Source organism: Myxine glutinosa, chromosome 6 (genome assembly GCF_964187855.1).
Source record: "Myxine glutinosa chromosome 6, kmMyxGlut1.1, whole genome shotgun sequence".
NCBI classification, from domain to species: Eukaryota; Metazoa; Chordata; class Myxini; order Myxiniformes; family Myxinidae; genus Myxine; species Myxine glutinosa.
Window position 1 is genome coordinate 45,252,599 of NC_136266.1, and position 66,562 is coordinate 45,319,160.

The 66,562-nt window shown below is 44.1% G+C and overlaps 2 protein-coding genes and 1 long non-coding RNA gene across 4 annotated transcripts; 2 read left to right on the forward strand and 1 right to left on the reverse strand.

Annotated features, from left to right (window-relative positions):
* The first annotated feature begins 5,623 nt into the window (after positions 1-5,623).
* On the forward strand, positions 5,624-31,071 carry LOC144892507 (uncharacterized). The gene is made up of 4 exons (XR_013623709.1): positions 5,624-5,719; positions 9,082-9,248; positions 20,061-20,140; positions 29,955-31,071. It is a non-coding gene; the product is annotated as an uncharacterized LOC144892507 (long non-coding RNA).
* A 4,952-nt stretch (positions 31,072-36,023) lies between these two features.
* Positions 36,024-42,575, reverse strand: LOC137429729 (scavenger receptor class B member 1-like). The gene is made up of 8 exons (XM_068119928.2): positions 42,518-42,575; positions 42,059-42,288; positions 41,553-41,665; positions 40,510-40,583; positions 40,349-40,400; positions 40,094-40,237; positions 39,942-39,982; positions 36,024-37,207 (listed from the first exon to the last, which is right to left on the reverse strand). Exons 2-8 carry the CDS (start codon positions 42,276-42,278, stop codon positions 37,126-37,128), a joined length of 726 nt encoding a protein of 241 aa, XP_067976029.2. The 5' UTR covers positions 42,279-42,288; positions 42,518-42,575; the 3' UTR covers positions 36,024-37,125.
* On the forward strand, positions 42,268-48,448 carry LOC144892585 (uncharacterized). Of its 2 annotated transcripts, none has more exons than XM_078779803.1 (2): positions 42,268-42,397; positions 46,098-48,448. In XM_078779803.1, exon 2 carries the CDS (start codon positions 47,253-47,255, stop codon positions 48,267-48,269), a length of 1,017 nt encoding a protein of 338 aa, XP_078635929.1. In that variant the 5' UTR covers positions 42,268-42,397; positions 46,098-47,252; the 3' UTR covers positions 48,270-48,448. The 2 variants fall into 2 exon arrangements, with proteins under 2 accessions (XP_078635929.1, XP_078635928.1); XM_078779802.1 differs by having other exon boundaries at positions 42,284-42,619.
* Positions 48,449-66,562: the final 18,114 nt, after the last annotated feature.

Below are 66,562 nucleotides of genomic sequence, written 5' to 3' on the forward strand. Positions count from 1 at the left end.
AAAAAATGCTTATAATACAGGTGAAATACCCAAGAGAGAGAGCATCGCTTCCTTCAGTTGGAATCATTATAATTGCTTCAGCCATTATTGTGCTGGGCACAGTGATATTTATCAACAAACGCCGATTTTGCGATCTCCCCATCTGGTACTTTCACGATGTATTTTTGGTGTATTTTAATTGTTGTTAGTTATGAAAACGTTGAAGAATAAAAGATATGGCTTTTAAATGCTTATGACTTCACTTTATAGTAGCTTTTAAGCTTATTACTTTGTGGGCTACACATTTGAATGGGGGGGGGGGGGGAGAGGGAATTTTTTCCCCTTACCATCCCGACATATGGAGTACGATTGTACTCCATGATAAAAACGAAAAACATGGTCTGTCCATCTGTCCATGAATCAGTGTGTCTATATTTCTCATAATTACGTCCTGTTTGAACATCAGTTGCACCCTGACTATGAAAGGTTATTTAGTTTGACAATTTACATGTGGTTTACCAATTATGAGGAGATCCTCAGTTTTCCATTGATGCCTTTCATGCATCATTGCTGTCACACATGACCGAGTACATGTTCATTGAAAATGACAAGTTCAAATCGCATTTTTACAAGTTTAGCTAATTGTTGCAAGACAGTTTTAAATGGACGCATTACTTGTCGACTGCCAAGTTGATTATGTGAAATTGTTAAGCTGGTCTGGTAATCGTCGGTTGCATCATCCTTTGTTTAAGATGGGTATTTAAGATGGGCCTACAGTGTATGGGTTTAGAGACAGTCTGAGTCATTGAAAAGATGGTTCAACTTACAACTGAACAGCGGACCTTCGTGGTTACAACCTTTCACCAAACCGGAAGTTTGCAGCGAACTCGTGATGCGTTCAGAGAACGTTTCCCAGAACAGGAGCCTCCAGCAGCCAAAACCATCTGGGCGAATGTTAGAAAATACCAAGAGCATGGCACTAGCCTCAACCGCAACAAGGAGAATTCTGGTACGAGGCGCACTGGGCGATTGGAAATGAACATTGCAGCAGTAAGGCAGCAAGTTTTGGAGCATCCTCGGGATACCAGCGCAAGACGAAATGGGACGGGATTGCCTCCGGCAACATTCAACCGGATCACAAGACTGGACCTCCACCAACATCCATATCGGATTCACATCCGGCATCAACTTACGCCAGGGGATTTTGACAGGAGGCTGGTGCTTGCCAGATGGTTGATAGCACGTTGCGAAGCAGATGTCAATTTCCTGCGGTATCTCGTTATATGGCGACGAAGCTGCTTTCGCCATGGACGGCAAGGTCAATACCCATAATGTTCTTGAATATGCACCGACAGGACAACCCCCGGAATTTAATTTTGACACCAACATGAATCGACAAAAGTGGACTTTGGTTGGGACTTTGTGGAAGTGGTCAGGTGATCAGACCATTTTTCTTTCAAAGGAATGTCAATGGTAACAGGTATCTGCAGATGATCAATGATGAAGTTTTACTGCAGCTGGAGGAGAACTTTGAGCGACAGGTTTGTGGTGTCTTCAGATATCTCTAGTGGGGCCAAGACTGTGCCCCAGCACATCGTCTTATCGCTGTCCGAGATCGACTGAGGGAACTCTTTGGAGACCGAGTCATCGCCCTCAACCATGCAGTGGAATGGCCGCCAAGATCACCTGACCTCACACCATGTGATTATTTCCTTTGGGGACATTTAAAGAACTAGAACGCCACTCAGTAGAGCGCATACTCCCGCCGTGGGTTTAGTTGGAATAATACGTTTTGTTTAACATCCCCTCTCCCCAAAACAATAAATGAAAAAGAAAGTAAGCCCAAACTGTCAGAGAATATATTTTGATATATCTCGGAATTAGAGGAGAAAAACATCATTTAAGAATAAGAATAAAAGCTTTAATACAGTAAAACAGAAAAAATAATTCCCAAAAATTTTTCCAAAAAAAATTCCTGGATCCGGAATAATATCCTGAGCTTCACCAAAAACTAATCAATTCTTCCTTATCCCAAGGGCAATCATCCCACCAACTTTCATCCAAATCCGTTCAGAACTTTTCCAGATATCTTGTTCACAAACACACAAACATACGAACACACACACACGCGGACGGACACGATCGAATGCGTTACTCACTGGCGGGAGTAATAAACCTGAAAATCGCAGAGCCAGAACCAGAATTATTTATTTGGTCTGGGAAGCCCATGCGAGGTTTCTTCTTCTCAGACTCTCACAACCCTGGGTGAATATGCGATCTTTTTTAAAAAAAAGTTGGAATTTTGCCAAATCTGTTTATTCAGTTTGCTAATATACCTCAGCTATTGACAAATCTAGAACTAAGTCTTTATAAGTTCATCAAATTCTGACACCGCGAATGACATTCGCTGAGCTAAATGTTGATATCTCTTCTGAGGTAAAAAAAAAAAAAAAAAAATTTTAAAGCATTATACGTATCAAACGATACATTTTTTAAAACTGGGAAAACTAATACACACTTTGGTGGTTTTAAAATAACAGAATATATCTTTATTATAAATAAAAAAATGAACATTGAAGATGACGCTGCTCACAAAATACACCGCTCTAACGCATAACCACGAGTTTAAACTACATTTACAACAAATATGAAAACTATTTTCATATCACAATGTTAAATATAGAATATATAGAAGATAATGTTTAAAAAAATGAGCCCTATCTTCCAATGGTAAAAATATCCTTCAAAAAATTCCTGGATCGGGAATAATATCCTGAGCTTCACCAAAAACAAACAATTCTGCCTTATCCCAAGGGCACCAACTTTCATCGAAATCCGTTCAGACCTTTTCCAGATATCTTGTTCACAAACACACGAACACACACACACACGGACACGAGTGAATGCATTACTCCCTGGCGGGAGTAACAAGGTGTTCGTGACTCCTCCCCGTGATCTTGACGAATTGCAGGGCCATATTCGACATGAAGTGGATGCTTTGCGCAATGACCCGGCTATAGTGAGGCGAGCAGTTCAGGCCATGCTCCGCCACTGTGAGCTTTGTGTTGAAAGGGGAGGTGGACATGTTGAAGGTGTGGGGGCATAAAGGCCAATCATTCCTGAGAAAAGTTCACATCTGACGTTCATTTTGCACCAATTATCTTGACTTTCATCGATTAGCCAAACTTGTAAAAATGCGATTTGAAATGGGCATTTTCAATGAACATGTACTCGGTCATGTGTGACAGCAATGATGCATGGAAGGTATCAATGGAAAGCTGAGGATCTCCTCCTAATTAGTAAACCACCTGTAAATTGTCAAAATAAATAACCTTTGCATATTAACCCCTTGAATTCGGATTACCTTTTTTTTTGATACGCACTGTACGTATACAGTATTTTTTTTTTTTTTTTAGGAGTCGCGGAAGGCGAGAGAACGAGGCCATTCGTAGGGTTCGAAGTTGGTTTATTCAAACAGCAAGATCCAGCACACTCAAAGCGAACGGAAGTCAGCATGCTTACATAAAGCCAAAAGCCCTCTTCGGAGGGCGTGGCTCCGGCAACCGCGCGTGCGTCACGTCCGCTGTCCGCACAACCAAAAGTCCAACAGGCCCGTGCGCGTGTGTTATGCCCAAATAAGGTAATGGTTACCTGCACATAAGGTAACCGCCACAATATATATATATATATATATATATATATATATATATATATATATATATACCTCTAAGACTCTCTAAAACCTTAAGGCTCTTGAAGCCCCTAAGACCATTGAAGCCCCCAAGAACCTTTAGACCCCCTAAACACTCCTAAGACCACTAATGACCCCCCAAAACCCTTAAGACCAAAAAGACCCTTAAAGCTCCTAAGACCCCTAAGACTCCCCAAATAACCATAAACCATTTAAGACACCAAGACCCTTAAGACCTCCTGGACCACCAAGACCTCGAAGACTCAAAAGACCGTTCAGACTTTATATGTTTTATGTGTGAGTTTGTCTTTTTGTGATCATTGTTAGCTCTTACACGAGCCTCGATCTTGTATACAAAAATAAAATAAAATAATAAAGAGACCCAAGACCACGAAGACTCCCCAAGACCCTTTAGACCCTCTAATACCACCAAGAGAGACCCTTTACACCCATTAAGTCCTTTGAATCCCTTTAGACCACTTCGACCTTAATACGAATTAGACCCCTTACTTCAGACATCAACATGTTATTTCAGACATGCTAGATAGCTTGGACCCATAACCATTCAGAGCTTTAGACCATATATTCCCTTTTAGCCCCTTTTGAGATGAGACCCTACAATTTTAATGGGATTTTGTCAGCCACAAAGCCTACAAGGCCACTCGAGGTGGGGGGTAGTCTCTCTTGGAATGTATCCTTTTAGGTGTACTCCATGCAAACATCAACAGTGTTCTTGCAAAACCCAGACGATGCTTTTTGAACGATTAACCAACCCCCCAAAGGGTAGGGACCCTGCTATTACATAATACAAAGTACATTTCGACATTTTAATTATGTAATACTAACAGAAGTACAAGGTGTTGCCGGGCGGGGAGGAGGGGAGGGAGGGGATGGGAGGGGGGAGTGGGGTGGAGGGGGAAGGAAGGGGGGGAGAGGGAGGGAGGGGGAGAAGAGGATGGGAGGGGGGAGGGGAGGAGTGGGGGGAAGGGGAATGGGGGAGAGGGGGAGGGAGGGGGAAGGGGAGGGGAGGGGAGGAAGGGGCAGGGATGGGGGAGGGGGTGGGGGAGAGGGGGAAGGGGAGTGGAGGGGGCGGGGGAGGATGGGGAGGGGGAGGGAGGGAAGGGGAAAGGGGGAGAGGGGGAAAGGGGAAGGGGAGGCAGGAGAGGAAGGGGGTTCACATATATGCTGGTGGGTGAATGGGGTGAATGTGGCGTTCATCACGTTTCTGAGTTAAGTGTGATGCAGATCAGGAAGAAGAAGAAGCCATACTACCAACTTCGTACACTTCCGGAATTATTTGATTTATTTGTATTCAAATGTCTGGTGATTGTTTTGTATTTATTTATGCGAATGTGTACTTGTATATACCTGTCATTAATTTAAAAAGGCTTCGGCTCTTTCGAGCGATTTCTTTTTTTTAACTCCAAAAAAACGATCGTTTTTTAATTTTTTTATTATTATTATTATTATTATTTTTGGCCTAAAACACTCCCAGGCACTCACTGATGAACCTCTGAAAGTTTGACGAAGATCCGTTCAGCCATCTCTGAGAAAAATGGCGACACGCAGACAGACAGACAGACACACACAGACACACACATACAGGCAGACAGACAGACACACACACAGACACACACAGACAGGCAGACAGACAGACACACACACAGACAGACATCTCTCTTATATCGTAGATTAATATTTGAAATTATTTGAAAAATGCTGATCATATTCCGTTTGTGGAATTTCCTGAAAAAACCCTCAAGCTATAATCCCAAAGCCAAGAAGTTTATATCCCAATTTAGAATTCCTTCTTAAATTTCAGGTAACGAAGAGATCATTGATCATTGTATTTGGGGTTTACAGCCATATACGTGGACACAGACAAAATACCCAGAATGGGCCGCAAACCTTGCGTGGTCATGTGATCTCGAATAGTCATCTTGTCCCGCCCTAGCGAATACCAAAGGGTAAATGTATACACACCTACTCAAAGCAATACTGCCTTCCTCCTTCAGACCAGAGTAACTTCCGAACGTTGTGTTTCCCTTTGTAAGTATGAAAACTCAGTTGAGAGTTGTTTTCAAATGTCGTTTCAGTTTTCTTTATTATTACTCTTCGTTTGTACGAAATGTTTCCAGATTATGGCCTCTTGGAAACCGAGAGTGCAGTATGTTTACGTGCAGTCAGTCATGTGTGTACTCTGGTATGGTGTGTATGTCTGTTTGGTTGTGTGTGTGTGTGTGGGTTTATGTGTGTGTGTTTATGTGTGTGTGTGTGTGTGTGTGTGTGTGTATTTGTATGTGTGTGTGTGTGTGTGTGTGTGTGTGTGTGTGTGTGTTTGTATGTGTGTGTGTGTGTGTGTGTATTTGTATGTGTGTGTGTGTGTGTGTGTGTTTGTATATGTTGTGTGTGTGTGTGTGTGTGTGTATTTGTGTGTGTGTGTGTGTGTGTGTGTGTGTGTGTTTGTATATGTGTGTGTTTGTATGTGTGTGTGTTTGTATGTGTGTGTGTGTGTGTGTGTGTGTGTGTGTGTGTGTGTGTGTGTGTGTGTGTGTGTGTGTGTGTGTTTGTATATGTGTGTGTCTGTGTCTGTGTTTGTGTGTGTGTGTTTGTATATGTGTGTTTGTATATGTGTGTGTGTGTGTTTGTATATGTGTGTGTGTGTGTGTGTTTATGTGTGTGTTTGTATATGTGTGTGTGTGTGTCTGTGTGTGTGTGCGTGTTTGTATATGTGTGTGTGTGTGTGTGTGTGTGTGTGTGTGTGTGTGTGTGTGCGTGTTTGTATGTGTGTGTGTGTCTGTGTTTGTGTGTGTGTTTGTATATATTTTGTGTGTGTGTGTGTGTGTGTGTGTGTGTGTGTGTGTGTGTGTGTGTGTGTGTGTGTGTGTGTGTGTGTGCACGCGTGCTGACATCCCAAGCACAACCCTTATAAGCTTACTGGATGTTTTGTTATTTTGATAAAGTTTGAATAACTCCATGAACGATGTGTAAAGTTATCATTTACTCCAAAGACAAAAGTAAATCGGTAGTTTCATTTTATTGTGTTAAGGCTTTAATGGATGACACCACCAAGTTGAAAAACAAGTTTTGTGACGCAGATGCCATTCGCGTTCGCAAAGACACGGGATTCAAGTTCTTCACGAACTCTCCTTTCTTCCCTCTCTTATTATGAGGGCTGACAGCATGGCCTAGATGTATGCACATTCGTCTCCAAACCGTCTGGCACGTGGAATAACAAATGTTAATGTCGTCGGTGGCTCTATTATGACGTCATAGTTCGACAAGTGCAAAACTTTATCCGATTAAGATGAAATTTATTGAGCATCATTTAGAGATAAATTGGTGGAGAAAAAAAAAGATGACGTCATCGGTCAAGTGGTTCGGCCGCCATATTTGTTTTCACACAAAAGACTTTAAAACCACTAAAAACACGTCCTGGCGAGGGTCTGCAATATCTGATTGCTCTTTTTTGTTTTCTTGTTTTCTTCTTTTCCTGTTTTCTTCTTTTCATCTTTGTCCGGGCGATATGTCAGCCATCCTTTAAGGTACGAAGCTGAAATTTGGGCACAATAGTGAGAGCACGCGCTTTGGCAAAAACGGTATTTTTTATTTTTTGATTCAACAATTAATTTATTAATTACGTAATTATTATCGATTTATTGAGTACTTATTTATTTTCTTTCCCATCTGGGCAATATATCAGGCACTTTTTGAGCTAGGAAGCTGATATTTGGACACGAGAATGACCAAGTGATTTGGCTGTAAAGGGTATTTTTGATTTATTGATCAATCAATTAATCAATTTTTAAAAATTCGATTAATAAGTTATTTAATTAATTTTCAAAAAGTTACAGCTTTGGATGAAAACTGGTGGTTTCGGTATGATATTAGCCAATTGATTAAGAAATTAATTATTTTACGATTATAATTTGTTTATTTTAATTATGCAATTAATCAATTAATTATTATACACCTCTCCCTTCCATTAGCGTCTCTATGTGCTGCACTGCGGCATCGTCCAGAGCTTAAGTTGCCCCGGAAATGACGTGCGCTGGAGGATATGTTATTTATTTATTTATTTCACATGGGGGCGGTGTACTTTGAATGTATCTGTACTTGTTTTATTTTTTGTGCAGAAAGTCGAGGCTCGTGGAGGAACGAGACTGCTAGAACATAGAATAGATCAGGATCTGATATAACAAAAGGAAAAGGTTAAAGACAGGGGGGCGGGAGGAACACACCATGGACAGTAATGCTTCAGTCACATTTGGCTCGGCGGCCGTAGGGTCTAAAAAATCTACGGCCACTAGCAATTATAGGGCGGCCGCAGTATTTCCACGGTCACACAATGTAGCAGTCACATATGTTTTTATTTTTCGGGTAGCCGCACGGGGTATTTAGAAACTGTGGAGACCGAAAACGTGGGGGTGCCGTACGGTCTTTGATTTGATGTCGCACGGTGACCTTAGGGCGTCCCTGCGGTGGCCATAGAATTTTCAAGGCAGACGCAAGGTAGCCTCAAGGTGCCCGCAAGGCGACCGCAGGGGGGCCCTAAGGCGAACGTGGGGCTAGACGGACGGTAACGAGTGGGTATATATATACCAGTTCTTTTTCATATGTATAACAGCACTTACAGTTGTCATGGCTACGGCTTGTCGAATTGCTACGGCCGACCTAGAAATGAAAAAAGTTATAACTCCGCGCTATAATTCCACGGCGACCCCTACGGCCTGTAAAAGATAGCCATACGCCCTAGGGCCACCCTGAGGCCACCTCAGAAACTCTGCAGCCGCCGCACGTTTCTGTCAATTTAGGGGGGGGGGTACGGTCGCCGTATCCTAGCCGTAGAGCAAATGTGACTGAGGAGTAAGTAACCAGAGGGACAAAAGAGAGGAAGACTTGGAGAAATCAGGAATGCAGGTAAGAACGAGGCCGTGGAGGACACACACGGGTGGATAAGACGGATACATAAGCAAACTCTCAGGAAGGAAAAACTTAAACCTGGTAGGATGTTGGCTTGGCTTGGGTGGGGGAGGAGGGTGGTGGAGGGGAAGGTGAGGGAGGGGTTATGGTTGGGGTCTACGGGGTTAGAAAAGATTTACGGTCTTGTATGGGTGTTGATCCGAGATGGAGTTGAACACCTGTCTTCAAGACCTGGAGGGAAGAATGAGATTTAAGAGAATGTGGTAGTTGGTTTCCTTCGATTTGTTGTGCGGCACAAGTCTGGAAAGTATTGGAGACTCATTTGGAGCCATTTACATTTTACATAAGCAATTTCAAAAACTCTCTCCAACTCGTTCAAATGTCCCAATATGCTCCCTTCATTCTCCTGACTCATATCAATTGTAAATTCATAAGCACAAGACAATATGATTTAATTTTGCAATTCTCTTTCTTTGTGTTTGTTGCAGCTGAACGACCACACGAGGCATCGACCAGCATCCCAGACATTTGGAAACCATGTCCACGAACGATTTATCCTATCTTCAGCAAATGGCTCTGGGAAAGTACACATCCTTTAATCCTGTGCAGAACACATGGGATGCTGTCACACTGGCAGTGTTTGTCATCTTTGTGGGTATGTCAATGGATATGATCATTGAATCAAGAAAATCCCATGTTTTATGCAATACTGTTGATAAATCAAATGAAAGTTGAGCAGATGCTTTAGGCCCATTTGTTGTTCAAAAAATTAAGAAAGCATTGTAGGAACATAATTGTTTGGAAGGTAATACGTTGGTTTGGAAAAGTTATTTACTGAAAACGAGATGAGAAAAGGCAGGTTAACTTCGGTCAGGATTATGGACAACAACCCAAGGGGGAGTTTGAAGCTTTCTAGCTCGGCAGGTAACATCCATTAATGATATTATTAGTGACATTCTTATATAGACACTCTTTAAATCCAGTCGATCAGCCAACTCGTAATTCATCAAGCTGCCAATTTTTTTTTTCAAAATGGCCACCAAAATTGCTAAAATGTGCCACAAACATTTTTATATTGAATTTAGGATGTACGATAGTATCAATGCAAAATCAAAGAACTATTTATTAGTTATTATCGATAACAGGTATAGTTAAAATTTTAGAATTCACCTAATTTAAGATTATTTGAAAATTTTAACGACCTCTTATGGATAATATGCAGTTCTGTGATTTTGAATTGATACTATCGTACTACCGTACCCCGGTTTAGAATAGGTACACCGTATCCCTGCGCATCGTAAGAGGCGACCAAGGGTTGGCGTCAGGAAGGGCATCCGGCCATAAAAACATTGCCTCGAACAAGGAACCATGATTGTCATGGGGCCCGCAAGGCTAACCCCGCTCTAGCGGGGAAAAGTTGCCTCAAAACGATCATTCATTGTACATCCTAAATTCGATATTAAAAAGTTTGTGGCACATTTTAACAATTTTGGAGGCCATTTTGAAAACAATGGCCGCCATGTTGAATTTCTAGTTGACTAATCGAGTGGTTGTACATAGTATTTAGTAGAGAACGTCACTGCCTGGTTCCATGCGTGTATCACAATGTGATCGGTTTTTCGTGTTTGCTGCCTATATCAAGGCCAAGCCACAAGGTAATAATACACATTGGTTTGGAAAAAAATGTTTGCTGTAAACGAGATGAGAAAAAGACAGTTTTTAGCTTAGGTCAACTGACCATTTGTAGCTCAACTGGACTTTAGTCTGGTGAGCTTATGCGATCGAGCTGTGGTCGTAGTTATGTCAGTAAATCAGTGAGTGAGTCTATAAACACTTCAGTCATTATCGCTAGAACCAAACACACGATTTTGATGAAACTTTGCCACAAACTTCATGTGTGATGCCTAACGAAGGTGAATTGACCGCATCAAAATCTGCGCTCATTAAGGGAGTTTACAGTGGCTGGGGGTTAACCCCCCAAAATTGGTATTTGCTCTCTTCCCCGAAACTACGCACACAATTTTGATGAAACTTGACCACGGCCTTCATCACCCGTGATGTACCAAACTTTATTCCCGGCATTAAAAATATCAGGCTCTGGGGTGTTGTGGGGGGGTTTGAGTGACTGTTGCTCCTGATCCAGATGAGCTTCAGGACCCGTGGTCCTATTTTTACTGTAGGTGCTGGCACACGGTACCATTTGGTCGCGTGAAGGTGATTTCAAATTTGGAGTCGTGAACTAAAAAAGTTTGGGACCACTGCACTAGATGTACATTTGTGCATTGCAGAGGAATATCCAGAATTTTGAAGGCAAGAGGTGGGTGAACTTGTCCCATAAAAAATATATAGCCAGAATGGTTAAGTGCACTGTACTTATGAGACATTTCCTCCCATAATCACTGAAATAAATAATCATCAGACTAAAGTGTAAATTTGGAGATTGATTGGGGAGGGTCGTGAATTGGTCCAAACTCGACATGTAACTTTCTCAACTCCCCCCCCCCCCCCTCCCTCCAAACCCCCTCCCAATCGCAACGGTCTGTGCACTGCATCATAATTGGATCTTTTTGTATTTAGTCTAGTCAAATTTCTGGGAAACGTGAATTCATGAGGCATTTTTGAGTAAAAGCAAGCAAACCACTTTTTCTGGGGTAGTTTTTCGTGCTGAATACGAATCTGTTGTTTGCCAAGCCCAAAAATGCGTAATTAGGTCACTAATCAAGGTCAAAGGTCAATGAGTGCAAAATTCAAAATTTTTGAAAAAATGTTTTATTTTACATCACCTATCTGTACATTTCAATTATTTTACAGTATTTTCTCTGGTAAGGTTACTACAGCTTTTCACAATTATGAAAGTAAAGGGAATTGTGAAGGGAAAAAAATCAGATTTTTGTGAATATATCCGTAATGAAGCAACTTTTCGTTTTTTGACATACTGTTTTAATTCACTTGAATTGTTGCCTTAAATACCATCAGTGAAGTGGTTTACCTGAGTCCTATATAATAGCAAGATTGTTTTCTACACTAAATGTCAATATTTGACTAATTAGCCACTTAATTAAGGCTAACGGTCACAAGGCGCAAAGTGCACTTACATGGCACAAGGCGCAAAATGCACTTCATGGCAAACATGTTTGGAGTGCAGGCAGTTGATCATTATCACATGTATTCTTAATTAATCCTGAATCAATTGCAGTCTGTCAGACTGATTGGCTGGAAGGAGGAGCCATCCAGGGGAATGCCAATTAGCTTAACTGTGTAAGCTCTGACCCCCCCCCCCCCCCTACTTTGGCCTGTTTCGACATGGTGTTTCACTGGCATTGCACTTGCAGGCCTCAGTGCAGAACTGTTTCCCCCACTTCCGACAAGAGCAACTATCAGAACTGCAACCTTTCTTGCAACCACACTGAGTAAGTTCTCGGCATCCCTTTGGAATTGACGGTAAAGTTGTAAGAACCGGTGACAACTTGTCATCAACGAGTTTCCATCCACAATCAGTCGGCGGTGGCAGATCTGTCATTGGATTACTGGCCTCTCTCCAAATGAAACTTTGGTAGTTTGCACGCTCTATGTGGAACTTTGCTGCATCACTAGATGGAGGTAGGGTCTCCGTTGCATGGCATTTGTTGAACAGTTTAATGCGGGCTTGATTACAGTTCTCAGATGGTTCCTTGTAGATATGGCAAATGAACTTTTCAGCATCTTCTGTGACCTTCTTTGATGGTGTCGGAAACTGCTGTTGTTGGATCTTTTCAACTGCTGTTGGTATATCCAACGTTGACGTATTGGATGGTTTGATGTCTCCAAGACCGCTTTCAGCAGATGGCCCCCTCTGCCAGGCAGCTAACTGAGTAGCGTGAAATGTATTTTTGCCATCTAGGGTAGAGTCATTGATGTCAATATTGTCGCCAGAAAAATGCACAAATCGTCCCGAAACCAGGTTGCTGGTAACAACTGCCCCAGTTTCTTGATCAAGCGCTTTCAGAGTGTTTTCAGCCATGGCAGTGTCATACCTAAGAACCCGGTTATAGCTGATTATGTGCCCAGTATTATGGAATAGCTCAACTAATTTCTTTGATCGAGTTGACTGGTGCAGCGTCATACCCATTCCAACGTGTTTAGGCGGTGCCTTCTTGTCTCCACATACACCATAGACCATGTCTTGTCCAATGCTAAGGACCCTTGTCTTCTTCACCCAACCAGTTTCAGACATCTCACTTTCGTCAAACTCAGCATCGACACTACTTTGGCCTCCAAGCAAGATATTCACAAACATGAGTACAGATGGTGGTACACTTGCCAACTCTGCTTTTTCGCTTACATCGCAACCTTCGAATGCAGGATGTGACATGATATCACTGCGGAGTTGCAGAGCAACGTGCACTAAAGACAGAAAATGATCATCCTGTTGTCTAAATATGGGAATATAGTCTGCACTGTTCTGACCGCACACCATTTCTGAAAGAGGTATGTGACTGAAATGTCGTGGAAGAAGCAAAGTTTGTTTCTCTGAAGGCGCCAAATTTTTTAGCACAAGAAATTCATAAATGTCCCCAATGCAATTCGACAAAGTTTCTTTAAAAGTCCCCAGTCTACTAAGATACGATGTAGGAATTGTGCCGTCGCACTCACTGGCTAACTCTTTGTACCTCTCGAACACTGCAGATAGTTCAAATACGTGCACTTTCTCAGCAGAGTGACGCAGCTCTTGACACAACCATGATATCGCCATGTCTGCTGATTTGCTTTCAGTTTCCGCCCTTTTGACATCCCTAAAGAATTTACTAAGACAGTTAACATGGTAACATGCCTCAGCTGAGATTAAATCATTCTCATTTGCAGTACGGACTAAGATGTTATATACAAATTTAGCTTTTTCCGTAATTTCATTACTCATTTTGAAGGTTGTGACACGACTTGTCTTCTGCTTCTTGTCAAAGTTCTGGCAGAACATACACAATGTCCAGTTCATCTTAGTAGTACTACTGCGTAAAAACGGACATGCTTCAGCCGAAACACTCTTTCTTTCAGGATCTTTTTCGTTTTTCGATTGTTCCTTGGCTAGCTTAGCATTTATTTTCCCCTTGTGTGTGTATGCAGAGTAACATAGCTTATGCCATTTAAGTTTGGGGAGACTTTCTGGAGGCTCTGCAAAGAGAGTCGAAAGCCTGTCCACGGCTGATCGAAATTCATAGTGTCTAAGTTTGCATCGGAGCTCGGTCGCCTCTCTGATGGCAGCAATACCCTGGTTTGTCTGGTTGAAAATCGTATCTTTGACCTGGCTAGTTCCCTGACAAATGATACAAAGTTCAAACGACACATCCTCACGCTGTCGCTTGAGGCTGGCAATAGGTTCCATGGTTGGCCTGAGGGGAGAAACAGAAACCAAACTAAGCACCAGGCACGCATGTTCTGACCATGAAAACTACAACGTTGTATGATATACTGCAACAGCCTTTAAATGATCGAATAAGCGCAGGCAGTGTTGGCCCGGGTTTTAATCTTATTCTCAAAGACACAAAGTAAAGCTTCTTCAAGACAAAACATCTAACCGATATCACTAATTCATTAGTGGTAGATGCATTAGGCACTCATCGTCAATGCCCATGCCCTGCCTGTCTTTTTGCTACTGTTAGGTAAATGTACATGTATGTAGGCCTGCCTATGATGTGAGATGTCAAGCATACATTACACATTTGTATGTACATGTATCTCACCAAAGAAGAATGCATTCCTTTACTTTCATTTGATTTTATATTTCATTTTTTAACAATCTTAAAAAGACCCTTACCTGTACTCCTGAAATGTTTAATGCCTGATGCCTAGGGTACGAACTAGATGGCTTATGCTAGGCTATTAGATTCATTCTTCATCATTAAGGGTCTATTGAAGAACACCCTGCTCTGTCTGAATGGAAATGATTTGACAAACATGGCAAATGCATTGGGGTCAGAAAGATGAAGCCACTTTCACTGTTGAGTGAAAGGGATGGTTTCAAGTGCAAGTAACTGTTACGTCATTGCAAGACTTTCGCACTCATTGACCTTTGACCTATGTTGTTTACCGGTGACATTTAGATTCTGTCTTTATAAAATCTATCTCTAGACCATCAATAGGAGCATAAAAACTCTGCCCCATTGTGCATTTAGAGGTTAAACTGCAAGCAAATTACGCAAAAACTAATTGTCGCCCCTTACAGAGATAAAGGCAAATGAGCATAGATGTGTCCTCACGTTTTCCTTTAAAAATAAGATTTTGAAAAGCTTTAGCAACCTTACTAGACAAAATATTGTAAAATAATTGAAATGTACAGATAGGGGATGTAAAATAAAGCATTTTTTCAAAAAAATTGAATTTTGCACTCATTGACCTTTGACCTTGATTAGTGACCTAATTACGCATTTTTGGGCTTGGCAAACAACAGATTCATATTCAGCATGAAAAACTACCCCAGAAAAAGTGGTTTGTTTGCTTTTACTCAAAAATGCCTCAATCATTCTATAAAGGCACATTTTCAGATTTTTTGACTAGGCTAATTCTTGGCAATATATACATGCTTTTCCTCCATGAAATTTATATAATAACTAGTAAAAAGCCGTCAAAATGACGGGTTGCAACAGTTTTTTTTATGGTGCAGCCTCGTGAGCGTGCCAATGTCTGAAGCCTCGGCCTAATGTCAGGTTTGCTCATATCTTTTTTATTTAATAGACATCCTATGGACGTAAATGAACACTCGTTTCACTGTGCGCGCGTTACACATCATGTGCAGCAAATTTCACCTCCCTGCGCCTTGTATTTATTGTTATTTTGAAAAACGCTTTTGTACACCGCCCTTGAGGCTCAGTTTGCAAACCACTGTCTACAATTCCAATAGAAGAGACATAATTACTCTTTTATGGAAAAATGTTTTTCGAGTTAGTTTTATCCTCAAAAATAGACCATAGTGAACACACATTCGTGTTAAAAGATTGGCCTCTAAATCCTAGCCTTATGAAGGGGGACAGACATCTGTTCAAACATACAAACTGACATTGTGTTTTACATGGTGGATGACAAGAAAATTTGATAATATAAGCAAACACAAAATATGCTTAAAAGACTTTCATAGTTTTTTTTTCTCGGGTAATGCATATATAATGCTCGTGTAGTATGTTTACACATTGCAAGCAATAACAAACCGTGCTTCAGACATAGGCACATAATAAATAGAAGCTTTCTGATTATAGGCAAGCATCACCGACCTCCTGGTAGATATCGATTGAGTTTTATTTTTCAATTTTTTTCATGGACGCGTTTATGGGTTGTTGTTTTTTTTTTTGTTTTTTTTTTGTATACAAGATCGAGGCTCGTGAAAGAGCTAACATTAATCACACAAAAAGACAAACCGACACACAAAACACAAAAAACAAGGGGAGCGGCAGACAAGATGGGGAGAGAGGGGGAAGGACACAAAAGAGAGGGGGAAGAGGGGGAAGGACACAAACACAACATTTGAGAGCAGGGACATCGGGAGGACTTGGGGGGAGGTGGGAGAGGAATAAAATATATGAACACTGCAAGGACTCTGGGGTGAATTACCGGGGGTAGAAAAGATCAAGGTTTTCGATGGGGGAAGATAAGAGATGGTGGTGAACAACTGTTTTAAAGACCTGGAGGGAGGAGTGGGATTGAAGGGAGTGGGGGAGTTTGTTCCAGAGGCGGGAGAAAAGGGGAGCAGAGAGCCTAGACTTTGGCAGTTTAACCATAAGAGGGTTGCAGGCAGATCTTGTGCGACCTGAAGGAATATTGGGGGGACAGAGCACAGAGAGAGCTGGGGGAGCAAGGCCGGAGAGGAGTCGGTAGAAGACAGAAAGACCACCAACCTGCCTGCGGTGAGTGAGTGAAAGGCCCTCGGTGTTGCCTACATCACAGGAGATTACAATGATTCTGAAAGCTTTGGCCTCAACAGCGTGAAGCCGAGCAAGGTGTGAGGCAGGAGCACCAGCCCAGAGGGGGGAACAGTATTCCATTGAGCTGCGGATGAAAGCCTTGTATGTGGTGAGGAGCTCAGGTGTGCCAAGGAAGGACTTCGCACGACGGAGGATGCCCAGTCGGCGACTGGCTTTGGAGGCCAGCTTGGAAATGTGGTTTTCCCAAGAAAGATCATGGCAGATAGTGAGACCCAAAAGCTTGAGCGACAGAACTTCTTGGAGAGGATTGTTGAGAAAGTAGATGGGAGGGTTGTCCAGTCGGTCCTTTCGGAGAGACATTGTAAGAGTGTGAGATTTGTCAGGATTGAAAGACATGTTCCACTTGTTTGACCAGTCTGTGATTTTATCCAGGTCTGCAGAGAGTGAGGAGGCTGCAGACTGCCGATCTGAGGGATGAGGTATGGAGCGACAGAGAGTAGAGTCGTCAGCAAAGAGATAGAGAGGATTTTCAAGAGAGTCAGAGAGATCATTGATGAAGACCAGAAAAAGCACAGGGCCCAGAACACTACCTTGGGGAACTCCAGCCTGAACAGGAAGAGGAGATGAGAGAAACCCATTCAGGGCCACACGTTGACTACGACCAGAGAGGAAGTCCGCCAGCCATGCGTGGAGATTTCCATGGATACCAAAGGAGGAGAGTTTGGTGAGCAGAGCAGGGTGCCAGACTGTATCGAAGGCACGTGAAATGTCAAGGGAGACAGCTCTAATTTCCTGTTTGGCGTTGAGGACCTCCATCCATTGTTGAGAAAGCAGAAGCAGCATGTCCAGAGTAGAGTGACCTGGTCTGAAACCAAATTGATGATCAGAGATCAAGCCATTGGAGAAGAGGAAAGATTTCATATCTGAAGCAATGATGGATTCCATGACTTTGCTGATAATTGGGAGAAGGCTGATTGGTCTGTAGTTGCTGGGATCTGTTTTTGCACCTTTTTTGTGCAAAGCGGTGATGTTGGCTGATTTCCAAGCAGATGGCAGATGACCTTGAGCAAAAGAGAGGGTGAAGAGAACAGAAAGAGGGAGTGAAAGAGCAGAAGAACATGATTTTAGGACCCGTGGGCTGATGCTGTCAGGACCAGTTGCAGAATCAGAGTCGAGGGTTGACAGAAACTTTTCCACCTTGTCAGGAGGAAAGGACACAGAGTCCAGGAGCAGCTGGGTATGACTGGGTATGGTGGGTACAGAGAGGGATGGGTTTGGGACACAAGATTTAGAGGCAAACACAGAGTTGAGGCATTCAGCTTTTTCACATGCGGAGTAAGCCGTTAAGCCGTTTGAGGTGAGGGAGGGGATGGAGGGGGAACAAACACCAGAAACAGATTTGACCAGACGCCATCAGGATTTGGAAGAGGGAGACAGATAAGAGAGTTCGGTCTTGAGAATGGTGAGATATTGTTTCCTGGCTCTCCTGAGGGTGGACACACACTTGTTTCGGGCTTTGTGAAAGGAAATGAGATTTCCTTCCGTTGGATTTGCTTTCCAGGAGACGAAAGCAAGTTGTTTCAGGGCAACCGTTCCAAAAAAAAAAACAAAAAAAAACAGCCTCACCACAAGATTCCGTGTACCATGGACGGGAGGAAGGGTATGACAACTGAAGACGAGATGGTATAAATCTGTGCATGAGAGAGAGCAATTTACTTTGAAAGAATTCCCAGGATGAGTTGATGTCAGAGGCGGTAGAGATGGGAGACCAGTCCAGATGATTGATGGCTGCTTGAAGACCGTGCCAGTTGGCCTGAGTGAAATGCCAGACTCGTCGACGCTGAGGAGGCTCTCTGAGAATGGTCAGAGAGATGTCCACTTTGACAAGCACATGATCAGATGAGCCGATTGGAGCAGAAGAAGAGCAGCAGACATTTTCAGGGAAGTTTGTCATAACCAAATCCAGAAGAGAAGATGCTCCGTTGACTGAGATCCGGGTCGGGAAATTGACAGATTGTGTCAGTCCCAGTGAGTCGCAGAAGTCCTTTGCTGAGGTGCCATGACTGGTGAGAGAGGAACCCACACCCAGCCAACTGGCATGGTGACAATTGAAATCACCACATATGAGGAAGAGAGAGTTGGGATGGGTAGATAGAAGTTGGTCCATATTATCAGACAGTGAGATGTATATGGAGTCATCGCTGTTTGGTGGACGGTACAACACACATATGAACAAAAGGTGGGAGCGAAGGGGAAGCCGTAGCCAAAGGTATTCCTGGGGGTGAGGTGGAGAGAGGGCAGTGGAGGGCGAGTGAGGAAGAGAGTTTTTTATAAAGATAGCAACCCCACCTCCAGGACGAGGCCAATGCACAATGCACGAGGGTTGTTTTTTTTTACTTCAAATTTTACATTTACTGATGCTTTCCGACGGTTCTATGGATTTTCCTGGTGCATTGGCTTTAATATCCATCGCCACACCAAATTTCAGCTTTCTATGACACCAGGAAGGTACCGAACATTAATATCAGTCAGTCAGTGAGTGAGTCAGTGGTTAGAATGAGCTTTATGTATAAGATACTAGTAATCGGCATCGACAAGCATCCTTGACTATATTGTGGAACATCAGCCGAAGCTCTCACTTTTTCACTTTTATTCATTTTAAAATTAGTTTTTTTCTCTGCAACCACTTGAGCAATTGATACTAAACTTTCAACAAATGCGCCTCCCCATGGATATGTTTTTAAGACAAGGTTATGTGATGATTGGTGGAAATGCGGCCACCGTTCCAAAAAATCCGTTTTCTGCAGGCATGAGTTGCAGGGTGTTTCACCTACCAGGAATGGAGGTTTGTGTGCAGCCTGTGGCTGCTGGTTGCATCATTCTCTCAGGGCACTGTTGCCACTGTTGCAATGCCTCTCTATAACCAGTCATGTTGTACTCATTTTGCTGAATCGACTCACCTGGTATTAATTCAATAATATGAAAGGGGCTCAAACTCAGGATCTTATAAAATCTCAAGCAAGCCATCTTAACCGTGAAGCCAACACCAGACTTTATACTAGGAATAAACGGCCTCGACCACACTTCACTTGGCCCCAGCTGAATAATGTTTCAGAATATAAATTCCCTAACACAAGCAACATTGCTGCTTGTTGTCACGATAGAAGTTGAGTCTGCTTTAAACTGTAAATATTTTGTTCTTCTTCATCTCCTCTGATCCATGACATTTGTTTCATGATTATGCTATATCTTCAAGTTATAACAGTGGTGACACCAGGCATCTCATCCTTAGAACAGGCCACAACTCCCCAGTGAAGGTCTCAGCTCGACCATTTTGAGTGCTGGGAGTTTCCGCATTTTAAGGCAGGAGATGCAGAGTAAAAGTTTACTCTAACTCATGCAAACAGCAGTTTGTATTTTATAGTTGACATATCTATATATAATTTGTCAGCATTTGTCATATCTATATAATTGACATCACAGTGGTGGCAACTGATTGACAAGAAAATAAATGTATTTGATTCAGAAATATGAATTAAACTAACCCATAATCGATTACCGGTGGTGTTTGTTTGCAGGAACTGTGCTCCTTCTGATTATTTTGCCCATGTGCTTGAGAGGCTGCTGCTGCTGCTGTTGCTGTAAAAAGTCTCACAGGGTAGGCAAAGCATTTACGTGAATATAGAGATAACCAAATGTGTATATACTTTTCCTTTTTGGAATTATTACTATTTTTTAATGGGATATTGCCGGCCACAAAACCAGAAGGCCACTCGAGGTGGGGGCTACACAAGGAAAACAAAAGCAGAACAACCAGATATGTTACCCCCCCCCCCCACCCCCCCCCCCCCCCCACAGAGAATTGTATGTGTACCCCGAGCATGGAGTAAGCTAAAAATATATATTTGTGTATATATATATATATATATATATATATATATATATATATATATATATATATATATATACAGCAATACCCCGTTTTACACCATTTCGACCTACGTCAAATCCGACTTTACGCCACTCATCTAGAGTAAATTTCAGTTCAGCGAACGTCATTATGTGCGACTTTACGTCACTCCTACATCATAATAGGAGGACGTGAAAAAAATTAATTTTTCCTTAAAAATATATTTAAAATAAATAAAATAGTACATAAAAATTAACAATAAAAGAAGCTAGAAAAACAAGTTAAAATACAATAAAAAGCACATTAAAAATATTTTAAAATGTAAGTACAGTATACGTACGCGTAGCTGCTGGTTCTCATTCAAAACAAAGGCGACGCCATATGCATTTTGTCCTGTGCTGTGGTCGCGTGCTTGCTTTGCCTTCCGCTGTTATTTTTGTGATTATTCCTTTACTGTGTCTGTGTTAGCCATGGGTCCTAAGAAGGATAGTGCTGGTGTTTCCAAGCGTAATGTAGTTATGATGGAAGATAAGTTAAATCTGATTAAAAGGTATGAAAAAGGTGAAAAAGTGTCGGTGATAGCGCATGACTTAGGGCTGCCACGGTCGACGGTATCGATCATCATTCATGATGGGGAACGTATTCTCGCATATGTCACTGAAAAAGCGCTTTTCATTTTCCGAAGCTACGTCTTCATTTTAAGGCATTTTTAAGGCATTATGCCCGGTTTACGTCAAAAACCGAGTTACGTCACGGCTTATGGAACCAATTAATGACGTAGGCCGGGGTATTGCTGTATATATATATATATATATATATATATATATATATATATATATATATATATATATATATATATACTTGCGTATATATTGTTACGGTTTTGGAATAAAGGATAATCCCCCTCGTCGGTAGACGCACCACAATATGAAGCCTCGCGATAGTTTAGTTATTTCTTCGTGAATGTAAGCGTAGTCCTTTCCTGTGTTAGTTTTGTGTTGAGCAGGCCCATGAGTAGGGCGATCTTTTGGCGCAAGCATGCCACGTGACAGGCCTGAACAAGTCTGGTGAGGCCGAAGGGAGGCGCTGCAGGGGGGGGGGGGTGGCCGGTCAGCATGAGCCACCAATCAGAGCTCGAGGGGAGTGGCTAACCACGGCAACGGGAGGTGGGGCTTGGAACATTCGAGTAAGGCCGGGGCGGAGCCATAAAACCCTGCTCCGAGCCCCCCCACCTCAGATGACTTGCGCGTCAGTTCAGTTGAGTCGGAACCCCTGTGAGAGTGAGTGGAGTTGAGTTGAGCTTGAGAACGCGCCGCAGAACGAGTGCATTGAATTGTTGGTTATCGTGATTGTACACGAACTTGCCCCGTGCCCTGTGCCCTGCACTCTGCACTGTATTAATCGTGCGCTTGAGAGGACGACCCGTGCCGGGCCACAGACGCGCGATCTCCTCCTGCCTGCCTTCGCCTGCATATGTGCCGTGACCGCCAGAGAGCCACGCCGGGCGAGCTGCCCCGGAGCGACCGACGGCAAAGCGCGTTTGGTGCGCGGACTTCTTCTTTTCTTCTCTCCGTGTGCGTGAGTGGGCCCTGTGTCTGGGGATAAGTTAAGATTGATTAAGCTTCTGCTCTGTGTCCCCTTTCCTTCTGTGAATCATTGTACATAAATAATAAATGGCGTTATTCCTCTTATTTGACCGTTCCCGTCCCTTCCATTGATTGGCCTCGCATGGTACGACTAGAACCGCTCGAATCGGGTTCCATAAAAGTAACGGCACGAGTCACGTGATACGCATACCGCTCGGGCGTACTCGATTAAGCGTGCCTTGTGTGGGGTTCGGTCCCCGCTTTCGTAGCAGGGTGGGTTAAAGGTACGTGCGATGTTGACCCGATACCCTTTTTCACGCTTGCTCCGGAAGTGGTGATTCGGCCTCGTGGACACAAAGACCCGGGGGGGTGGGGGGGGAAGGGGTTTAATCCCCCCTTTGTAACGGGAATGGGCTTCGGGCGATCCGCAACAACATATATATACCTGTATATATGTATATATATATATATATATATATATATATATATATATATATATATATATTTATATATATATATATATATATATATATATATATATAAATTTATATATGTACATATATAGTGAGATAATATAACCAGGCAAGATAATAGAAAGGTACATATTTGTCGCTTTCTAGTCCCGAGGTATGAAAAAGTTAAAAACTACAATCAGAAAAAGTATTTGAAAGCTGCAAGTACAAATTTGTACCTTTCCAATACCTTTTGTTCTGCAGACTATTCAAGTTGATGAATTTATAGCTTTCTCTTAGCATCACCTGTATGATATGATCAACTGAAAATCAACTGAAAAGAATAATATTTAAATTAATAACAATTCAAACTTCCCAAAAACACTGGTAAAAATGGTGTTTTCCCATTGGTAAAATAAAATAAAGTCGAAAGCATCTGAAAATGCAAAGTCAGTTTGTGTAATCCACTTCTTCCATATGCTAATCATGACGAAAAAAACTTTTAAAAAAATTGACCGTTTTAGGTGACCTTGACCTCTTGCCCTCAAAAGCAATTGGCTTCAGTGACTCAATATGCAAACCCTGTTTAAATGCTCAAAATCAATCAGATTAAAATTGACAAATTTATACAACTTTGACCTTTGACCATTTAAATTTAAAAACAAATCCATAGGCTTCTTACTTTTGATTGGTGAACCAATTCAGTGACCCAATATACAAATTATTAAAATTTCAGGTCAATCGGGTGAAAATTGTCGATTTTATGTAACCATGACCTTTGACCTTTTGATCTAAAAAAAAAATCGGCTTTTAACTTTTAATTGGTGAATCAATATGCAAATTCATAAAATATCAGATCAATTGGATGAAAACTGATGATTTTATATGCCAATGACCTTAGACCAAATTATTAGTCTTCTCCACATTCTCATAATGAAGCATTGTTTAAAATTTCATCAAAAAAGCTCAAATTGTAAAAAAACGTTACAGCCCAGACAGATGGGCAATGCACAGAAGTGTTTGCAAAGCCCCGTCCCTCGCGCAGAGCCATTGGGTAACTAGAACGGCACTCGGAAGAGCGCATTGTCTCACCTCGTGTGCTCATTCTGAACAAAAATACCATGGTTAACTGTACACACTACTATTATGACCCAATGCTTTATGACCCATATACCCGTATGCATGCCGCACCGTATTATGTCACATACATTGCCATTATCCGTAACTTTACTGATTATTCCTTCCTTCCTTCCATTCAAGTGCTGCTTCATCAGGATGAAGATTACCACACTTAGAGGATATTTAACAATCACTTTTGTTCACATTGAGGCTAAATTGAATGAATTAAGAGGAAACAATAACGAGTTGTCCCAGGTTTGCTTTAAATCCATTCAGCTGTTCTCAAGTTATCACATTTTTACCTGACATGACCTCTGACCTTTGACCTCTTGGCCCCAAAATTTAATAAGTTCATGTTTGCATCATGATACATACACGACCGGTCAAAAGTTTTAGAACACCTCAATTTTTCCAGTTTTTATTGAAATTTACGCAGTTTAATGTCTCAATGTACTCTGAGATTAAGCATAGAACAAATAAACAATTGGAGATAAAAAATAAATCATCGAATCATTTTGTTTAACAAAATTTAATTTAAATTTTTGACTCAGCAAAGTCGCCACCTTTTGCAGATATAATCGCCGAACACACTCGTGGCATTCTTTCCACAATGGAAATCAAATATTGTTCGGGAAGTTCTTCCCAACACTGTTGCAGAAGTTCCCACAAATGTGTTGCACTTGTCGGTTGCTTTGCTTTCACCCTTCTGTCCAGTTCATCCCAAACCAGCTCGATGGGGTTTAACTCTGGAGACTGTGCTGGCCATTCCATGATTTGAAGCCTACCATCTTGTTCTTTTCCTCGAAGGTAGTTTTGACATAGCCTGGAGGTGTGTTTAGGGTCATTATCTTGCTGTAGGATGAACCCCTGACCGACTAGGCATATACCAGAGGGTATTGCATGGCGCTGCAAAATGCTGTGGTAGCCCTTTTGGTTCAGGGTGCCAGTCACTCTGTGCAAGACGCCGACTCTGGATCCAGCAAAAGAGCCCCAGACAAGCACGCTTCCTCCTCCATGTTTGACAGTTGGTGTCACACACTGAGGAACCATCCTTTCGCCTATTCGACGGCGTACAAAAACCCTGCGTGATGAACCAAAGATTTGAGTTCCCCAAGGCAATGTTCTGGGCCCTGTGCTTTTTCTGGTCTTCATCAATGATCTCTCTGACTCTCTTGAAAATCCTCTCTATCTCTTTGCTGATGACTCTACTCTCTGTCGCTCCATTCCTCATCCCTCAGATCGGCAGTCTGCAGCCTCTTCACTCTCTACAGACCTGGACAAAATCACAGACTGGGCAAACAAGTGGAACATGTCTTTCAATCCTGACAAATCTCACACTCTTACGATGTCTCTCCGAAAAGACCGACTGGACAACCCTCCCATCCACTTTCTGAATAATCCTCTCCAAGAAGATCTGTCACTCAAGCTTTTGGGTCTCACTATCTGCCATGATCTTTCCTGGGAAAACCACATTTCAAATCTGGCCTCCAAAGCCAGTCGCCGACTGGGCATCCTCCGTCGTGCGAAGTCCTTCCTTGGCACACCTGAGCTCCTCACCACATACAAGGCTTTCATCCGCAGCTCAATGGAATACTGCTCTCCCCTCTGGGCTGGTGCTCCTGCCTCACACCAAGCTCGTCTTCACGGTTGAAACCAAAGCGTTCAGGAACATTGGAATCTCCCGCGATAAAGCTAACTCCGAGGGCCTTTCACTCACTCACCGCAGGCAGGTTGGTGGTCTTTCCGTCTTCTACCGACTCCTCTCTGGCCTTTCCCCCACACCCCCCCCCCCCAGCTCTCTCTGGGCTCTGTCCCCCAAATATTCCTGCAGGTCGCACAAGATCTGCCTGCAACCCTCTTATGGTTAAACTGCCAAAATCAAGACTCTCTGCTCACCTTCACTCCTTCATTCCTCTTTTCTCCCGCCTCTGGAACAAACTCCCTCACTCTCTTCAATCCCTCTCCTCCCTCCAGGTCTTTAAAACAGCTGTTCACCACCATCTCTTATCTTCCCCCATCCAAAACCTTGATCTTTTCTACCCCCGCTAATTTCACCCCAAATCCACTTTTTTGAAATACCAACTTCTGTCCTGGAAGTCCTTGGTGTCCTTGTGTTTTATACTTCTCCCACCCCCCCCCCCCACCTCCCTTCCCACGCCTCCTCCCCCTAAGCCCTATCCCTCCAGAACATCTCCCTGCTCTCAAATGTTGTGTTTGTGTGCTTCCCCTTCTCTCCCCATCTTGTCTTCCGCTCCCTCGAGTTTCCTCCAGTTTCCAATATACTACTTCCTGCAGTGCAATATTGTCCAAATAATGCTTCAGAGGGTGTAATAACAGTCTGTTCCAATACTGCTTTTATACAGACAGGGGGTTTCTAAGCAAGTAATCAGCAGAGGTTGGGACACCTGTAGGAATTGTTTGCATCAACTTTCAAGGCTTAATTTACTTGCGTTGTTGCGGAACAGCTGTGAGTTGTTAACCCATTACTTGTTCCCTGAAGAAGGCCTTTTTTTACAACATAACTGTGCAATTTGCATTATTTTCCCGTTTTTGCTAAACTAAACTTTTTTTTAAACCTCGAGCAGTTTACTGCTTACCTTTGTACAATTTCAGGTTATTCACTTGACTTGAATTGCTTAAATTTCAATAAAAACTGGAAAAATTGAGGTGTTATAAAACTTTTGACCGGTAGTGTACCTGTACCAAGTTTTAAGTGAAATCCCTTCAGCTGTTCACAAGTTATCACATTCTTACCTGACATGACCTTTGACCATTGACCTCAGGACCCCAACATCTAATCAGTTAATCTTTACATCATTATATTTATGTTCACCAAGTTTGAATTACATCACTTCAGCCATTCTCAAGTTAGAGACCTATAACAGAATTTGACCTTTGACCTTTGAACTTTGCCCCTAAAATATAATCAGTTAATCTTTACATCATTATACATACCTCTACCAAGTTTGAATTAGATTACTTCAGCCGTTCTCAAGTTAGACCTATGATAGACTTTGACCTTTGACCTCTTGACCCCAAAATATAATCAGTTCATCTTGCCATCATTCTACATGTGTACCAAATTTGGTCAGAATCCCATCACTGGTTCACAAGTTATCATGGTAACAGGGTTTTTAACCTAACATGAACTCTGACTTTTGGCCTTTGAGCACGTGACCCCAAAATCTAATCAGTTCATCTTTACCTCATTATACATACCTGCACCAAGTTTGACTAAGATCCCTTCAACCATTCTCAAGTTATCGTGGTAACGAAAACCTATCACGGACGGACAGATGGACAGACAGCCGGACGGACAACCTGAAAACATGCCTCCGGCGACTCTGTCGGCAGAGGCATAAACAATTCAAACTACATTATCCATGGCTGGTCGATCATATGGATAAAGTTTCACATTGATCTGTTAAGCAGTTCTGGAGGAACAATTTTTTCCTTTTTTATTTTCAATCTGATATGGCCACTGGACCACGTGACCGATTGTCATAAATTTAATTCTTCACTCACTTCAGTCATAGATCAAATACAGGGTATCAAAAGTAGCACCCGATTTCTGTTTATATTGTTGTGGATATGAGAATTGTGTTTTTTTAAATTGTTTTATTGTGGACCCTCCTTCCTCCAGTTGTTGTGTATAAAGGTCAAAGGGCGTCCCATAGTTAGGCCATATACAATCACGTTTAGCCAATCATAGATTCCCTGCTTGTTGGTAGTTATTTCCTTATTCTGTGTATTAGGCTAAGGCTTTGTCTTCCATTAATTGACACTCCATTGCACCGAATTCAAATAGATAGATCCCCTTTTATTCCCAAAGCCCCATTCCCAAAGCCTCGATTGCCAACTGCATTCGCCGCAGCTGCTGGGCGGTTTTCACCGCGACTCCATTAGCCACGAGGTGGGCTCTGAGAAGAAGGGGGAGGAGCCGCCGAATCCAGGGCGTGGCCCGCCGATCGTCATCAAGGGTGGAGCCAGAGAGCCCGTGCCCACCAATCAGGGCCGAGGCGACCTCACCAATGGGCGTGTCCTGGAGGCCGGCGGCTTGATTGCCCGAGGGCGATATAAGCGCGCGCGGAAGCCTAGGAGTTGAGGAAGGAGTCGAAGGTGGTTGCGTTTGAGCAAGGAGTCGAAGGTGGTTGCGTTTGCGCAAGGAGTCGAAGGTGGTTGCATTTGAGAGAAGAGTCCAGACGAGCTTGGTAAAGGCAGAGGAAGGGATCCCCATGGAGAGTTGCGCCCGTTAAGAAGTTGGCTCCACAAGCAGTTTTGGCTCCACCAGGCAGCTTCGACCCGTTACCCAGCGGGAGCCAGATTGCGGTGGCATCGGTGGCCGTCGAGGTCCAGCCCGACGTCCCGTGCGGGATCAAGCCCGAACCATCTGCCCCAGCTGAACCTTCCCATTCCTCCTTCCAATCATTCCTGCCTGCAAATTCCCCATTCGTGTGAGTCCGTCTTTGTTTGTTCTGTCTTGGGGTATAAGTTAAGCCTGTGTAGATAAGCTAGCATTTCACTGTGTCTCCTTGATTCCTTCTGTCATTATTTTATTATCTTTCCTTCTTCCTTGGTTTCTTTTGGTCCTGTAAATAGTAATAAATAATAGTCGTAGTTCAAACCTTTTTGCCTTCGTCTTCCTCTTCTTCACATCCGTGTCATTGTCTTTTCCCTCATTGAATATCTGTGGCACGATTTGGCCAACGTTTCAGGATCGGGTCTAGTCTTGGTAAACGGCTCACGCCGCGGTTCGCTTCGCTCGGCACAACATCCATTACGCTGCGGCCGTGAGCGGGGGGGTGTTCCTTCGCGTACCGGGAAGCGCTGGTATTTAGGTCATAGGACTTGTGGGCCTAAAACCCTATCCAGTGCCGACCGGGCGTGGCGTCATACCCCCGGGACCACGTCGGTCAGTAACAGACGAGGGGCTTAATCCCCCCTCGAAGGGGAACCATAGGCCGACGTCGGGTACCGTAACAATATATATATATATATATATATTTCTGTCAGTTGATTGTTTGTTTGCCATTTGTATTGCAGTGTACAAGAAGGTATAAATAAATGAATGACATGTTTATCTAACCATTTATTCGGGGGAAAATTATTACGGGGGAAACCCTTAGCTACATTCGTTGCCGTTTTTGGACGACCGGACTTCTTTGCAGTGGCTACCGACCCTGTTGCTTCAAATTTCTCGACAATCAATCGTATGTTTCTTCCCTGGGGTGGGTTTAATATCGAATTCCTGTGCCAAACGGCGTGCCGCCATCGTTGGTTGTTCATTACATTTGTAGTAATGTTTCACGGCCGCAATGCGTTGATTCATTGAAAGGTAATTCATGGTTCAATTTGGTACAACTTCAGTAACTTTCCAAACTCTCAGCAATAACCTGCAAAACAAACAAACAAAAATAAATAAATTAAGAAAATTAATAATCTGCAAGACGATTATTAACATGACATCCTAGAAAGAATCTGACAGCCGAAAAAACAGAAATCGGCCGCTACTTTTGACTCACCCTGTATATGAATTTTCAGATAAGGATTTTATTTTGATTCAACCAATTATGGCTGGAATACCACTTCACCGACATCATCCTATATATCCCATGGGGACTTTATGACATCTGCCAAGTTTCAATTTTTTTCCTTCAATCCAACATGGTTGCCATGCCACGTGATCCTAGATGGCAGAGTTATCAATAAATATTCTCCATCGAGCGGACAAATGGTTGCAGAGAAAAAAAAAATAAAGTGGAAATATAGACATTGACACACACACCGGCGATACAATTGTCTCGCTACTCTATCGAGGCAAGACCAACTATTGAGTTCAAGGAACACCTTACCCTGCGCAGTCTTCAGAAGAAAAGAAAAAAGACATGGGCCGGGCCTGCAAAGAGCAAATTGTGATGTAAAATGCTGTAATATTCTGTCTAAATACTGCTAAACTAAAGGTTTTTGAAAGTGAAAAGTAGGGGATTTGTGTTCTACAGTGTTTAAGTGGTGGTGGTTCGTGTGCAGCCACCCGGATGCTGGTTGCATCATTTTTCTGTGGGCACATCTGCCGCTGATGCAGTGCCTCTATAACTAGTTATCTGGTACTCATTTTGCCGACCTCGGAAGGATGACAGGCTGTCAACCCCACCTGGCGTTAATTCAATGGGATTCGAACTCAGGACCTTAGGCTCCCAAGCCCGCCACCCTAACCATGAGGCCAACACGTAAAATTGTTACAGGTTGTGGAAGAAAAAAAAAATTTGAGACATGGAGCTTTGAACTCAGGACCCTTTTGCACTTTTAACCCAACCACATCTGCGAAGCTAACACAAGGATTTGAAATCAATGATAGCAAAAGCATCATTAATGTTTACATTGTTTTTCATTTCTTTTTACTTGCAGCGTACCAAAGCTGGTGTTGACAACTACAATTTCGACCTGTAAATCTTCGCACAAGAAATTTGTGCATTTTCACTTGGTGGAGGTCCATGGCTGTGTTATCACTACACTGTCCTGAATATATATACATTATGTTGTGAGGAGTCGCTGTGTCGTGATAAACTCATTGTATTCACAAAAAGTTTCTGTTCAACGATTTGTCTCTGACGAGCAGAGTACCCTAACCCTATGGACGACCTTGTTCAAAGCATGCAACACGTTCTTTTGACATATAATCTTTACCTGGGCAGTGTATAGGCAATTAACTGACCCCTCAATTGCCCCCAAAAATAAATTTTTTAAAGCTTGGGTTGTGTGCATGAAGCAAAAAAATGCCTACTGCTTAATTCAAAACACCACACTGATCTGGAAAACGTGGGGACAGGAATACTGTACTGTAAATGGTGGAACTTGTAGTACCCTCTCCCACCTGGAGGTGGCGCTAAACGATACACATTTACATAGAGAATTGGCATCCCCCTTTGCACTTGCAAAGACAAAAACAACGCTATTACACTAACTGGGATCATGCTGATCCTACATAGCAAGTCTGGATGTAATCAGGCCAGAACTGTAGGAGTAGCATGACAAAAACATCACACATACACACAAACACTGGTCTGTGAATTATAGTAAACACTTTAGAAAGCGGCTTGTTGCATCCATCAACAATGGTCGTTTGAGGTCTAAGTTTACAGAATAAGCAAAGAACCAGTTGTTATGGAGTTATGTTAATTCACCCACATTTGGGGTATTTCAGAACATGTGATGCCCCCATGTCATACATATTTAGAGAATTGGGTCATCCCACCACCCTGAACTGGGAGCTATGGTTTTTTTTTGTCAATCTATATAAAACCTTCGAATACACATCCCTTGCACAACCACGTTTTCAACTTGTTCCATCAACCAAGTAAACATTGATTTATATATCGAATATCTTGATAATGAGGTTAAAATTTTATTTGTTTTAAGATGTACTTACTCATACTATTCTATAAATGTTTGATAAAGCTTTACTATAAGTATATGCATATCACAGTGAACAGTTCTTATTTATTAAAACACCTCTGAAAATTGTCGTCATTGCCTGCTTTATCTCCATGTACCAGGTGCAACCCTCCACAAAAATGAGTCACAAGTGTCCATGTCCATGTCCACAAACAGGGAATTACCAGTGAACTGGTACTCAATTAGCCGACCTCGGAAGGATGACAGGCTGAGTCAACCCCCCTGGCATTAATTCGGCGATCGACCGAGATTCGAACCCAGGATCCTAAGCCGGCACCCTAGCCGCTAGCCCAACACCAGAAATCTATATTATAATAGCCGTAGATGATTCTGTCTGTCTGTCTGTCTATCTGTTGGGTGTCTGTCCGGGGTGTGGCTTACTCGGTTTGCAGAGTAGCTCCACCCATAGCTCCACCCATTCTGGGAGTGGCTATAAACAAATATCCACCATTTTATTAACTCGCATAGCTTTGAGTCCTGTTTTGTAGGCCCGTGGTGTCTTGCTCTCCCCCAGTTTTATTTCAAATCAAATTCGATAAATCATTTCATTTTTCACAGTCGCTAACATAGTTTTAGACTCGGTTGAAAAAAAACGGGAAGAAAATCCGATGAAAGTTGCCGTTTATAGAACGAAATGAATTCTCAAAGGCCTGTAACTTCAAGGCCATTGAGTCTCTCTCACGCCTTTATCTCCAATCTAACTCACCATATGATTTCATTTTTATCGATGGTTTTACTTTTAGACTCGGTGTCAGCAATAATTGAGAACAATCCACACACGCGGGAAAATGCAGAGATATATTTTTTAAAATCGCGTCATGGTGTATCATACACCGCCCAACATGACACCGCCGGCAATGTGTCGATATATATTAAAAATTCGCTTTTGCTTTTCCGTTATGATATATTACTATTTCGTTTGATGATAGTCGTCACAAAAACGTCAACAATGATGCCGACATATATTTCTTCGTTTTTATTTCATTCAACATATTAGCCGGAAGTAAAATATGTTTCAGGAAATTACCGAGAGATATTTCTTCGTTTTTTTTATTAGTTATGTGCGCATACACTTTAAATAGGTTTATTTGAAATCTTTAATTTTCCACAAACATTCCACACACGCGGGAAAATGCAGAGATATATTTTTTAAAATCGCGTCATGGTGTATCATACACCGCCCAACATGACACCGACGGCAATGTGTCGATATCTATTTTAAATTCGATATATCATTTCATTTTTCACAGTCGCTAACATAGTTTTAGACTCGGTTGAAAAAAAACGAGAAGAAAATCCGATGAAAGTTGCCGTTTATAGAACGAAATGAATTCTCAAATGCCTGTAACTTCAAGGCCATTGAGTCTCTCTCACGCCTTTATCTCCAATCTAACTCACCATATGATTTCATTTTTATCGATGGTTTTAGAGTCGGTGTCAGCAATAATTGAGAACATTCCACACACGCGGGAAAATGCAGATATATTTTTTAAAATCGCGTCATGGTGTATCATACACCGCCTAACATGACACCGACGGCAACGTGTCGATACATATTAAAAATTCGATATATCATTTCATTTTTCACAGTCGCTAACATAGTTTTCGACTCGGTTGAAAAAAAACGGGAAGGAAATCCAATGAAAGTTGCCGTTTATAGAACGAAATGAATTCTCAAACGCCTGTAACTTCAACTTCAAGGCCATTGAGTCTCTCTCACGCCTTTATCTCCAATCTAACTCACCATATGATTTCATTTTTATCGATGGTTTTGGACTCGGTGTCAGCAATAATTGAGAACATTCCACACACGCGGGAAAATGCAGAGATATATTTTTAAAAATCGCGTCATGGTGTATCATACACCGCCCAACATGACACCGACGGCAACGTGTCGATATATATTAAAAATTCGCTTTTGCTTTTCCGTTAAGATATATTACTTTTTCGTTTGATGACAGTCGTCACAAAAACGTCAACAATGATGCCGACATATATTTCTTCGTTTTTATTTAATTCAACATTATTAGCCGGAAGTAAAATATGTTTCAGGAAATTACCGAGAGATATTTCTTCGTTTTTTAAAATTAGTTATGTGCGAATACACTTTAAATAGGTTTATTTGAAATCTTTAATTTTCCACAATATAATTTACTTGCCATTTATCATTTGATGATTACGAGACAAATTCCTCTTGAGGATCGTGACAATTCATGCGTTGCGTGGAAACTTCTATTTCCAAAATGAATGAGACGATCGATGAAGAACGCAGACTTGAACAGGATGCAGCAAGAAAACGAATGAGACGGGCGAACGAGTCCATCGACGAACGTCAATGCAAACTTGCGGGGTCACCCGTGGGAATCCCACGGGCATGGATGTGTGTGACATTTCGACATATTGAGTTAGATGCTGCACATTCATTTTTACAAAATTGTTACTGGCAAGTCATCAGATCCAGAAATGGTGTAAAAACCACCGTTTAGAGGCCATTTTTCCCCGCAAAGCGGGGGTTGGCCTTTTCGGGGACCGTGGTAGTTGTTGTTTTTTTGTCCCCTTTTTGAAGCAATGTTTTACGGCCGGATGCCCTTCCTGACGCCAACCCTTTTTGCCGCCTTCAACGACAAACAGGGAATTACCAGTGAACTGGTACTCAATTAGCCGACCTCGGAAGGATGACAGGCTGAGTCAACCCCCCTGGCATTAATTCGGCGATCGACCGAGATTCGAACCCAGGATCCTAAGCCGGCACCCTAGCCGCTAGCCCAACACCAGAAATGGTGTCATGAACACAATTTATTTACGCACAAGCACAAAAGCAAGACGGGCCGATTTCCGATTCCGACGGGCCGACGGGCGAGACGGGCCGATTTCCGATTCCGACGGGCCGATTTGGAGCAAGAAAAAGAACGAGACGGGAGAAAAAGGAGAGAAACGAGACGGGGAAAGCCGATTGGAGAGGCGAGTGAGGCGCGATTGGAGAGGAGTGTGAGGCGCGATTGGAGAGGAGTGTGAGGCACGATTGGAGAGGAGTGTGAGGCGTGATTGGAGAGGAGTGTGAGGCACGATTGGAGAGGAGTGATTGGAGGGGAGTGTGAGGCACGATTGGAGAGGAGTGTGAGGCACGATTGGAGAGAAGTGTGAGGCGCGATTGGAGAGGAGTGTGAGGGGCGATTGGAGAGGAGTGTGAGGCGCGATTGGAGAGGCGTGTGAAGGATTGGAGAGGAGAGGAGTGTGAGGGATTGGAGAGGTGAGGGATTGGAAAGGAGAGGGATGTGAGGGTTTGGAGAGGAGAGGAGTGCTAGGTGGAGAGAGGAGAGTGTCAGGTGGAGACAGGAGAGTGTCAGGTGGAGACAGGAGAGTGTCAGGTGGAGAGGAGTGAGGGGTCACATATTATGTGAAATAAATAAATTGTGTTCATCACACCATTTCTGGATCTGATGACTTGCCAGTAACCATTTTGTAAAAATGAATGTGCAGCATATAACTCAATATGTCGAAATGTCACACACATCCATGCCCGTGGGATTCCCACGGGTGACCCCGCTAGTTCTATAAATGTTTGATAAAGCTTTACTATAAGTATATGCATATCACAGTGAACAGTTCTTATTTATTAAAACACCTCTGAAAATTGTCATTGTCTGCTTTATCTCCATGTACCAGGTGAAACCCTCCACAAAAATGAGTCACAAGTGTCCATGAAGATCCTATGTACAAACCCTGGCAGAACGGACACCCCCATCCCACATATATTCTACACATTCCTTTTCCATCCCCCCTCATCTTCTACCACTCCTTTTGCCTTTACACCCCCACAATGATAAGTGCATTTGCCTCAACACCTCGACCCTTGACACAATCGAATATCGACTGTAATGTGGGGTTTTTTTTAACAGTATTTAAGGCCTGTAGTTAAGCTGCCACACAGATGAATACCTGAGACAACAAAGGGCCATTATATGAGAAAAACAGCGAGTTTTGGAGGAAGTGATGTCACTTCCTGGGGCACTCTGGGTACTAGCAATGTCACGACAATGGCGCCATTTTTCTCAGCACTCAATGGGGGCAGTTCCTTAAGAAGGATATCCTCCCCATGCGGATTGTCTTTGTTCTAATCCTTTTAAACATTAAAAGTGGACCATAAGTCAGTCATTATGTGAAATAAGCCCAAAAAGTACCCTATTTGGATAACGCAAATCAAATAATCCAGGTGGTGAAAGTGATTGTAATCAGGATGTCCTTCAGAAACAAGTACCAATTGAGAGTTAATCTAGATAAAATTGGTGTTTTGTACCTTCCTACAAAAAAAAAATTTTTTTTGTCTGACAAATGCAACTGAATGAAAGTAATGTGGCTGATGAATGGTAACGAATGAAATTCCAATCACATGAATACCACCAGTATACCCAACATCCAAATGTTGATGGCAAGAGCAACTTTTGATTGATCCAATCAGAAAACTAGTACGGCACTCGGTAGAGCATACTGCACCTCACCTCCGCCATGCTGAAAAGTTGACGTTTTGTATCCCATCGATAAGGTTGGAATCCAGATATGACCCGAACCAAAATCTAATCCGCATGTCCTTGTCACTCACCCAACCTGTCAAAAGTTTCATCCGTCCACAACGTCCAAAGTTTCATCCGAATCTGTTCACAACTTGATATCGTTTTTTGCCCTCAATGGTGTAGAATCGCTTACATTCTCAGATCCAGATGTTCACCTAAATCTAATCATTTCGTCCAGTTCACATACCAAACTGTCCACCAAATTTAGTCAATCCGTCCACAACTATTTGAGATATCCTGTTCAGACAGACAAGACATACAAAAAGGGGTGAAAACACAACTTCCATCCACCTTTGGTGGCAGAGGTAATTATCGAAAAAAATAAAAATGAAAACCTTTTCATCAGATCAGTGATTTCACTCACCGTGATCACTTTAAAGCCTCTTGCTGGCATGTAGAAAAGTGTATAAATACTGTACGTGTAAAATCTTTAAAATCACACAGTGAAACATTTTATGTTCAAAATTAAAAATTCCTTTATTTTCAATTTACAAAATTGCACTTTTGTACAGCCGAGAAAGCAAAGGCCAATAAACAGCGAGAACTACCAAAAAGAGACCAGATCACTCAACATCCCAAGGATTGCACCATGAATCGGTCACCAAGTAATCCGACACCAAACTACCTGATAAAGTAATTTGAGATATTTGAACTTTGTGCCAACTTTCCCCACCAACGCACAAGATGCACCAGCGAGAAAATGCTTCGTTTGGGATATACTGTAATACTTTCATGAGGCCACCTATATATAACATAAGCACCAAGGTTGGGGTGGGAGGGGTAAATTATAGGGGAATAAAATGGAGAAAAGGAAAATAAGGTAATTAGGGTAAGGGGGGGGAGGAAATCGAAATCTACAATTTTGCATACGTAAATAGATAGCCTCAAATTCCCAAAATTCACTGGCGGTATAAAAAAAAAAGTTTTTTCTTTTTGTTCATTTTATATCTTAAGGTCGTCTTAGTAATCAAAAGATTTGCACAAAACCGTTTCAAAACCACAACACACCTCTGTGCCACAACTCATAACAAAGGCATCCATTCTATACAAAGTTGTTTCAAGTATGGCTCTCCCAGAATATCTTTACATGAAAAACATCACACAAAGTTCGATGAACAGACAAAATTATTCACATTACCTTTACAAATTACAGCTGTTTGCATAAAGCTCTGCCCCTCCAGAAATATATATATAAAAAAAAAATATTCCAGATTGTTCCCAAAACACCAAAAACATGATGTAATACAAGCAATATGGCTGAATTCCACCAGCTGCCCAATGATAAACAGTTACTGCATTTTGTTTACAGGATATGATCTGTACAAATGAAAACTTCAGTGTTCTTGAACGTGATAACCAAAATAATTCATGTTAATACTTCGGCAATGCTTTAACATGGAAGCAGCTTGAATGCGGTGAAAAAGAGGTGCAGGCAATTCCACCTCCTCCTCCCACACCCACAAAAAAAACCCCAAACAGTTCTCGTAAAGGAGGAGGGGCATAAATAAATGTAGATGGACCATTGAGAGATATTCTCAAGATAGGTGGCTTGTTCAGAGACTTTGGTGCCTCGTTTCATCCTCTATGCGTAGTTTCGGCTTCATTGGTATCTCCGCTTCTGAATCCTTCCCATTGCTGGAAACAACAAGTAATGAGACAATGACGATGACTGGAATGACAAAACACACCTAGTCTGTTCCCGAAGGGATGAGGGTATTTATTTATATACATTTTTTTTTCTTTCTTTTTTTCGGTCAGTATATGTGCTCGCGTTTGTATGCATACACAGGCAGACTAATAGAAACACCTTAGGGACTTTAATTTTGCACCCCCAACAGTTCGACAAAGTAATAATTTATGTTACTGATGACATTCGTACTTCGCATTTACAACAAATTGATTATTAAAAATATTCATACGTATACAGACTTGGCATTTAATATGGAATATTTTTTTTGGGGGTGAACTTGCTTTTCAAGATGACTTGGAACCAAAAGTTCATTGGAATTATGTTGAAATTATTCTAGATTTTGTTAATGTGACCTTTAAAAGAAACAAAAACCACATTTGACATTTCGAAGCAAATAAATTGATCCTTGAAAGTGATGTAAACCGATATCGAACTCAATTCACGGACAGTACTGTATTAAATTTCTGTACGTTTTCCAGAAGTACCTCTTTATTTTGCACATTAGCCATAAAAAATTTCAACAAAAACAAAAGCTAAATTATGACTGGGATTACGGACAGTAAAATTACAGTTCAGTACTTCGTGTAACCCCCACGAGCATTCAGGAGAGCACACACAGGTCGAGGCATGCTGTTCACGAGATTTGCCAAGGTTTGGACAGGAATCGCTTGCCATGCAGTGACAATAGTCTGCTGCAATTCACGCACAGAGGTCGGCTGCTGGTCCAAGTTGTCGATTCGACGCGTTAATTCTGCCCACAAGTTCTCTATCGGATTCATATCCGGGGACATGGCAGGCCACTCCATATGCTCTACACCACGGTCAGCAAGAAAGTGTTGGATCATGCGAGCACGATGAGGCCATGCATTGTCATCTTGGAAGACAAAGTTTCCTCGAAAGGCTGCACGAGCAAATGGAAGCAATGTTTCTTCCAGAATTACCCTGTACTTGAACTGGTTCAGGTTTCCATTCAGAACAACCAGGTCAGTTTTGCCCCCTGCATGAAAAGCAGCCCAAACAGTCAGCCCACCACCTCCAGCTTGGACTCTTGGCACTATACAATCTTCGTTGTGGGCTTCATGCACTTGTCTGCGCACTCGGACGTGGCCATCTTGACGATAGACCAGAAATCTAGACGTCACTGAAGGTCACGTGATTCCAGTGTCCTGGCTGCCATTGACGGTGCTCTCTGGCCCACTGCAATCGGCGCTGGCTGTGTTGTCTGGTCAGGCGTGGCTTTCTCAGGGGACGCCTGGCACGATAGCTTGCTTGAACCAGTCGTTGGTTGACTAGCCTTCTGGATATAGGCACATTTGTCAGTTGCTGCCACTCAGCCCTAAGCCGATTAGCTGACTTGGTACGGCCATTGCAGACCAACCGGTGCAGCTGCCGATCATCTCTCCTTGTGGTTCTGCGTGGACGTCCTGGCCTCGGTATTGGAGTAGGGACACCCCTCTGAGCATTTCGTTTCAGGATCTTTGACACCTGACCTCGAGTGATGCCATACTGCTGAGCAATAGCACGCTGTTTCATACCAGAATTTCGTAAAGCCACCATTCCATGACAAACAGCATTGTCAAGTTGACGGACCATCTCCAGAGGAAGCGGCAATAACTTTTGTAGACATGCAGCAGTTGTTTTCCACTAATACAGAACGCAACAACACTTATATACCTGATTGTGAAGCCAATCGTCAAATGTACCTGTCCTTACATTTTGTCACGCCACCTGTGATATAATCCTGTTATTGACTTCTTGCTGCGAAAGACAATCAGTGACATGGTTCCTTCAACAAAGACATCAACGAAGGGTAAAAGAAACTCACCAGATTGATATACTGAGTTCAGAAAGTAAACCCAAGTCAAGAAAAAAAAAATTCCATATTAAATGCCAAGTCTGTATATTCGGAGTGCATCATGCCTGCGGCAGAGTGGCGACCCATCCAGGATTGTAACCCAAGCCATGAAACTAGTGCGGCAGTTCATTGGACGTTCTGTATAAAGGATGGTGCAACAACAACCACAATAACTAGCCTGGTGTTGGCTTAACGGTTAACGTGGCTGGCTTGAGATCTTAGGGTCCCGAGATCAAGCCCATCGTGCCATTGAAATAACACCAGGTGGGTTGACTCAGCCTGTCATCCTTCCGAGGTCGGCAAATTGAGTACCGGCTTGCTGGGATGAATGATCACGGTGTGTACCCCAATTTAGAATAGGTACACCGTATCCCTGCACATCGTAAGAGCGTGACCAAGGGTTGGCGTCAGGAAGGGCATCCGGCCATAAAAACATTGCCTCAAACAGGGAACCATGATTGTCATGGGGCCCGCAAGGCTAACCCCCGCTTTAGCGGGGAAAAATGGCCTTAAAACGATCATTCATTCATTCATTCATATTCATTGAGTGACTAAGACACAGCAGAGCAATGTGTGATGATTGAATCAAAATTTGATGCATGCATTTTGCTCTTCAATCATGTTCCGCTCCGACACCGCTCAACATTTTTTGTAGATAAAACCCTCTACCCCTCCATCCCACTGAAGTATGGTTTATGCAAATTATTGTAATTTCATAAAATTATGTGCTATAGTGTTGTTCAGCACATGCGAGCCAACATGGCACAACATGTTAGGTACCCGGTATAAATATCTATTTCTCATTCATGAAAGTTCAAGCTCACCTTTGAAGAGCAATCTTTCTGTGATCTTTTCCATTTTTTCTCTGAAAAATACATGAATGCAACATTCAAACACTCTCAATTTCTACTTATCACCACTACCATGAACACCCTATTGATTAGTGAAGTCTAAACTGACCACTGAAGCTCCTCACCTTTCGGGCAGCAAGAGCTGCAGCAATGAGGCACAGAACCACACCGAGGCCCAGAGCTACCCAGGCGGCCAATGATACGACGTGAGGCATCAAGACAAGGTTGGTGTAGATTCTGTCACGAAAACCTCCCGTCACGTCGCCTCCCTTTGAAGGGGGGCAGATACGGATGGTGAGACGGAAGCTCGATTACATCATATGGCCAAATAGAAAACGCAAAATAACGAAGACCTTTTCCAATCTAGCTTCCGTTCATACCTCCGAGAACCATAACAACGGCAGCAAAACTTTGGAGAACTTTTTCGTTACTCTGTGGAAGACAGCAGAAGAGGAATTATAGTGGTTAGCTGAGCCACAGGAAAAAAATAATAATAATAAAAACCAAGATGGCCAATGAATGCAATTTGGACATTACTTACGGAAAGTCTGACATGGACTCGATCAGAAGATTCACTTGAAACTTCATGTTCACGCTGAGGGGAACTCCTGTAAGCTGAAAAGGAATAAGCACCAATATCTCAGTAAATGGTTTTTGCAACGATGGTCAATTCGATACAAGTTCTGAGCCAGGTTCAAACCATATATCGTTATTAACTCAATTAATGTGTCTTCGACACAAAAAGTATGAAACTTTAAAAAGTATGCAAGGCAAATTGCAATAACACTTTGAACTACTTCTGACTATCAGCACAGTTATTTCAGACTCACTATGAAACTATAAACCACAGTCAGGCCTCAAGGAATTGGATTTTGACTCATGTCTAACACGAGATTCCATTTGCAACATCGTGGCTTCGTAAACATCCTTTAATTTTACAACAAGCGCATCATCCATGTAGTTGTACACAATACATAAGTGGCCAAACATTGAACCACTAATAACTTTTCTTGACAAAGTAAAATCTTTTTTTTTCATTCCTTCTCATTCTCAATCTCTCCTGCACATGTGATATGTAGATGGTCCGTTATCTCTCATCTCAGTCCAGGATTGGATCTCCATCACCTAAATTAATAGCCTGGTGTTGGCTTAACCGTTACGGTGGCTGGCTTAAGATCATAGGGTCTTTAGTTTTAGCCCGTCATGCCGTTAAACAACACCAGGTGGGTTGACTCAGCTCGTCATCCTTCCGAGGTCGGCAAAATGAGTACCAGCTTACTGGGAACAGGGGGCACTGCATCAGGGGCACAGCTGTGCTCCCAGAAATGATGCAACCAGCAGCCATAGGCTGCATACAAAATAATAACATAATTGACCCAAATTAATTTTATTTGTAGATTTGTGTCATGCTGTCATTAATAGTCACTTACTTTTTCAATAATCTTGATTGCAAAATACGTGAGCCTCATATAATCCTCAGTAGAAAACCCAAAAAACCCAATTCCAAATTACAAGATTGACGATGGTCAATAGTTTAAGAGCAAAGTTATCAAATAGTAGTAATAAGCATGTTAAGGCAGTTACCGGGTGGATTAATACTTCAGTGCCATGTTGGGCACGGTCAGGAGCAAGGCCCGACAGCTGCAAGCTGGGGTCACCATCCAGAAAGTGAGGCTGGGAGAGGTAGATTGGCACACCTGTACAATAAATAAAAAGGGTTTTGTTTTAGAAGTTTTAATTTAAAAAAAAAAAAGCAAGATATTACAATAAGTAAACATAGCATCATCCTACAATGGCCTACTCTAATGATACAATTAAAATAATATGTGAACATATCAATATTTTTAGGAACATATCAAGGAATAAAATACCACAAACTTTAGAAAAGCTGTCATTTGGAATGCAGCTGGTTTACCAAATCGTTTACTTCACAAAATGGGAAGAAAAGCGACGTTTTGGCAGCACCCAGAGCATCTTGCAACATGTTTGCGTTTGGACTTCCTAGAATGATGCTTTGTTTTCCCATTTGTTAAAGTTAAGCAAACCCAGCATTCTGTGCGTCACGTCCAATGACGAGCTCTTTTGCTGACCTTTTCGACACTTGCTGAGGCTGATCGTTCCAGACTTCAAACAGGGACAGTAAGCTTCATCCGTGGAAGGCGACGGCGAGGGTGAAGCTTCCGTGGGTAGAGGGTCGTGCTGAGATGGAGGGTAGAACGAATCAGGAGGCGGTGATGTAAAGAGGGACGGCGCAAACCGATACTTGTAGACCGTTATTCCATCGGTCACATTCTCGCCAACAAAATCCATCCAGAGAGATCTTGGAGTGAAACGGGAAGATTGATAAAGGGACTGTCATTGTGAGCAAAACAACAAAAAAAGCTTCAGAACATGAAAGATCCAATGGATGGTGACAGCAGTTAAACGAGGTACTGTACCACGATAACAAATTTAACTGAGCAAAAGCATGGTACACTGCAGTTTCTACAGTCTAGATAACACTGATTTAGAGCGAGTATGAAAGTGGTATGACACCTGACAAAAACTACCTGCAGGCATCTGGATTGAAGAAGGCAAGCGGACGATGAGCAGGCAGAAATGGAGGCCACAACTAAATCAGAAACTAGATTCAGCCCAGCTTACTGGTTAAGGTGAGCTAAGATTGAATGTTGAGTCGATATCAGAAACTAGATTCAGCCCAGCTGACTGGTTAAGGTGAGCTAAGATTGAATGTTGAGTCGATGTCAGAAACTAGATTCAGCCCAGCTGACTGGTTAAGGTGAGCTAAGATTGAATGTTGAGTCGATGTCAGAAACTAGATTCAGCCCAGCTGACTGGTTAAGGTGAGCTAAGATTGAATGTTGAGTCGATGTCAGAAACTAGATTCAGCCCAGCTGACTGGTTAAGGTGAGCTAAGATTGAATGTTGAGTCGATGTCATAAACTAGATTCAGCTCAGCTGACTGGTTAAGGTGAGCTAAGATTGAATGTTGAGTCGATGTCAGAAACTAGATTCAGCCCAGCTGACTGGTTAAGGTGAGCTAAGATTGAATGTTGAGTCGATGTCAGAAACTAGATTCAGCCCAGCTGACTGGTTAAGGTGAGCTAAGATTGAATGTTGAGTCGATGTCAGAAACTAGATTCAGCCCAGCTGACTGGTTAAGGTGAGCTAAGATTGAATGTTGAGTCGATGTCAGAAACTAGATTCAGCCCAGCTGACTGGTTAAGGTGAGCTAAGATTGAATGTTGAGTTGATATCAGAAACTAGATTCAGCCCAGCTGACTGGTTAAGGTGAGCTAAGAATGAATGTTGAGTTGATATCAGAAACTAGATTCAGCCCAGCTGACTGGTTAAGGTGAGCTAAGATTGAATGTTGAGTCGATGTCAGAAACTAGATTCAGCCCAGCTGACTGGTTAAGGTGAGCTAAGAATGAATGTTGAGTCGATGTCAGAAACTAGATTCAGCCCAGCTGACTGGTTAAGGTGAGCTAAGATTGAATGTTGAGTTGATGTCAGAAACTAGATTCAGCCCAGCTGACTGGTTAAGGTGAGCTAAGATTGAATGTTGAGTCGATGTCAGAAACTAGATTCAGCCCAGCTGACTGGTTAAGGTGAGCTAAGAATGAATGTTAAGTCGATGTCAGAAACTAGATTCAGCTCAGCTGACTGGTTAAGGTGAGCTAAGATTGAATGTTGAGTCGATGTCAGAAACTAGATTCAGCCCAGCTGACTGGTTAAGGTGAGTTAAGAATGAATGTTGAGTTGATATCAGAAACTAGATTCAGCCCAGCTGACTGGTTAAGGTGAGCTAAGATTGAATGTTGAGTTGATATCAGAAACTAGATTCAGCCCAGCTGACTGGTTAAGGTGAGCTAAGAATGACTGTTGAGTCAATGTCAGAAACTAGATTCAGCTCAGCTGACTGGTTAAGGTGAGCTAAGATTGAATGTTGAGTCGATATCAGAAACTAGATTCAGCCCAGCTGACTGGTTAAGGTGAGCTAAGATTGAATGTTGAGTCGATGTCAGAAACTAGATTCAGCTCAGCTGTCTGGTTAAGGTGAGCTAAGATTGAATGTTGAGTTGATATCAGAAACTAGATTCAGCCCAGCTGACTGGTTAAGGTGAGCTAAGAATGAATGTTGAGTCGATATCAGAAACTAGATTCAGCCCAGCTGACTGGTTAAGGTGAGCTAAGAATGAATGTTGAGTCGATGTCAGAAACTAGATTCAGCCCAGCTGACTGGTTAAGGTGAGCTAAGATTGAATGTTGAGTCGTTGTCAGAAACTAGATTCAGCCCAGCTGACTGGTTAAGGTGAGCTAAGAATGAATGTTGAGTCGATATCAGAAACTAGATTCAGCCCAGCTGACTGGTTAAGGTGAGCTAAGATTGAATGTTGAGTCGATGTCAGAAACTAGATTCAGCCCAGCTGACTGGTTAAGGTGAGCTAAGAATGAATGTTGAGTCGATGTCAGAAACTAGATTCAGCCCAGCTGACTGGTTAAGGTGAGCTAAGATTGAATGTTGAGTCGTTGTCAGAAACTACATTCAGCCCAGCTGACTGGTTAAGGTGAGCTAAGAATGAATGTTGAGTCGATATCAGAAACTAGATTCAGCCCAGCTGACTGGTTAAGGTGAGCTAAGATTGAATGTTGAGTCGATGTCAGAAACTAGATTCAGCCCAGCTGACTGGTTAAGGTGAGCTAAGAATGAATGTTGAGTCGATGTCAGAAACTAGATTCAGCCCAGCTGACTGGTTAAGGTGAGCTAAGATTGAATGTTGAGTCGTTGTCAGAAACTACATTCAGCCCAGCTGACTGGTTAAGGTGAGCTAAGATTGAATGTTGAGTCGATGTCAGAAACTAGATTCAGCCCAGCTGACTGGTTAAGGTGAGCTCAGAATGAATCTTGACGCAGGTTAGGCAACCGGATAAGGTGACGAGAGATATTGGACAAGGTTCCGCAGCCCGGTTCAGCAGCCTCGTGAGGTGATGGGAGAATCTGGACAGACTCTGTTGGCCACCCTGTTTTGTTGCAATGTTCAATCAAAGGTTGAACTTTATGGGGGAGTTGTTTGAAAAATTCCTCAAGCCGTCGGTATGTTTCGCCCCAAAGGCAGGAACTAAACGGGTATGTTGAGCTGAAAAAAAAACAAAGTAGAAAGACAGATTGATGAGCTTTTAGTCAATCGTTGGTCTCAATAATCTTATCCATGTGAATTGCGCGAAATGAGTTTTCACATTTACTTACTTGAATGGCTGCTGTTGCGGGGTCTTTAAAGGTTGGTGAGCAACCCGCCAGAGAGGGGGCTGAGTCGGAGCCACAGGTACCTTGAGTGGTTTCCGTTTCGGAGTGTACACCCATCCTGAAAATGAAAACACTTTCCCTTACATTAAAGGACATTTCTCTGCTGAAATAACATATTTTTGGCCATATTTATGGAAATAAAAGCAAGAGCTTATTACTTGCAGAATCAAAGGCTATTGGTCGGTCGACTTTGTTATTCTGCCTGTGTGTCTGTTTGTCACTTGCCAATTTGTCAAGGTCACAGAAAAACCGATCATCATTAAACTTTACCAAGTTGAAGAGGTAGTCACAACTGAGAAGCCTATTGATTTTGAGGTCAAAGGTCAACTGGAGGCCAAACCTCTAAAATCATCAATGTTCATGTGGAAAATCATCAATTTCGTTCTGATTGACTTTAAAATTGAACAGCATTTGCACATTGAGTCATTAAATAGGGAAACAAACTATTTTTGAGGTCAAACGGTCAACTCAAGGTCAAACCTCGAAAATCATCAATGTTCATCTGGAAAATCATCAATTTTCATCTGATTGACTTTAACATTGAACAGCATTTGCACATTGAGTCACGAAATAGGGAAACAAACTATTTTTGAGGTCAAAAGGTCAACTCAAGATCAAACCTCTAAAATCATCAATTTTCATCATAAAAATCATCAATTTTCATCCGATTGACTCGAGCTATGATTAAGATCGTCAATTTTAATCTTAGTGAAATGGACAATTTGATGTCTCCAAAGAAACCTTCTTTTGGGGGGTTTGGGTGAATTTTGGAAGTATCGTGCGCTATGTGATGTCTTTGTTGTTTGTTTATTCATGTGCAGCTTGTGGATGCTTAATTGGCTGCATCATATTCTGGGGGCGCTGATGCAGTGCCCCTGTTACCAGTAAGCTGGCACTTATTTTGCCGACCTCGGAAGGATCAACTTCGGATCAACCTCGGAAGGAAGGCTGAATCAACCCGCCTGGTGTTATTTCAACAGCTGACCGGGATTCAAACTCAAGACCCTACCATCCCAGTCCAGCACCCTAACCGGCCAACACCAGTCTGGCAAGGGCTTAAACCACAAAACAACTTTTACATTATGAATTAATCCAAAAATAAAGTTGTTAATGGAAAGTTTGTTATTCATTCTTTCGGTTGTTTTTACCCGAAGAGAGGAATATTGACCTCGAACGTACCGGGATACTTGTTGTGGTGTTCTCTATACAGCCTGTTAGCCTCCTCGTAGAAGGGACGTTGCTGTTGTTCTGGGAGGGAACGCCATGCCACCCCCAGGGCTTTGCTCACCTCCACATTACTCAGGTTTGGCATCACGTTCGCCATTTTGCTTCGGTGCAATTTCGCCCACACCATGAAGGCGTTCATTGGTCGCTTTATACGCTCTTCACGGTGGCGTATGGGTGGCATGCCGATCTCCTCAACGACCTGGATGAAAGTAAGGCAACATTAAAGGTAGATGTGCTGGTTCGATGTGATTCACGTTTACGCTTGGGGGGCATTCATGATCATCTTATTATAATTCACCAAATGTCTGTCCGTCTGTCTGTCTATCCGTCCGTTTGAAGGTACCGCAAAAACGGCTGAACCGATCGCAACGATATTTTGGGTGGGTAATTCTGGGATCTCCTGGAGTAAAATAGGTCATATTGTTTTTGCAATTTCAACTTAGGCTCCAGCATTTTCAGGTTTGGGCCCCCACATAACGTTATTTTCCCTGGCGCCACACAAACGGCTGCACTGATCGTTGCACAGCTGCGCTGCACATCTGCACCGATCAGCTGCACCAATCGGCTGCACCGATCGAACTCGGTGACCTCGGACAAAGACCTTTTATAAGGACATGAGAAAACTAAACTGCTGGCGAAGGATACTGTGTACTGGTATAACGTTAACAAGGACATTGATCGGCTAGTGGAATGCTGTCCGACCTGCCAACGACACCGGAAATCTCAGCTGCCTGAACCACTACAGCAACATGACATTCCGCTCAGACCATGGAGCAAAGTCTGATGTGATCTGTTCTATTTTGATGCAGCCCAGTGGCTTGTCATCACAGATTATTATTCCAAATTTCCTCTTGTTCGCAAACTGCCCGAGTCTGCTCCCAGTCACACGATTATTGCGACCTTGGGACAGATTTTTTTCTGAATTCGGAATTCCTGATACGTTTATGAGTGATAATGGTCTTCATTTGTCCAGCGCAGAATTTCGTTTATTTGCTGGGAAATGGAATTTTGACCACGTCACTTCATCCCCAACATACCCAAAATCTAATGGATTCATTGAGCGCCAGGTCGAGACAGTGAAATCCATCCTCCGTAAATCAAAAATTGCGGGAAACGATTTTCATCTGGCACTGCTAGCTTGGCGGTCTACCCCGGTGAGCTACAGCTTGGCAAGTCCTGCTCAACTGCTATTGGGCAGAAAAATGAAATCGCTGGTACCAACCAGAATCACCAACGTCCACGACGATGACAACCTCATCCGTGAGGAGCTGGAGAGGCACCGCTACTTACAAAAGCTCCACCACGATTGGCATGCTCGGACACACGAAATGTCGGGCCTATACCCTGGACAGCGAGTTCGCGTTCAGAACCACAACACCCATTGTTGGGAGCCGGCCACGGTTCTCTCCATGTGTGAAGAGCCACGGTCATATTTGCTCGCATCACCAAATGGTCAAACACTCCGACGCGACCGAATTCACATTCAGGATCTACCGGCATGTGATGCGGTGCCCCATCGATCTTCGAGCCAAAACAAGAGTTCTGAAGCCACAATGAGTGGGAACAGCGAACCATCTGCAAGGTCTGGTAATGAACCTGTGAATCATGACTGTGACGTCACTCGTGCTACCAGGGCAGAGATGGTTCATCAATCTCTCCAGTGTTCTGCCAGTTTTAGTCACAGGTTGCCTCCGTCACAGAACCTGACAACTGTCTATACGAGGTCTGGCCAAGCTGTGAAAGGGCCATGCCGTCTTGATCTATAAAACACTTTGCTTATCTGATGTTTGCATTTATACACTTTGGTTATCTCGTGTTAACTGCTCTGGGTTACTGGTGTGGTGTTGTAATGATCTAATGACAGTGCAGACATGTAATGGTATTACAAGGGTTTGCTGTTTTTACTTTATTACTTTTCTTTTTTTGTGGGAAAAGGAGATGTAATGGCTGCCATGAATTGAATGACCACTGTGGCTGACATAAAGACTATAGTTTGTCCAATGTAATGTGAAACATGCCAGTGTTGATTGTTACCGAAAGGTCTGCAATTTCATTTCCAAATTAGCAAATAAATATATGTTTTAACTGAAATGGCATATGAATAGAATCAATCAATCAATGGAACATGTCATGTGTTACACCGGACAATCTATATTTGAATAAAACAAAAAAGAAACAATGACAATGTTTAAATTTGGTATGTGTCCTTGTTTAATATAAATACACAATAATACACTAATAGTACAAGAATTGTTCATATTGGGGACGACTCAGAGAACAGACCAAAAGATTGATGAAATCCTAAAAAACAACTACTGTAGTTTCATTGGCAGGCTGATCCTTCCCTCTTGCAAAACCAGAAGTGGGACTAAATAATATATGTTTAATCAACAGTTTGCCTCCCCCCACATCATGAAACTAATGACTATAGGACTTGGTCTATCTTATGGTCTGTTCCATAAATATTAAAGTAAGAAATCCCAGTGAGACTTATGTCAATCTTGTACATGTCATCCATAAAGTGAGAACCATTTTAAACATTCTAACCATGCACTGCTTTACTTATGCAAAAAATGAAATTGTGATTTTCTTTCCTTCTCAGTTCTCTCTTCTTCAAACTTACAAAAGCCACTGTTATAAATATGTATGTCAAACTATGAATACCAAACTTTCAGAACAAGGCATAATATTTGTACAAGCATGTAACTACAACTAGGACTAGGCCATCCAAATATAGCGTTACAGCTACATATGGATTTTTTAAGCACCAAGTATTTAAAAACAAGTACTACACTAGAAAATGTATGTCTTGATATGGCTTAAATATTTACGCTATATCACGACCCAAACTTACATTCGTTGTTTGGTATCCATCACCAATGTCATCTCCATCGTCAAATTCTCCACTGGCAAATTTAGCGAAGAGATCGTTCAACGTTCGCTTCTCATCTACAACTGATCTCGCGAACCAAGACTTCAAAACTTTTGTCGACGAACGTATGCTTACACACACGAATATCGTCATATTCCCTACTCAAATTTGTACCATTAAAAGTATGAAATGCAAGATTTTTACACGTAAATTGCACTTGCCCAGTGCACAACCGCTGCGAGAATTAACCGTCTTTCGCACAAAGTGTCTGCGTTAAGCCCAGCATGTATTCACCAGGAAGTTCCGTTAGAGGGCGGGATCCATAATAGTTCAGATCATTAATGCACAAGATACGATCACAGAACTCAAATTGACGTAGAAGAACTATGCCCGTTCACGACACACACACAGCGGTGGCCCCGCTCGCGCGCTCACGCCGCCATTTTAGTTAGCGCAAGAACTGAATAGGCGAACGTGTGCGCTAGCTAGGCCTAGTGGAAGTGGATGAGTGGACGTGAATTTTTATATTGGACGGTGACACACACACACACATTATATATTGTATAATGGACTATATTCTATATTGTATAATGGACATTGTATAATGGACATTATATATTAATGTATATACATTGTATAATTATATTGTATATACTGTATATTGTATATATATATATTATATTGTATATTGTATATTGTATCTATATTATATTATATTGTATATATATTATATTGTATATATATTGTATATTGTATATATATTATATTGTATATGTATATATTGTATATTGTATATGTATACTATATGTATATGTATATATACTATATGTATATGTATACTATATGTATATATGTATATATGTATGTATATATGTATATATGTATATATGTATATATATGTATATATGTATATATGTATATATGTATATATATATGTATATATGTATATATGTATACTGTATATGTATATATATATATATACATATATGTATATATATATACATATATGTATGTATAATGTATATATGTATATATACATATATGTATAATGTATACATGTATGTATGTATAATGTATGTATACATGTATACATGTATGTATGTATGCATGTATATGTATGTATGTATACATATACATATGTATATGTATACATACATGTATACATGTATGTATGTATACATATGTATACATGTATACATATCCATATGTATGTATGTATACATGTATGTATGTATGTATGTATACATGTATGTATAATGTATATATGTATATATGTATATATGTATATATGTATAATACATATATGTATATATATACATATATGTATATATACATATATACATATGTATATATGTATATATGTATATACTATATGTATACTATATGTATATGTACATATATGTATATGTATATGTATATATTGTATATTGTATATGTATACATTGTATATGTATACTATGTATATTGTATATTGTATATTATATATGTATATTGTATATTGTATATGTATATATTGTATATTGTATATGTATTATATTGTATATGTATATATTGTATATGTATATATATATATTGTACATATATTGTATTGTTACAGACACGACTTTGATGTTATGGTGGGCCGAGCGGAATGGCCGCCGTGTCCGCACAAGTTACCCGATTATACTCAAACCTTGGCCGAGTCGCGCTACGCTAGATCAATGAAGGAAAAGGACACAACGGCTGGGATTAAAATGACACGACACCAGGTATACGGTTCTCAAGACCTCCTAAGGAGGTTAGATTATGGCGGAAGGTTAGATTACAGGAATGAGAGGGACAGCATAGTAAGGTAGGCACTTAATTACGGTCTTATAATAGCCCCGACAGACGACAGATAAACAGGACAAAACTGACTCACACGGGGATTGATGGCAAGGAAAGCAGGTAGTCGATGGCTCAAGGTGCACCTTGGCTCAGGGACAGGGTACAGTACGGTCCAGTAGATGCAGGGAGGTCACAGCGCTCGGAGGTCGCGACTGGTTCTTTCCTCTTCAAGCTCGGGGCGCATCTGACCTCACATCCGGTAAGTCGCTGCGCATATCCGGCGGGGAGTGACACGCCCTCGGCTAGTTAGCTCCGCCCCAGATGGAATCAGTCCGCCCTTCTTACTGGCTGCGGGTGGTTACCGGGCTCCGCCCCTGATGAGGGGCTGACAGCCAGCCCCTTCGTGATAACCCCGTGGGCGCACATGGCAATGGCGGCTAACCAAGCCGGTGTGAGGACGCACACTCCCTGCGCCGCGCCGCCCCCAATCTCCTCTGTTGTTGTAGTTGTAGTTGTTGTTGTAGTTGTTGTTGTTGTTGTAGTTGTTGTTGTTGTTGTTTCATGGGGAACAGGGGAGGAGGTATGGGGAGGTCCTAAACTCACTACTGGTGCCATACAATCACATTCTGGTGCAACGAAGAGTCAGAATTAATGGAAACGAGTCCTTAACTGACATAGACTAAGAATAACTAGCAAGATGTCCGAAAGTTGTCTACGTGAGATGCGGTGGACCTGGGCACGACATTTAATGGGGGAAAAAGGGGAAGGTCGGTTCTACAGAGTGTTATTTACAGGCAATGGGACTAGGGAATGGGGGATTGGGGATAGTTGGGGAGTATTGGGGAAATAGGGGAGTATTTACAAGCGGATATTGAGGCCAAGTCCCATATCCGCAACATTGCACCCTTCTCTACCCTCGGGGCGTCCCGACCCGATAAATTTTTACCTATTTTAGTGTGGCACTCAGATGTAGTTCCCTCTACTATTAACTCTACCCTGAGTGCGACAGTTTTACAGATGTTCACAAATGAGTAAATATGTCCCCCTGCGACGTTGCACCCTTCTCCTCACAGAAACACGCCCACAGGATAACCGAATCGCGGAAAGAATTCGCAAACTAAACATACAGCCGGTAGGGAGCATTATTTACAAGACTACGCTGATATTTACACTACGATCCAGGACCTGTTTTTGGAGGAACACATGCAGATGTTATGCATAGAGAGAGAGCACGCATGCCAGCATCGATACACCAACTCACGAGTGCTCTGTGGCCTTACGGCCTTTAATAACGTGCAGAGCACCCCTTCCCAGCACCAAAAGCACCACCCCATCACACAGTCAGCACCATCCGGTGCAGTCACCATTGTTCAATGAATAAAAATAAATTCAACAACCCCTAACCCTGCAGGTGTCTCTTGCTCTTCGTGTGGTGCACTTGGCCTTCTGGCTTCTTTCAAAAATAAAGAAAGGTGCCAACCGCGTCCATTTCTGTATTGTGGCCTTCAGTGGTGTCAACTAAAAGTGGTTCACCTGTATGGCATAGGTGCCACGTTGACCCATAGGTCCATCCACGGGTGGTGCTTGGCCGCAAAAGAACTGCGGTCCATTGTGGGTGGCCACCAACATTGCGGTCCATATGGTGTATCGATCCAGGCAGCAAGCAGCGAAAGTGCAGGCCCACAACTGCGTAGCCAGCACCTCTCTCTCCTCTCTCTCTACCCCAAAGCCAGATCCTCAGAGGTGGGAGACAAAAGAAGAAGACAAGTGAGTAAGGTGGTAAGGGCGCAAAAGTGCACGCAATGTAAGGTAATGCACACTGGGGGCACATGGGAACCAGGTGAGACAGGTACGTTCCTACCGTACGCCCCCCCCCCCCCACCAGGTAACCTACATGGCCCCTCCCTTACCCCTTACTGTATCCACAAAACACAACACTACCCATAAACATCTACTTTACAAATCAACAAACATCCCTACTGTCTTCCCCGTTCCTCCCATAAACCAAATTCGTCTTCTCTCCCTCCTAACCAATCAAATTTGCCATTTTCAACTCTCATCAAAATTTGCCATCTCCAACTGAACATCAAAATTTGCCATTACCAATTCATCATCAGTCCCTCCTAAGGAGGGAGAGATGGAATCACCCCAATGTCTCATCCACATCGTGATGCGTCTCACCAATCCACACAGCAATTCTCATTTCCTGCACACAGAACAAGGAAAACACAGGTGTGGAGTCATCATCACCACAGGTAAGTGGCTGCGTATGGTGCGACAGGTTCATCAATCCTAACTATTTCCCTAAATGACTTTAACAACTTTACACTACCCGGGGTCTTTCTCCGGCCAAACCATTGGCCCTCTTACACTATGGGTTCTACAAACCAATTCCCATTGGCCAAACTGTGGTGCTTTTCAATTTGGGGTCTCACTCCCCCGATTCATCTCCCGGTGCCCTCGCACAATTTCTGGGCTGTGGCGTGTACCTCTCCCAGCGGGTCTACCCACCTGCACACCTCCACCACTGCAGTTGCCTCCGAGCTTACCTGCTCCTTACCCTAACCTAACTACCTGGGGAAGGCCCTTTGGCGCTCTCCCCACTCGGTGCCCTCTCTGGCACTGGGCTGCCCGATCCACACCCGGGATCCTCAGGCACCCACTCACAACTACCGGCTCCCAGAGCCCACCTGCGGCCTCACCTGGCCGACATCCTCACAGTGGTGGAGTGCCCAACCAACTACACACACTAACAGGCTACACGCCCAGCCATTTCCACAACACTAATGCACCCATTCACAACACCATTCTGCAACCGCACCACAGATGCCAATATCCAACCACAATTTACCTGTACCCTCTACCTAACACTTACACTACCCGCCCCGGGTATCCGTGATGGGGGTCCACTCTTCCCCCATTCACACCTTCGCACCATGCACACCACTCCGTACCACTTACTCCAACTCTCTCCACACACCTGTACTTGCACACCTGTGCTCTCACACCTGGTGCCACCTGCACCCTTCTCTCCCCAAGCGCATTCGTGCTGATCCACACACTCACTACTCATACACTGCTCCACACACCTGTCCAGTTCTCACACAGCATCATCTCATCTAACTACTCCCCTCTGAAACTTGCGCTTCCCAGTCGTCCCTTTAAACTATTGCGCTCCCACGTCATTATCATCCACACTAAACTACCTGCGTCCCCACTACAGGTATCAGTCACTAACTAACCTTAACGTCACCTAATGTCATCTACGCTAAATCCCTATCACACATATAACCTAACCCACCCGGGCTAGTTTTCACTGCCATACACCCCATAAGCTATTGCTCCTTTGCCCCCCCTATGGGAAGGGTGGCAGGGATGCCACCCTTACCCACCGGGTCCATCGCTCATCAATCCCCCAGTCCTCTGGCACTAATAAGCCCCCCTTATTCAGAGGTACTGGGTCCCGCCTCGGCATCTAAAGCCGAGGCAATCCACGGGGGCGCCTGCTCGCCGGTGTAAGGCCTTATCCGGTCGGCGTGGACGATCCAAGGGAGGGCTCGTGGCCCCATTTTGATCTTAATGACCACGTCACAGATTTGCGACAGGACGACTCCTGGGCCTTGCCAGGGGGAGGTGAGCTTTGGGCACCTTCCCTTCCGCCTCCGGGGATTAAAGAACCAAATCTTCATCCCCGGAGCGTATTGACTCCCCTGGCTCCGGTCGTCGTACCTGCGCTTCATCTTTTCCCCCGCCAGATGGAGTTGGCGGCGGGCGAAGGCATGGACTAGCTCCATGCCTTCCTCTAGGTGACGTGCGTACCCCTCCCTCGGCGGGTTAACCACTGTGTCTGGCACGGGACCGCATAGCAAGTCGCCGGGAGCCCGTAACTCCCGCCCATACATAAGCAACGCTGGACTGCATGCGGTGGCCCCGTGCTGGCTGGTTCCGTAGGCCATAAGCAAATACGGGAGATGTTCGTCCCAGTCAACCTGACGGGTGGCGGTGAACAGTGCCAGTTGTTGTATCAATGTTCTGTTGAACCGTTCCACCATCCCGTCAGATTGTGGCCGCAAGGGCGTGGTTCTTCTTTTCCGAATTGACAGGAGACTGCACACATCTTTTAGCAATTTGCTCTCAAAATTTCGTCCCTGGTCGGTGTGCAACTCCTGTGGAATCCCATGCCGGCACACAAATCCTTCCACGAAGGCCTGCGCTACCACCCCTGCTTCTTGGTTGGGGAGGGCGTAGGCCTCCGGCCACTTGGTGAAGTAGTCCATCACAACGAGGATGTACTTATTACCTAGGCGGGTGTGGGGTAGTGGGCCTAGGATATCCATGGCCACCCGCTCTAGGGGGGCCCCCACCTGGTGTAATTGAAGGGGGGCCCTCATCCTCCGTGCTGGTCCCTTTTTGGCAGTACAGGCGTCGCATCTCCGACACCAGTCCTGTATGTCGCGCCCCATATTCACCCAATAAAACCTCCGGCGTACCCGCGATGTTGTCTTTGTCCTGCCCAAATGGCCGCCGGGGCGGGTACCGTGCACCTGTTGCAATATATCGGTCTTAAATTTGTTTGGGACTACCACCAGCCAGGAAGTTCTATCAGAGGGAACCTCCACCCACTTGCGATACAAGATGTTATCCTTCAATTCCAGAGTTTTCCACTGAGCCCAATATGCCTTTGTTTGCGCCCCGAGGGGGGTGACCTCTTCCCCCTTAGGTCTTTGCCCCAATTTGACCCAATTGAACACTGGCCCCAGGACAGGATCCTCCTGCTGGGCCGTGCTCCATGCCAAAGTTCCGAATTCCTCATCTGCGGTTAGTGGCAAAATTGGCCCTCTCACCCGGGTTGCCCGGACAACGAGGGTCGGGTCCGAATCGCCCAATTGTTCCCTCTCCTCGTGTCTCGCACAAAATTTGCAGTTTTCCCCCAGACAAGGACGCCGAGAGAGTGCGTCCGCATTACCATGGGCCTTCCCGGCCCTATGGGCCACATCAAAATCGTACTGCTGCAACTTTTCCAACCACCTTGCAATTTGGCCCTCTGGTTCCTTGAACCGAAGGAGCCATTGCAAGGAGGAATGGTCAGTTCTAACCAAAAATTTCCGCCCGTACAAGTACGGGTGGAAATGGTTCATGGCAGCCAGCATAGCCAATAACTCTTTGCGAGTGACGCAATAATTTCGCTCGGGCCTACTTAAGGCCCGACTATAATAACCAATCACTCTCTCCACGCCCTCCTGTGTCTGAGACAAAACTGCGCCCAATCCTTCCTGGCTCGCATCCGTGTCCAGGGTAAATGCCCGTTGCTAGTGGGGTAAGCTAGAAGGGGTGCGGATGTCAGACACCCCTTCAATTTTTGGAAGGCCTCGTGGCACTCCCGTGTCCAATTAAATCGCGTCCCCTTCTCCGTAAGCCGGTGGAGGGGACGGGCCAACTCCGCAAATTTCGCCACAAAGCGCCGGTAGTAGGAGCAGAGTCCCAAAAATCCCCGCACCTCTTTGATGGTACGTGGTGCGGGCCACTCCTCTACCGCTTTAATTTTGTCTGGGTCCGTTTTTACCCCCTCGCGGCCGATCACGTGACCTAGATAGGCCACCTCTCTTGCAAACAAAGTGCACTTACTCGGGTTCAGCTTCAACCCTGCCTGTCTGAGGCACCCGAACACCTGGTCCAAATTAGCTACTGCCTGGGGGAACGTTTGGGCATGTACCAGGACGTCATCCAGGTACACCAGGCATGATTGCCATGGCATGCCGCCTAGTACATGCTCCATCAATCTTTCAAAGGTGGCGGGGGCGTTACACAAACCAAACGGCATCACAGTAAACTGATACAGTCCCTTACCTGTGGAAAATGCCGTTTTCTCCTTCCCTGCCCTATCCATCTCCACCTGCCAATACCCACTCTTGAGGTCCAAAGTTGTGAACCAATTTGAGCCCGCAACGGCATCGAGGGTGTCATCAATCCTTGGCAGGGGATATGAGTCCTTGAGTGTCACGTTGTTTAGCTGGCGATAGTCCACGCAGAACCGCGTGGTCCCATCCTTCTTTTTGACCAGCACAACAGGTGACATCCAAGGACTTCCCGACGGCTCGATCACACCTGCGTCGAGCATTTTTTCAACCTGCTCATCAGCTTCCGCCCTCTTGCTCCAAGGGAGCCGTCGGGCGGCCTGACGAATAGGCCGGGCCTCACCGGTGTGGATCTGATGTTTCGCCAGGCCCGTACGTCCAATATCCTCGGTGGACAGGGAGAAGAGGTCCAAATGGGACCCAACCAGTTTGTGTAAGGCCTCCCTCTGGGTACCTCCCAACTCTACGCTACTACGATTTACCATCTCGCAAATGGGATCGGGCCAATTCCTACTTCTTATTGAAGGCTCCCCCCGGGGTCGGCTCGGCTGGACGTTCTCGCCCCTCACTGTCGCGACTTCCTCAACTGGGGTGCAGCCAGCTACCCTCGTGCCCCTTACTATAGTGCGTGGTTCTGTACTCATATTTATTACTCGGACGGCCACTACCGGTCCGTCCGTTTTTACAAGGGTGCGGCCCACGATTAAACCCGGTATGGACTGCGCTGCCACCGGTTCGACCAGGCCGCAGGACTCCTGCCACGTTGGGCGAGCTGCCCACCGGGCCGGCACTATCGCCTCGGCCCTTGGGGGGATGGTCACGGCCTCGGAAGCCTCCAGCTCCGCTCTCTCGGCCGTGCTCACTCCCCCTAACGGCAGCTCTTCTACTCCCACCTGCAGGATCCCCCGGCACAAGTCGATTTTACAGCCGCTGGCAGTCAACAGGTCCAACCCTATTAAACATGGGTCGCACACCTCCGCCACCCAAACATCTATCTCCCTCCTTACCGACCCTAACTTGAGGGTCACAGAACCACGCCCTATGATCGGGGCCGTTACCCCGGTAGCAAGCTGCAAACTATAATTTTGCAGGCGCTGGATCTTATCCCAGCCACCTGCGCTCGAATCAAGGACCACAGGGCTGATGATCGTGGCGCTAGCTCCTGTGTCCACTACGGCGTCTACCCCCACGCCGGCAATTTTGCATCTAATTGTCAGGCTACCGGTTCCAATTTGGCCACAATAAATGACCTGTCGCGTCAATGAGGGCTCTCCTCCATCCTCTTCTGCCGAACACCGCCCTACGTGCCCGACACCTTCTAGTTTCCCGGGGTCTGGCGGGGGGGTGTCTGGGGTCGGCTAACCCGCTCCCCCCTGGGCGGAGTTGAGGACCTCAACCGCCGGGGATCATCCCGGCGCGTGGCTCGACAGTGCCGCGCCAGGTGACCCAGACGGTTGCAAGTGTAGCACCTCACCTGGTAAGGTGCTTGTCTCCGGAATTCCAAATTTCCCCCCCTGTAGGTCCGAATTGGATTACCCGCTCGTGGTCCACCGCGGGCCACCTCCGGGGCCGCCTGCCATGGTCCAGGTCCCGCCAGGCGCTGGTCCACCAGCCTCCGGACCATGCCCGCCAGGTCAGGACCCACGTCGGGGGCGGGCCCCCTAAGGGGTCCGCCCTCCATCGGGGGTCCCACCTGGCGGACCGCCATTGCGAGACGCTCGCCCCCCCCGGGCCAGGGGCCTCGCTGCTTCCCAACGGGCCGCAGCGTCAGCCGCCTGGCTCAGAGTCTGCGGGCGCCACATGGCGAGCTGTTGCCGGAGCTCAATGTCCGGGAGGGCCTGGATAAAATGGTCCAGCGCCAGGCTTTCCCGGGAATCCGCTGCCATGCTAGCATGTGCGATCCCCACTGCGCGGCGAATGTCGTGGGCAAGTTCCCCGATGGCTTCCTGGGGCTTGCGCTTTCGCAGCGCGAGCTGAGCTTTAACAAGCTCGCTCTGCTGTTCTATTCCGAATCGATTAATTAGGGTGTCGCGGAGGGCTGGCAGGGTGAGAGCACCCGCTGGTAATGCCGTCAGCACCTCCGCCGCCACGCCGCGCAATGCGGCCACCAGGTGTACTCCACCTTCGTCCTCACCCCAACCGTTGCCCTTGCACACACAGTCGAACTGCGCCAGGTACGCGCGTAGATCACTCTTGCCGTCATACGGCGCGAGTGGGACCTTGTGGGACCACCTCGTATGCGAGTCGTTGCCCGCCTGCCGGACCCCGTGCGTCGCCCCTTGCGGGGTCAGCACGGGGCCGAACCGGCCGGGCCCCCACAGTACATTACCCCCAAGGGGCTCTCGTGCCTCCCCGGTCCCTCCAACAACTACCCCTGTTGGTGTCGATGCATGGGTCACACCTCCGCAACCCGCTACCCATTCCATACCACCACAACCTTGCTCACCCACACCTCGCACCTCTCGTTCCATACCCTCCGGACCAACCATACACCTCACTCTTGGCCTCTCACGAACATCCGGGTCTATCTCGACCCCCAAGCTTATCAAATCACCTGGCGCATCATACGCACGACCATATTGGTCACCACTTACACCGGGTCCTCTTTCTCTTCGCTTCTCCTCCATCACCTGCGAATCCCTCATCCGGTTAATGAGCACATCATCACGATCCGAACACAGACTTTGGACCAATTCTTTTACCTCCTCTTTTATCTCTTTCTTATCCTCTCTCCGTCGCTTCTTAATTTCGCTCACCCCTTCTTCCACTTCCTCTAATTTCTGTTTCACCTCCTTCATCTCCTCGTGCGCCCCTTTAAGTTCTTCCTCTAACTCCACTTTATTTTTTTCTATGTGCTCCCGCACCTCCCGCTCTTTAACCTCCATCACCTCTACCACTTTGTTCATTTTTCTCGTCAAGTCCTCATGTACCGTCTGACACTCTTTTTTAATTACCCCTACGTCCTTTTTCATCTCCTTCTGCGTCGATTTTAACCCCTCTATTACCGCTGTGTTCTTCTTTACCTGGTCCCCCAACTCCTTTTGTCCCACTGTCAGTTGTTCTACTCCCAGCGTCAACTCCTCTATACCCCCTTGCAATTTTACAGTCCCCTTTCTCACCTCCTTCTCCATGCGCTCCTTACAGTGCCTCACCTCCTCGCGCACTCCTCCGACCTCCTCACTCACTCCTCTTCTGATCTCCTCTCCCATCACTTGCATCTCCTGCCCAGATGCCACCCTCATCTGCTCCATTTCCTCCCTGTGAGCATCCAGTTTGGTTTCTACCCCCATTCTGACCCCCTCTATCTGCTGCCCCATTTGTTTAACTTCCCTTTCCGCTTGGTCCCTCATGTCCCTCAATTTGCCTTCCATCCTGTTTTCTAACCCCTCTAACCCCTTTTGCATTCCCTCTATCTGATTCTCCTGGGCAGCCATTCTATTTTCTACCCCCATTAACCCATTTTTCACCTCTTTTATCCAGTTGTCTAACCCCTCAAATTTGTCGTCTAACTTCCCAAATTTCTTGTCTAATCCCTTAAAATTATTGTCTAACCCCTCACCGGTACCCCTCGCTTCGTCCCTCATTACCCCCATTTGGCCCTCTAATCGCTCACTATCAACCCTCATTTGCTCACTCTGAGCATCCATCCGGTTCCCCATTACCCCCATTTGGTTTCCCAACCGCTCACTATCAGCCCTCATTCCCACCATTTGGTCTCCCATTTGTTCCATAAGGGCCCTCATTTGCAGGAGGAAAAGGTTTGAATCCACCAGGGGCGCTGCCACGGTCGCGGGCGCGGTGACCAGCGAGGCGCCATTTTGCGCACCCGCAACGTCGGGCGCAACGACGCTATTTTGTGCGTCTGCTACCCTCGCTGCTTCGCTCTCCTCGCGTCCCTCAATTTGGTCCTGGACCGACCCTGCCTCACTCTCCCCTACCGGACCCCAGCCGACTTGGTCTGCCATAGCGCGACTTTCAAAATTCGGGTTTTTATATTTGGTAAAACACAATCGAATTTCGCCGTTATAATTTCGAGCGCGGGAAACACGCTCCGGATCGAATTCTACCTCCCAACACCAATTGTTACCCTAGTGGTACAATTGGTGTTCCAAAATTTGGGCCTAATAAATTTAGTCCCAGGTCCGAATCCCACTCCTGACACCAATTGTTACAGACACGACTTTGATCTTATGGTGGGCCGAGCGGAATGGCCGCCGTGTCCGCACAAGTTACCCGATTATACTCGAACCTTGGCCGAGTCGCGCTACGCTAGATCAATGAAGGAAAAGGACACAACGGCTGGGATTAAAATGACACGACACCAGGTATACGGTTCTCAAGACCTCCGGAGGAGGTTATATTATGGCGGAAGGTTAGATTACAGGAATGAGAGGGACAGCATAGTAAGGTAGGCACTTAATTACGGTCTTATAATAGCCCCGACAGACGACAGATAAACAGGACAAAACTGACTCACACGGGGATTGATGGCAAGGAAAGCAGGTAGTCGATGGCTCAAGGTGCACCTTGGCTCAGGGACAGGGTACAGTACGGTCCAGTAGATGCAGGGAGGTCACAGCGCTCGGAGGTCGCGACTGGTTCTTTCCTCTTCAAGCTCGGGGCGCATCTGACCTCACATCCGGTAAGTCGCTGCGCATATCCGGCGGGGAGTGACACGCCCTCGGCTAGTTAGCTCCGCCCCAGATGGAATCAGTCCGCCCTTCTTACTGGCTGCGGGGGGTTACCGGGCTCCGCCCCTGACGAGGGGCTGACAGCCAGCCCCTTCGTGGTAACCCCGTGGGCGCACATGGCAATGGCGGCTAACCAAGCCGGTGTGAGGACGCACACTCCCCACGCCGCGCCGCCCCCAATCTCCTCTGTTGTTGTAGTTGTAGTTGTTGTTGTAGTTGTTGTTGTTGTTGTAGTTGTTGTTGTTGTTGTTTCATGGGGAAGAGGGGAGGAGGTATGGGGAGGTCCTAAACTCACTACTGGTGCCATACAATCACATTCTGGTGCAACAAAGAGTCAGAATTAATGGAAACGAGTCCTTAACTGACATAGACTAAGAATAACTAGCAAGATGTCCGAAAGTTGTCTACGTGAGATGCGGTGGACCTGGGCACGACATTTAATGGGGGAAAAAGGGGAAGGTCGGTTCTACAGAGTGTTATTTACAGGCAATGGGACTAGGGAATGGGGGATTGGGGATAGTTGGGGAGTATTGGGGAAATAGGTGAGTATTTACAAGCGGATATTGAGGCCAAGTCCCATATCCGCAACAGTATATATATTGTATATTGTATATATATTATATTGTATATATATTGTATATATATATATATATATTATATTGTATATATATTATATTATATTATATTATATTATATATATTATATTATAAATTATATTGTATATTGTATATATATATATATTGTATATATAATTGGACATTATACATTGTATAATGGACATTATATTATATATTGTATAATGGACTATATTGTATAATGGACTATATTGTATAATGGACTATATTCACTATATATTGTATAGTGAATTTTTATATTGGACGGTGACACACACACACACATTATATATTGGACGGTGACACACACACACACACACACACACACACACACACACACGCCACACACACACACACACACACACACACACACACACACACACACACACACACACACACACAGACACACACACACACACACACACACACACACACACACACACACACAAACACACACAAACTAACAGATGGGACTACATAAACGAAAAACTACATCTGTGCATAACGTGAAAGTTTAACTAGAGTTTGGCGAGTAAACTCTTCATAATTAAGAAAAATACATTACTTACCTGTGGAATGTTTTCCCAGAACCTTTCACAAGTCGATTTGTACAGTTTATTGCAGCACAAGAAGGCATATTGCTGATATTTGTTGAACATTCACACTGCTCATGTTAACAATAGGCCTATCTGTACGCAGAAAGCGGCGGTGTCTTGCGCTAACTAAAATGGCTGCCGCGTTGCGGCGGAGGGGCCACACAGCGACCTGCATAGTTCTTCTACGTCAATTTGAGTTCTGTGGATACGATCAGCAAACGCCCGGAAACGGGAAACGGCAAGTTTTAGACCGAGTTTCTTCGCAAAACGATTTTTTTTTAAACAAGTGTATATTAAAAAAAAAAAGAGTATTATATAGTAAATAAAAGTAGGCGGAGACCAAAAAGGAAGCGGGCGGGGACGAGAAACATTTTTTTTTTTTACTTGGCCTTACATCAGTTGTGTGGAACCAGAAGTGCTTGCTCGCGTTTTGGAGTATGAAGGGAAGTTCTGGCCAAGGGGTCAGGGGGTGTTTGTGACGGGGTCGTCGACATGAACATGATTCCGAGTGCTGCAATAAACGATTGTTCTCTTTGACATCGCCTCGTGATCAATTCTACATCAGAACTTTACATACATGAGAGAATTCCACATAGCTATTTGGACGGTATTACGGACGGTAGTTACACTGATCTCCAGAATTAATAACTCTCAATGAGAATCACCTCTCTCCTTTACCTTGATACCGGTATCTTGTTTCACAAACTCCTTTCCGTTCTTTCCTTCTTGTCACTCGATGATATTTCTATTCTTCTTTTACTTCTTACGGGATCCCGAAGAATGCTGCGTACGATTTTGAACCGCCCGCACCAATGAAACGTTGAGAAATTGTTTGTTTATCGGTCGCCGGGGCAACAGAGAGCCGGGGCAACAGAGAGCCGGGGCAACCGGGGCAACAGTGCGGTCCAGGGGAAAGTTCATTCACTATGTTAACAAATATAATTTCGTTCAAAATTTGGGGAGATTAGCAACCCTGTACATTTTTGGAATCATCAGAGCATGGAGAATCCGAAAATCAATATTGGCATTTGCACAGACACCTGCATGGCCGCCATTTTGGATTTTCAAATGGCCACCATAAATGCATATTTTGCGCTATCTCGGCTTCTCGTCAACCTAGAAACTTAATTAAATATGCTAATCCTACGTTTTCTGGGTCAAGGAATCCAATAAAGGCCTCAACATAGTGCTCAGGGTTATAGAAAAGCAACAAACAAAGGTAATTGAAAACCATTATATCTGTGGTATAACTGTATTACATAATACATGATATTGAAAGTCCTTTGAAGTTATAGATATGGGTTTATAAAGCAAGAAAGCAGCCTTGTTAGTATCAGATTGAACTATAAGTCCTATACACAGGATCTACTAGGTCTATACCGTTCAGGAATATGCTTTTACAGATCTTCATCACTGTCCTGAGTGTCAATTTTGGCATTACAGTCCGCGTCATTTTCGCAGTCACTTCCACACAACACAAACAAAGGTCTGTGCAAGCCAAGTTGTGTCTCCTACATGAACACCTCTGGGTTGTGCAATGGGCTTTACACTGACATCTGACCAACTCTACAATGGCCTGTGGTGCAGGTGGAACCTTCGTGGTGGTAGGTAGTATCTCACCATGGTCATTCTGATAATAGCCATGTTTGAGTGGGTCGAACAGACGTTGCCACATCACGGTGGCTTGGCACCACACCCTACTCTGTACGCGCACACGTTCATTGTGCTTCTCAAGGGCACCAACTGTAGGAGGCAACTTGCTGCTTTCTGCCAGATGTTTGCAAAACAGATGCCACCTTAGGTCAGGAATACTTGTTGTATGGATGCCGTTTGTTGTGTCCGGTATGTGTCTGTCGCCTGCTTGGGTCGGTGTTGCACCTGTCTTTTGGTTTTGAAAGCATACATGATGTTTTGGCTTAATGTCAGTGCTGATTGGTCCACTGTCCTGCGCCTCATCTCTGTTTGAAACTCCTCTTTGGGTCCTACCAAAAGCCAATGTATAAGGCTGTACAACTCTTGTGGAACGTTTTCTGCCGTGCTCAATACGGTAACCGTGTCTGACTGTTTCTTCTCGTCAGTGAAGTTCGCAATACTTCTGCGTATTAGCTTAGCTGTCTTGTATAACATCTTCGTGTTGTCCATTTCACTTGCATGGTCTTGTATCATAGGCATGTGGACCATATCTTCTTCACAGGCTTCAGGGCAGTAAAGCACTGATGGTTTTCGTCTGTCTTTCTGCCTCACGGACGTCACACTTGGTAAATCTTGAAGAATCTTATCCTTCAGCCATTGTCTTGTCAGCGTTGGTGTGTGCTTCTGTGCCTCCTTGCTACCCCCAAGCATGGAGATGTATATTGTTTCCATGACGTCCATGGGGAGATATGCTTTGTTTTGAGTTTGTATGTCAACAAGATTGATCAACTCGATCAAGCATGACATCTGCATGGGCAGGTCTGCCGTCGTGGATTTGGCTTCGTCATTGGTATGATCCCTGAGGACATGGAACACATGTTGTGTCCAGCACAGCTTGTGATATCTGACATCTATTGCATGGGCATCACTTGGCGATATTGGATTGCTTATTCTTGTCATCAACACTGGATCTTGGGAAATTTCTACTGCTTTCCTGAGTGCCTTCCCCGAGTTCCCGGTTCTAACTGTGAAGAGAGTTTGACCGTTATCCGATTGACAGAAGAAGCACTCGTCTTTTGACAAAGGTTCTGTCGCAGATCTTGTGAATGGCATTGATGTTCCTGGTGTATCTGCTTCCATTTCTGAACTTGATCTTTTATAGCTACGTTTTTTACGGCATACCATCCCGAGGACACTGAATATTCAAAGCGGTGTCTGCCTCGCTGCAACTCTGTCTGGTTTGTGGCAGAAGAATAGCAGCTTCGATGCCATGTTGTCTCCTTGTCGAGCAGCATTTTTTTGGTTCCTTGGAGACGTCTTTGAATTGCAACAAATTGTCCATCATGTATGCCGGCTCGCTCCGTCACCACGTCAAGTAGTTTCTGGTAGGATTCGGTCCTGGGATTCAGAGCAACTGCCCCTTTACTAGTGTTAGACTCCTGACAGAAGATGCATAGTTTCCAGTCGACAGGCTCCTTGGAGTTGTTGTCATCAGGGCTTTCATCCATCATGAGTTATGCCCTGAAAGTACCGAACAGCATCCAGCATATATTATACAACTCCACCAAGATAAGTGTTAGTTCAGTTCGAAAGATAAACAGATCAGCTGCCAAGATAAATATTTCCTGAAAATGAATCACGTGTTAGAATAATTAGGAGTCTCGCTATACTACAAGTGGATTCCTTATCTCTGGAAACATGGAATAGGCATATTCAATGAAAAGTTTATAGGTTGGAAGATGTGAGCGGAATATTTTTTGTATCACTAACATCTGGAAAGTCCTAAAAGTGAAGCAAGTGTTAGGATTAGAAGTCTAACGAGCCCACCAATGGTTTTCTTGACCCAGAAAACATAGGATTGGCATATTTAAATAAGATTCTAGGTTGACTAGAAGCCGAGATAGCGCAAATGATGTAATTTATGGTGGCTATTTTGAAAATCCAAAATGGCGGCCATGCAGGTGTCTACGCAAATGCCAACATTAATTTTTGG

Coding starts and splice junctions, on each gene's coding strand:
- LOC144892585 (XM_078779803.1), top strand. CDS start 47,253: ATGACATTCCGCTCAGACCATGGAGCAAAGTCTGATGTGATCTGTTCT.
- LOC137429729 (XM_068119928.2), bottom strand. CDS start 42,278: ATGGATTTTGTTGGCGAGAATGTGACCGATGGAATAACGGTCTACAAG. Junction 40,401..40,509: donor GAGTCCATGTCAGACTTTCC/GTAAGTAATGTC, acceptor TGTCTTCCACAG/AGTAACGAAAAAGTTCTCCA. Junction 40,238..40,348: donor CGTTGTTATGGTTCTCGGAG/GTATGAACGGAA, acceptor CCCCCTTCAAAG/GGAGGCGACGTGACGGGAGG.